At 51.4% G+C, this 71586-nt stretch overlaps 2 protein-coding genes across 2 annotated transcripts in view; one reads left to right on the forward strand and one right to left on the reverse strand.

Annotated features, from left to right (window-relative positions):
• The first annotated feature begins 31757 nt into the window (after positions 1–31757).
• On the forward strand, positions 31758–49511 carry STX6 (syntaxin 6). Its single transcript, XM_075320593.1, has 8 exons — positions 31758–31917; positions 35337–35506; positions 35807–35901; positions 36681–36743; positions 38458–38580; positions 39268–39374; positions 44113–44207; positions 46633–49511. The coding sequence occupies exons 1-8, from the start codon at positions 31883–31885 to the stop codon at positions 46707–46709; spliced, it is 765 nt and encodes a 254-aa protein (XP_075176708.1). The 5' UTR covers positions 31758–31882; the 3' UTR covers positions 46710–49511.
• Positions 49512–58959: 9448 nt separating this feature from the next.
• Positions 58960–71586, reverse strand: part of LOC142249551 (uncharacterized protein KIAA1614-like) — a 17910-nt gene continuing 5283 nt past the window's right edge. Inside the window, exons 2-3 of the mRNA XM_075321221.1 lie at positions 61143–61306; positions 58960–59518 (exon numbers count right to left, since the gene is read on the reverse strand). Of these exons, the coding sequence (XP_075177336.1) occupies positions 59325–59518; positions 61143–61306 (358 nt within the window). The 3' untranslated portion in view covers positions 58960–59324. The remainder of the gene's footprint in view (positions 59519–61142; positions 61307–71586) is intronic.

The following is a 71586-nucleotide window of genomic DNA, read 5'->3' on the forward strand; positions in this document are numbered from 1 at the left end:
GTGTGTGTATCCTGTGTGTGTATGTATCCTGTGTGTATCCTGTGTGTGTGTGTGTATCGTGTGTGTGTGTGTGTGTGTGTGTGTATCCTGTGTGTGTGTGTGTGTATCCTGTGTGTGTGTGTATCCTGTGTGTGTGTGTGTATCCTGTGTGTGTATGTATCCTGTGTGTGTGTGTGTGTGTGTATCCTGTGTGTATCTTGTGTGTGTGTATCCTCTGTGTGTGTGTGTATCCTGTGTGTGTGTGTATCGTGTGTGTGTGTGTGTGTGTGTGTGTATCCTGTGTGTGTGTGTATCCTGTGTGTGTGTATCCTGTGTGTGTGTGTGTGTGTGTATCCTGTGTGTGTGTGTGTGTGTGTATCCTGTGTGTGTGTGTGTATCCTGTGTGTGTGTGTGTGTGTGTGTGTGTATCCTGTGTGTATGTGTGTGTATCCTGTGTGTGTGTATCCTGTGTGTATCCTGTGTGTGTATGTATCCTGTGTGTATTGTGTGTGTGTGTGTGTGTGTGTGTGCGTATCCTGTGTGTATGTGTGTGTATCCTGTGTGTGTGTATCCTGTGTGTATCCTGTGTGTGTATGTATCCTGTGTGTATTGTGTGTGTGTGTGTGCGTATCCTGTGTGTGTGTGTGTGTGTGTGTGTGTGTATCCTGTGTGTGTGTGTATCCTGTGTGTGTGTATCCTGTGTGTGTATGTATCCTGTGTGTATTGTGTGTGTGTGTGTGTGTGTGTGTGTATCCTGTGTGTGTGTGTATCCTGTGTGTGTGTGTATCCTGTGTGTGTATGTATCCTGTGTGTATTGTGTGTGTGTGTGTATCCTGTGTGTGTGTATCCTGTGTGTTTGTGTATCCTGTGTGTGTGTGTGTATCCTGTGTGTGTGTGTATCCTGTGTGTGTGTATCCTGTGTGTATCGTGTGTGTGTGTGTGTATCCTGTGTGTATCCTGTGTGTGTGTATCCTCTGTGTGTGTGTATCCTGTGTGTGTGTGTATCCTGTGTGTGTGTATCCTCTGTGTGTGTGTATCCTGTGTGTGTGTGTGTGTGTGTGTATGTATCCTGTGTGTATCCTGTGTGTGTGTGTATCCTCTGTGTGTGTGTATCCTGTGTGTGTGTGTGTATGTATCCTGTGTGTATCCTGTGTGTGTGTGTGTGTGTGTATCCTGTGTGTATCCTGTGTGTGTGTGTATCCTCTGTGTGTGTGTATCCTGTGTGTCTGTGTGTGTGTATCCTGTGTGTGTGTGTGTGTGTGTGTGTATCCTGTGTGTATCCTGTGTGTGTGTGTATCCTCTGTGTGTGTGTATCCTGTGTGTGTGTGTATCCTGTGTGTATCCTGTGTGTGTGTGTATCCTCTGTGTGTGTGTATCCTGTGTGTGTGTGTGTGTATATATCCTGTGGGTATCCTGTGTGTGTATGTATCCTGTGTGTATCCTGTGTGTGTGTATCCTGTGTGTGTGTATCCTGTGTGTGTGTGTGTATCCTGTGTGTGTGTGTATCCTGTGTGTGTGTGTATCCTGTGTGTGTGTGTGTGTATCCTGTGTGTGTATGTATCCTGTGTGTATCCTGTGTGTGTGTGTGTATCGTGTGTGTGTGTGTGTGTGTGTGTATCCTGTGTGTGTGTGTGTATCCTGTGTGTGTGTATCCTGTGTGTGTGTGTGTGTGTATCCTGTGTGTGTATGTATCCTGTGTGTATCCTGTGTGTGTGTGTGTGTGTGTATCCTGTGTGTATCTTGTGTGTGTGTATCCTCTGTGTGTGTGTGTATCCTGTGTGTGTGTGTATCGTGTGTGTGTGTGTATCCTGTGTGTGTGTGTATCCTGTGTGTGTGTATCCTGTGTGTGTGTGTGTGTGTGTATCCTGTGTGTGTGTGTGTGTGTGTGTATCCTGTGTGTGTGTGTGTATCCTGTGTGTGTGTGTGTGTGTGTGTGTATCCTGTGTGTATGTGTGTGTATCCTGTGTGTGTGTATCCTGTGTATATCCTGTGTGTGTATGTATCCTGTGTGTATTGTGTGTGTGTGTGTGTGTGTGTGTGTGTGTGCGTATCCTGTGTGTATGTGTGTGTATCCTGTGTGTGTGTATCCTGTGTGTATCCTGCGTGTGTATGTATCCTGTGTGTATTGTGTGTGTGTGTGTGCGTATCCTGTGTGTGTGTGTGTGTGTGTGTGTATCCTGTGTGTGTGTGTATCCTGTGTGTGTGTATCCTGTGTGTGTATGTATCCTGTTTGTATTGTGTGTGTGTGTGTGTGTGTGTGTGTGTGTGTGTATCCTGTGTGTGTGTGTATCCTGTGTGTGTGTGTATCCTGTGTGTGTATGTATCCTGTGTGTATTGTGTGTGTGTGTGTGTATCCTGTGTGTGTGTATCCTGTGTGTGTGTATCCTGTGTGTTTGTGTATCCTGTGTGTGTGTGTGTATCCTGTGTGTGTGTATCCTGTGTGTGTGTATCCTGTGTGTATCATGTGTGTGTGTGTGTATCCTGTGTGTGTGTGTGTGTATCCTGTGTGTATCCTGTGTGTGTGTATCCTCTGTGTGTGTGTATCCTGTGTGTGTGTGTGTGTGTGTATCCTGTGTGTGTGTGTGTGTGTGTGTATCCTCTGTGTGTGTGTATCCTGTGTGTGTGTGTGTGTGTGTATGTATCCTGTGTGTATCCTGTGTGTGTGTGTATCCTCTGTGTGTGTGTATCCTGTGTGTATCCTGTGTGTGTGTGTGTGTGTGTATCCTGTGTGTATCCTGTGTGTGTGTGTATCCTCTGTGTGTGTGTATCCTGTGTGTGTGTGTGTGTGTATCCTGTGTGTGTGTGTGTGTGTGTATCCTGTGTGTATCCTGTGTGTGTGTGTATCCTCTGTGTGTGTATCCTGTGTGTGTGTGTATCCTGTGTGTATCCTGTGTGTGTGTGTATCCTCTGTGTGTGTGTATCCTGTGTGTGTGTGTGTGTATATATCCTGTGGGTATCCTGTGTGTGTATGTATCCTGTGTGTATCCTGTGTGTGTGTGTGTATCCTGTGTGTGTGTGTGTGTATCCTGTGTGTGTGTGTATCCTGTGTGTGTGTGTGTGTATCCTGTGTGTGTGTGTGTATCCTGTGTGTGTGTGTGTGTGTATCCTGTGTGTGTATGTATCCTGTGTGTATCCTGTGTGTGTGTGTGTATCGTGTGTGTGTGTGTGTGTGTGTGTGTGTATCCTGTGTGTGTGTGTGTATCCTGTGTGTGTGTGTATCCTGTGTGTGTGTGTGTATCCTGTGTGTGTGTGTGTATCCTGTGTGTATCCTGTGTGTATCTTGTGTGTGTGTATCCTCTGTGTGTGTGTGTATCCTGTGTGTGTGTGTATCGTGTGTGTGTGTGTGTGTGTGTGTGTGTGTATCCTGTGTGTATCCTGTGTGTATCTTGTGTGTGTGTATCCTCTGTGTGTGTGTGTATCCTGTGTGTGTGTGTATCGTGTGTGTGTGTGTGTGTGTATCCTGTGTGTGTGTGTATCCTGTGTGTGTGTGTGTATCCTGTGTGTGTGTGTGTGTGTATCCTGTGTGTGTGTGTGTGTGTGTGTGTGTGTATCCTGTGTGTGTGTGTATCCTGTGTGTGTGTGTGTGTGTGTGTGTGTGTGTATCCTGTGTGTGTGTGTGTGTGTGTGTGTGTCCTGTGTGTGTGTGTGTGTATGTGTATCCTCTGTGTGTGTGTGTATATATCCTGTGGGTATCCTGTGTGTGTATGTATCCTGTGTGTATCCTGTGTGTGTGTGTGTATCCTGTGTGTGTGTGTGTGTATCCTGTGTGTGTGTGTATCCTGTGTGTGTGTGTGTGTGTATCCTGTGTGTGTGTGTGTATCCTGTGTGTGTGTGTGTGTATCCTGTGTGTGTATGTATCCTGTGTGTATCCTGTGTGTGTGTGTGTATCGTGTGTGTGTGTGTGTGTGTGTGTGTGTGTATCCTGTGTGTGTGTGTGTATCCTGTGTGTGTGTGTATCCTGTGTGTGTGTGTGTATCCTGTGTGTGTGTGTGTATCCTGTGTGTATCCTGTGTGTATCTTGTGTGTGTGTATCCTCTGTGTGTGTGTGTATCCTGTGTGTGTGTGTATCGTGTGTGTGTGTGTGTGTGTGTGTGTATCCTGTGTGTATCCTGTGTGTATCTTGTGTGTGTGTATCCTCTGTGTGTGTGTGTATCCTGTGTGTGTGTGTATCGTGTGTGTGTGTGTGTGTGTATCCTGTGTGTGTGTGTATCCTGTGTGTGTGTGTATCCTGTGTGTGTGTGTGTGTGTATCCTGTGTGTGTGTGTGTGTGTGTGTGTGTATCCTGTGTGTGTGTGTGTATCCTGTGTGTGTGTGTGTGTGTGTATCCTGTGTGTGTGTGTGTGTGTGTGTGTGTCCTGTGTGTGTGTGTGTGTATGTGTATCCTCTGTGTGTGTGTGTGTGTGTGTGTGTGTGTGTGTGTGTGTGTGTGTGTGTGTGTATCCTGTGTGTGTGTGGTCAGATTGGGAGACTGTTATTGTAGTAATGTACCCGTGTGTAGAGGACACTGTGTGGAGAGCCAGTGTGGGCATACTGGACACAGCACTTCCCGGCCTCAGCTGCTCTTTCCCAAAATAACTGTTGGGAGGCGGAGGGGGGAGACAAAGACACAACACAGAGCAGCATTATCTCTCCGCATGGGGGAGGGCCATAGGTGCCTGTTTGTGTTGACATAGGTGCCGCAGCCAAACACCAATGTGTAATCATGTGTTTACTGACATTGCACCTCTCAATGGGATATTTATAGGAAAACACAAGGTATCATGTAATTGCTCTAGAATTAGCAATATACACTCAGCATCACAGATGCAATATAGTGTGATCCTTAGCAAATAGAACATCCCCCACCTAAAGTAAATAATTCCTTAAAGGATTTCCTTCATTCCAGTCATTTCTTGGCCTTTGCTTATTTCCAGGAAACTTGGGTGACAAGTTCAACCAAATAAACAAACAGACGCTATTGTTTCCCATCGCTATTGTTTCCCATCGCAGTCCCCAAGATCCAGGACTGAGTTACAGATCTGTACCTGTGTCACTGAGGCTCGGGTTCAGGTGCCCTGAGTTATCGTTCCTTCAAGGGGGTTTTCATATTTATTTTTTTTATAATGAAACTTTTGTTTCCTTACACCCATTGTTCCCACAAGATTGAAAAATATGGAAAATCCTAAAAGCCCAATAATTAGGTAATTGAGACTATTTACATACCTACCTCTGGTATTCTTCAGCTCTATCACTTCCAGAGGGATCAGTGCATATCACCATGCGCTCAGTTATATAGTTAATTTGACCACAGTAACCAATCACTGAGCTTTGATGTCTTTTGCCATAAGCATCACTATTGAATCCACTGAAAATTAAAACCCAAACTCCACTATAAGTAGCCTATATACATGAGATAAAGATCAGCAAGACATCTAAGCTTGGCAGAACCAATCCACTATTGTTTTTTATACAGTTTACTTGACTGCACAACCAATCAATTAGCTTCACTGTCTTTTGCCATAAGCATCAATAGTGAATCCACTGAAAATTAAAACCAAAGCTCCACTATAGGTTGCGTATATATATATATATATATATATATATATATATATATATATATATATACATATATATATATATATATATATATATATATATGAGATAAACAGCAAAACATCTGATCTTGGCTGAACCAATCAACTATTTTTGTTTACAGTTCACTTGACTGCAGCAACCAATTAATGAGCTTCACTGTCTTTTGCCATAAGCATCACTTTTGAATTTATTGAAATTGAAAACCCAAACTCCACTGTGTTTCCTATATATATATATATAAGATAAACATCAGCAAAACATCTGACCTTGGCAGAACCAGTCCACTATTAAAGGAATATTCTAATTTCAGGGGAATCTAGCTCTGACCACTGAATCTACAGAAACCCACCTGTTTTCATAATTCCCATAGAAATTAATGTGAAACAGCCACTCTAAGCTATATCAAACCATTAAATGTGTATTGGAAAGCCCAACAAGTAAGGAGAAAGCTGTATTCCCACTCTCGCCATTATATGCCTGCTCTACTGTGCAGGGTGCGCACATTGTGATAGTGCAGTTTGGCTCTTGTGCTGCAGTACCGAACACAGCCTGTGGATAATAGTGGCGCTGTTTTAGGCAAAAAAAAAATAAAATAAGATTTTAATATGCAGCAAAGAATTCGAAACCGGAGGGTTACTTAGTGAATTGTGGCTGCTCCGTCCTCCGCCCCCGCCTGGCGCACGTCTGTACCTGTGTCAATAAGGCTCAGGTGGCAGGTGCCCTATGTGAGGCTGGTGCTCAGTGGGCGCACACCAGGATGGGGGATTTAGTCATTTTTCTAGTTCCCAGCTAGTCTGGCAGGGACAGATCAGGGAGCCGCATGTGGCTTCTGCAGCTCCTCATTAGCACATTTTTCTTGGTGATAAGTCTTGGTTCCTGCCTGGAAGAAGCATTGACCGCTCTGTCCCTGGAGCCCTCGCAGCAGACACTGCACACTGCAACCTCAGGGCAAAGCTGCAAAATTCTAATCATCTTTTCCCACCCAACCCCCCAGCCCCGGCATAACAATGAGCGCAGCAGCCAGCCGGAGAGATTAATGGCCTCCCCATGCAGCCCCGCTCCCATGTCTTGGCCAGTGTCACATCGACAATAAAGCCATAGTCTACAGACATCCACACAAATTAACTCCTTAGCACCCAGAGCTTGAAGATCCGCCAGACGACAGGACACAAGCTATGCATTATCAGATCACAAGCTGACAACCTATAGGGGATAAGGTGAGGATAGCGGGCGAGTCTGAAGGAACAAGGACTGTGCGAAAAACGCAGACATCGCCCGATCACACGGATGAGGCGACGATACGATTCCAATTTCATACGTTTTCCAAATGATAAAGGATTTGAATAAATTGAATGATATTCTCGGATTGTAAATAGGTCCCTATAACCCATCCCACGTGCTGTAACTGGCGGCCATCGTTAGTTTACTGTGTACAGCCTCATTGCTGCAGGAGACAGTTCACATGATGGATATCTCACCTCCACCCCTTCCTGTCACTCCAGGGTTACCACCGAAATACAGATTTACTGCAGTGAACACAATCTCCTGTCTACAGATGTCATCTCATCACGATCACACAGAAGATATCTGCAGGCCGGACAGGTGTCTCTCCTATAGGCCGGGGTCACAGGGCCGTATGACTCGTCCGAGGATCCATGGCCTGACCGGCGGCTCTCCTGACCTGAGCGTGACCACTGCATGAAATACAGGGCGTCCGAGGATCCATGGCCTGGCCGGCGGCTCTCCTGACCGGAGCGTGACCTCTGCATAGAAATACAGGGCGTCCGAGGATCCATGGCCTGGCCGGCGGCTCTCCTGACTGGAGCATGACCACTGCAAAGAAATACAGGGCATCCAAGAATCCATGGCCTGGCCGGCGGCGCTCCTGTCCTGAACGTGACCACTGCATAGAAATACAGTGCGTCCGAGGATCCAAGGCCTGGCCGGCAGCTCTCCTGACTGGAGCGTGACCACTGCATAGAAATACAGTGCGTCCGAGGATCCATGGCCTGGCCTGCGGCTCTCCTGTCCTGAGCGTGACCACTGCATAGAAATACAGGACGTCCGAGGATCCATGGCCTGGCCGGCGGCTCTCCTGACCTGAGCGTGACCACTGCATAGAAATACAGGACGTCCGAGGATCCATGGCCTGGCCAGCAGCTCTCCTGACCTGAGCGTAACCACTGCATAGAAATTCAGGGCATCCGAGGATCCATGGCCTGGCCGGCGGCTCTCCTGACCTGAGTGTAACCACTGCTTAGAAATACAGTGTGTCCGAGGATCCATGGCCTGGCCGGCGGCTCTCCTGACCTGAGCGTGACTACTGCATAGAAATACAGGGCGTCCAAGGATCCATGGCCTGGCCGGCAGCTCTCCTGACCTGAGCGTGACCACTGCATAGAAATACAGGGCGTCCGAGGATCCATGGCCTGGCCGGCGGCTCTCCTGACCTGAGCGTGACCACTGCATAGAAATTCAGGGCATCCGAGGATCCATGGCCTGGCCGGCGGCTCTCCTGACCTGAGCGTAACCACTGCATAGAAATACAGTGCGTCCGAGGATCCATGGCCTGGCCGGCGGCTCTCCTGACCTGAGCGTGACTGCTGCATAGAAATACAGGGCGTCCAAGGATCCATGGCCTGGCCGGCGGCTCTCCTGACCTGAGCGTAACCACTGCATAGAAATACAGTGCGTCCGAGGATCCATGGCCTGGCCGGCGGCTCTCCTGACCTGAGCGTGACTGCTGCATAGAAATACAGGCTGAAGCACACGCTTGGGTCTGGAGAGCCATCGGCCAGGCCATGGATCCTCGGACGCCCTATATTTCTATGCAGTCATATGACCCCGGCCACAATCAGAAGCTCGTCTTGTCCAACATGACAGTCATATATCTCAAGTTGGTCGGTGTCAACAACTACATTAAGAGGATTCAATGGTGAAAACAAATTCTCAGCTACAGACTTTTGATAAGTGAGGATCCGACTGCTGGTAACTGCATCGACTGGCAGAAAGGGAACTTTTATCACCATTGGAATGGAGCGAAAGTTCGCAAACACTGTCTCATTGACCCCCTATGGAGCTCCCAATCATTGCTCCTGACTGCTGCTCCATCATTCCCTACCGGAATCCTGATCACTGCTCCATCATTCCCTACCGGGATCCTGACCACTGCTCTATCATTCCCTACCGGGATCCTGACCACTGCTCTATCATTCCCTACCGGGATCCTGACCACTGCTCTATCATTCCCTACCGGGATCCTGACCACTGCTCTATCATTCCCTACCGGGATCCTGACCACTGCTCTATCATTCCCTACCAGGATCCTGACCACTGCTCTATCATTCCCTACCGGGATCCTGACCACTGTTCTATCATTCCCTACCGGGATCCTGACCACTGCTCTATCATTCCCTACCGGGATCCTGACCACTGCTCTATCATTCCCTACCAGGATCCTGACCACTGCTCTATCATTCCCTACCGGGATCCTGACCACTGTTCTATCATTCCCTACCGGGATCCTGACCACTGCTCTATCATTCCCTACCGGGATCCTGACCACTGCTCTATCATTCCCTACCGGGATCCTGACCACTGCTCTATCATTCCCTACCGGGATCCTGACCACTGCTCCATCATTCCCTAACCGGGATCCTGACCACTGCTCTATCATTCCCTACCGGGATCCTGACCACTGCTCTATAATTCCCTACCGGGATCCTGACTACTGCTCTATCATTCCCTACCGGGATCCTGACTACTGCTCTATCATTCCCTACCGGGATCCTGACCACTGCTCTATCATTCCCTACCGGGATCCTGACCACTGCTCTATCATTCCCTACCGGGATCCTGACCACTGCTCTATCATTCCCTACCGGGATCCTGACCACTGCTCTATCATTCCCTATGCGGCTCCCAATCACTGGTCCATAATCTCCTATGGGGCTCCTGTTCACTGCTCTACTCATCTCCTATGTGGCTCCCGACCGCTGCTCAATTCATCACCTATCGTAGTCTTGACCACTGCTCCATTCACCACCTATGGGGCTCCACTGCTGCTCCATCATTCCCTATGGGGCTCCTGACCGCTGCTCCATTCATCCCTTATGGGGCTCCCAATGATTGCTCCATCATTCCCTATGGGCCTCCTGACTACTACTCCATCATTCCCTATGGGGCTCCCAATCATTCCCTATGGGGCTCCCGATCATTCCCTATGGGGCTCCCAATCATTCGCTATGGGGCTCCCGATCATTCCCTATGGGGCTCCCGATCATTCCCTATGGGGCTCCCGATCATTCCCTATGGGGCTCCCGATCATTCCCTATGGGGCTCCCGATCATTCCCTATGGGGCTCCCGATCATTCGCTATGGGGCTCCCGATCATTGCTCCATCCATACCCTATGGGGCTTCCAACCGTTGCTCCATTCACCGCCTAGTGGCTCCGGACCGCTGCTCCATACATTTTCCAAAGGTGATAAAATTCCCCGACCTCCCGATTGGTGCAGGTCCCGGTAGCCCCAGTACTGGACACACCAATCAGTGAGTTATATCTATCCTGTGAATAGGGGATCATTTCTTTTAACTGGAAAACCCCTTAAACTTTACATATTATATTGAGTAAACCCAGAAGGCCTAGGCTGGGCCTATGAGGGGCTGTCCTCCATTACTATGAGGGGCTGTCCTCCATTACTATGAGGGGCTGTCCTCCATTACTATGAGGGGCTGTCCTCCATTACTATGAGGGGCTGTCCTCCATTACTATGAGGGGCTGTCCTCCATTACTATGAGGGGCTGTCCTCCATTACTAGGAGGGGCTGTCCTCCATTACTATGAGGGGCTGTCCTCCATTACTATGAGGGGCTGTCCTCCATTACTATGAGGGGCTGTCCTCCATTACTATGAGGGGCTGTCCTCCATTACTATGAGGGGCTGTCCTCCATTACTATGAGGGGCTGTCCTCCATTACTATGAGGGGCTGTCCTCCATTACTAGGAGGGGCTGTCCTCCATTACTAGGAGGGGCTGTCCTCCATTACTAGGAGGGGCTGTCCTCCATTACTATGAGGGGCTGTCCTCCATTACTAGGAGGGGCTGTCCTCCATTACTAGGAGGGGCTGTCCTCCATTACTAGGAGGGGCTGTCCTCCATTACTAGGAGGGGCTGTCCTCCATTACTATGAGGGGCTCTCCTCCATTACTATGAGGGGCTGTCCTCCATTACTATGAGGGGCTGTCCTCCATTACTATGTGGGGCTCTCCTCCATTACTATGAGGGGCTGTCCTCCATTACTAGGAGGGGCTGTCCTCCATTACTAGGAGGGGCTGTCCTCCATTACTAGGAGGGGCTGTCCTCCATTACTAGGAGGGGCTGTCCTCCATTACTATGTGGGGCTCTCCTCCATTACTATGAGGGGCTGTCCTCCATTACTATGAGGGGCTGTCCTCCATTACTATGAGGGGCTCTCCTCCATTACTATGTGGGGCTCTCCTCCATTACTATGAGGGGCTCTCCTCCATTACTATGAGGGGCTGTCCTCCATTACTATGTGGGGCTCTCCTCCATTACTATGAGGGGCTGTCCTCCATTACTATGAGGGGCTGTCCTCCATTACTATGAGGGGCTGTCCTCCATTACTATGAGGGGCTGTCCTCCATTACTATGTGGGGCTCTCCTCCATTACTATGAGGAGCTGTCCTCCATTACTATGTGGGGCTGTCCTCCATTACTAGGAGGGGCTGTCCTCCATTACTATGAGGGGCTGTCCTCCATTACTATGAGGGGCTCTCCTCCATTACTATGAGGGGCTGTCCTCCATTACTATGAGGGGCTCTCCTCCATTACTATGAGGGGCTGTCCTCCATTACTAGGAGGGGCTGTCCTCCATTACTATGAGGGGCTCTCCTCCATTACTATGAGGGGCTGTCCTCCATTACTATGAGGGGCTCTCCTCCATTACTATGAGGGGCTGTCCTCCATTACTAGGAGGGGCTGTCCTCCATTACTATGAGGGGCTGTCCTCCATTACTAGGAGGGGATGTCCTCCATTACTATGAGGGGCTGTCCTCCATTACTAGGAGGGGCTGTCCTCCATTACTATGAGGGGCTGTCCTCCATTACTAGGAGGGGCTGTCCTCCATTACTATGAGGGGCTGTCCTCCATTACTATGAGGGGCTGTCCTCCATTACTATGAGGGGCTGTCCTCCATTACTAGGAGGGGCTGTCCTCCATTACTATGAGGGGCTGTCCTCCATTACTATGAGGGGCTGTCCTCCATTACTAGGAGGGGCTGTCCTCCATTACTAGGAGGGGCTGTCCTCCATTACTAGGAGGGGATGTCCTCCATTACTATGAGGGGCTGTCCTCCATTACTAGGAGGGGCTGTCCTCCATTACTATGAGGGGCTGTCCTCCATTACTATGAGGGGCTGTCCTCCATTACTAGGAGGGGCTGTCCTCCATTACTAGGAGGGGCTGTCCTCCATTACTATGAGGGGCTGTCCTCCATTACTAGGAGGGGCTGTCCTCCATTACTATGAGGGGCTGTCCTCCATTACTAGGAGGGGCTGTCCTCCATTACTAGGAGGGGCTGTCCTCCATTACTTACACATGGTGAGTGCAGCCATTTACATTGTGGACTCTTATCATCACTAAGTTGTCATAAAACTCAGAGAGGAAACAGAACATTAATTAGTTTTCAGAGACAGATTTAAAGCTGTTTGTTACCAATTATATAATTCAGAAGGAAAGTGACATCCCTTAAAGGGGTTTCCCTAAGGCTGCATTCACACTGAGCTGTTATCTGATCATCGGGCAATGTAACAGGATAAACTACTTATCATAGATCTTCACACTTATGTGATAGGGATGAAATATTGGGCGTTTTGAACAAAGTTAGATTAGATTTTTCTGTTCACGTTCCAGACATCCAGCTCAGATATCGCTACTGAGCTCCATTGATATATTTTATAGAGGGCAGGGGTCCCCAACTTGTTGCTTGTGAGCCCATGGTGAGTGGCTTGTGGATCCATGCTGTGTGGCTCCTGGCCTCATGGTGTGTAGCTCGTGGTCCCATGATGTGTGGCTCATGGATCCATGGTGTGTGGCTCGTGGCCTCATGATGTGTAGCTCGTGGTCCCATGGTGTGTGGCTCGTGGTCCCATGGTGTGTAGCTCGTGGTCCCATGGTGTGTGGCTCGTGGTCCCATGATGTGTGGCTCATGGATCCATGGTGTGTGGCTCGTGGTCCCATGGTGTGTGACTGGTGGACCATGGTATGTGGCTCATGGAGCCATGGTGTGTGGCTCGTGGATCCATGGTGTGTGGCTCGTGGCCTCATGATGTGGCTCATATCTGTCTGCTAGCCTTCTGCAATAATACCAGGTCTTAAAAACAACTGTAAAGAGCTAGTTTCCGGATGGTGCCGTTTTGAATAGCCCCATGCATAAATCCAGCTCTGGATGCACATAAATGGCCATGGGGTGGAGAGATAGATATGGTGCGCTGGAGATAGGATGGTAGCGCCAGTTAGAGGGGGCTTGAAGCTGGATACCATAGTGTAGCGGGAGGATGTGATGAGAGAATAACGAATGGGCACATAACGGTGGGAACATCTGGATGTAAGTAATGTCCCGCGTGTGTCACAGGTGACAGACAGTCTTGTGGTTTCTGGCTATAGAAGGTCACAGCGTTTGGCTGCACAGAATGCTCCTGACTTTCCATTGTTCCTGCTGTCAGTATTCATTGGTATAGGAGCTTTCCTCCTGGTTTCTCTCACCCCCTTCTGGACCCAGCAGGAGCTCACCTTCCAGCCAGCTGCTGATCATCAGTATTCTTTTGGTGTTTATATACCTTTTCCTTCCTTGGATTGGTGCTGGTGATATTTTCAGTTCATTCAAGTCTTGGTTGCAAGCAGGAGGCTTGTACTCCTCTGTGGTATCGTTACCTTTGCTGAACTTCTACCTGAGTCATCTGTAGATAAGTAGTTCATGCTTTTCCCCTGTGTGTTTCCCTTGTGTCTTCTTTTAGTGTTTAGTGGGGTTGATGAAGAGCTCATCCCACCTGTTCCCTATTTAGGGTCCAGCACTAGGGATTCCTAGGGTCAGGTATCCGGCTCGGCGCATAGATGCAGAACCTATATAGGGTGGTGAGGGACCCCAGCAGTAGGTTTGGTCAGGGGTCACCATCTCCCCTTCCCTAGACATAGTTTCCCTTCCCTTTCGTTGTTCTCTTGGTACTCCCCGTACCTGGCGTGACAAGTAAGCTGCTTGTAAGGCGAGGCGGCACAAGGTCTCGGGGGGATTTCTGGGGACACATTGGCTGTCATAACCCTGGTAATGGGGGTTTCAGAGCTGAATGTGGCTCCTAGGGTAGGAAAGGTTGGGGACCAGTGCTCTAGGGGTACGTCTACACATGGGAGCAGTGGGTTCTCCTAATGTGCGTCTACCCCAATACTGTCCGTGCTGGTATCAGATGCACAAGCAATTGGTGGGACAGTCACAATGCCACAACCATTTACCCCTGCTGAAAATCCTTCGGTATTTGGCACATGTTACTGTAACCTCCGGTGGGGGGGGGGGGGCGTCCACTGATTACACAGTGCAATATACACAGCGGCCCCCGCGTTGGACTGCACTGTCAGCAGCTGACAAGTCACTCGGACGTTAGGAGTCCAGGTTTGCTTTTTGTAGTCATCGGGCCATTTGCGCCGTCATAGACTTCAACAGAAAACAGCCCAAGAAGTGAAGACGCCATCAGCAGATGTCCAGACGCCTCGGCTTCCTGGCCCTTGGGGTTGGTGGTCACCTTCATACCCAGTATGATTGGGAATGACTGGTTCCATCTATGTCCCGATATCTATGTCCATCCTCTAATACAGAATGTTGCACACGGCTATGTTTTGTCTCCTCTCTTTATGCTTTGCGCAGTGAGGCTTGATAGTGACAGATGTCACCGCACATGTGGCATTCAGCTGATGAAGCTTTAGGCTCTGCTGATGATTACATACAAATGTGAACACGATATCTTTTTGTTTTTTGGTCCTTATGCACATGGCAATTGCTTAAAAGGAGTAATCCAGGACAAGTTTAGTTTTTTACTATGGGCCTAAGAACTAACAGACAGTAGTCCGCTCCTGATGATGCTGTGGTTTCCACTGACGTCACTTTCACAGGGCAGCTCTTTCTCTTCCGCTCTGCTCTGTTGATGGGCGTCACTGCTGACGTCATGCTGATTGACAGCCGATTGCAGGCTGCCTAATTGCGGGAAGCCGACTGTCAATCAGCATGACGTCAGTAGCCACATCCCATCAACAGAGCAGAGCGGAAGGGAAAGAGCTGCTCTGTGGATGTGAAGACGTAGAATCACCGGCAAGAGCGCTTCATGAACGATCTGAAACGGTGCCGGGTCTTATGCACATAGCAATTGCTTTAACACTAGAACTACTGAGGTAGTCATTTTGACTACTTTGCACCATGTATTTCTATATAGGTGTCACGAGTCCAGTAGTTCTAGTGTTAAAGGGGCTATCAAAGACAAGTTTAGTTTCTTACTATGGGCCTAAAAACAGACAGTAGTCCGCTCCTGATGATGCTGTGGTTTCCACTGACGTCACTTTCACAGGGCAGCTCTTTCTCTTCCGCTCTGCTCTGTTGATGGGATGTGACTGCTGACGTCATGCTGATTGACAGCCGATTGCAGGCTGCCTAATTGCGGGAAGCCGACTGTCAATCAGCATGACATCAGTAGCCACATCCCATCAACAGAGCAGAGCGGAAGGGAAAGAGCTGCTTTGTGGATGTGAAGACGTAGAATCACCGGCGAGAGCAGATCATAACCGATCAGAGCCGGCACCGGGTAGAACAGACAGGTCGTCAGCCTGTTAGCTCTTTGGCCCATTGTAAAATAGTCCAAGATAACCCGTTTCTACCCTATACTATAGGGCCTATAGCATTCACAATCAGAGTTGAGACTCCCCGCTGCCATTATTCCCGCTATGTAATGTAATGTTTGGGAAGGGGCAGATGGAGAATCATTTGCAGTTTTGATGATTTAATGTATGATCACAGTGGGTTGTTTTTTTAATCGGTAATTATTAGTCATCATCGAAATTGCAACCAAAGAGGCGGATTTCTGTAAATCAGGAAGAAGGAACCGGCCGGGACTTTTCATCTCCGAAATTAGACTGCAGACAAGGAAGTGGCCACCGGCAGTGGGGCCATTATTCACAGGGGCTCTGCGGAGATGCAGAAGCAAGAAGGGTCATAGCGGACTTTCATTTTTCAGTAATCGAGTGTCCTTTCCTCAGGGTAGAGGCTTTTTCACATGGCATAGCCTCCCATATAACTAGAAGGAGGAGGAGGGGGGGGTGTCTGAGACAAAGAATAAGAGGGGGAGCCATGACTCCTGGGGGGTCTCAGACCACACAATACAGAGAGGTCACCAGCAGGATCCGGCAGCCCCCTCCCCACCAGGACTCTCCTTATTGTCCCTGGATATTTTCCAAATTAGATTTCTCACAAAACAAAAGTAACACTGAAAAGTATCAAGAGATCTCATGTCCATGGACCATAAAGACCCCGTACTCAGCTGGACTATTTATAGGGGACCCGTGAGCCCCTCTTTACATATTTATTTAGTACAGTGGTCTGGCAGTATGGGCACACATCCCCAGTGATAGTGATACATGCTGCTGAGAGATCACATTTGACAGTTATGGGGGATCTAGTGGAGAAGCCATATGCAAATCAGGCTGAAAATGTACAGGGGGGGTGGTCAATTATTTAAAAACAGCCAAAAATGTTGTGTTTGCAGAACTTTTTTCCAACAACTTGCTGCCGGATCCAATCTCACAGATGATTACTGAACATGTGATCTTGACCTAATAGATCCATCAGTGCACAGATCCGGTCATTGTGTTCGGCAGCGCCTGCCCTGTTTACACTGGACGATGGAAACCTGTTCACACTGAAAGGTTCTCATGCAGAGCCTTCCCGGGACAGCACCTTTATTCCAGGCTTCTAAGAGAACCACATAAGAAAGGTGTGAAGGAATATCCGGGAGGACGGTGAAAGTCCTGACCATAGACATTGGAATTCCTGCAGAGTAATGTGCAGTTCAAAGGGGGAATAAGTCGCCTGAATGTGGACCCCACTCACCGGCTGCATGGTAGCGGCAGGGTCTGTGTCCTGCATGTCCTTGGCTGTGTAAAGGTACCGTAACACTAAGCAACATCGCTAGCAACATCGCTGCTGAGGCACAACTTTTGTGACGTAGCAGCGATGTTGCTAGCGATGTTGCTGTGTGTCACATCCAGCAACAACCTGGCCCCTGCTGTGAGGTCGCCGGTCGTTGCTGAATGTCCTGGCCCCTGCTGTGAGGTCGCCGGTTGTTGCTGAATGTCCTGGCCCCTGCTGTGAGGTCGCCGGTTGTTGCTGAATGTCCTGGGCCATTTTTTAGTTGTTGCTGTCCCGCTGTGAAGCACAGATCGCTGTGTGTGACAGCGACAGAGCAACAACTGGATGTGCAGGCAGCAGGAGCCGGCATCTGCGGACGCTGGTAACCAAGGTAAATATCGGGTAACCAAGGAGCCCTTCCCTTGGTTACCCGATATTTACCTTCGTTTCCAGCGTCCGCCGCTCTCAGCTGTCAGTGCCGGCTCCTGCTCTGTGCACACGTAGCTGGAGTACACATCTGGTAATTAACCCGATGTGTACTGTGGCTAGGTGTGCAGGGAGCCAGCGCTAAGTCACCCAATATTTACCTTAGTTACCAAGCGCAGCATCTTCCACGTGTTGCGATGCTCCAGCGATCCCTGCCAGGTCAGGTTGCTGGTGGGATCGCTGGAGCGTCGCTTAGTGTGACATCTCACCAGCGACCTCCTAGCAACTTACCAGCGATCCCTGTCAGGTTGTATCGTTGTTGGGATCGCTGGTAAGTGGTTTACTGTGACTGGGCCTTAAGGCTAAGACCCCACTTTGCGTTTCCACCTGCGTTTTAGCTGCTTTTTAGGTCCTTTTTGAGCTGCGGCGTTTTCATGCCAAAAGGCCTGCGTTTTGATTTCACAGCAAAGTCTATGGAAATTGGGGATTTCTCGTCCGCACTTTGCGTTTCTAAACGCTGCGTTTAATTTGCATATTTTGTGGCAAACCCCATGCGTTCAAAGAAGCAGCATGTCAATTGTTTTTGCCATTTTAGGTCAGTTTTGGTAACATTGAAGTCAATGAGAAATGGCAAAAACCAAGATTCCTTCAAATTCCTGCGTTTTACCTGCTTTTTATTTGCAGAAAACATGCTTTTTGGACATCAAAATAATGATTTCATATGTCCCTTTACACACACATATAATCCGACAATTAAATTAAAAAAAATTATAATTTATTGCTATTTTTGCAATAAATCGTATATTACCGCTATCATTTTATTCAATATTTCTATTTTCTTTATTATTTTCTATAAATCTTTGTGTTCCTTTTTTTTCTCTTTTTTCATTGTGGTTGACAGATTAAACTTTATTTAGCAGTGTCTTGATGTTCAAAACGCATCTGTCAAAACGCAGGTGAAAAAGCGCTGAAAAGGCATCTAAACCGCGGTAAATACGCATGCGTTTTCAGCGCTAAAGTTCTGAAAAAGGCAACTTTGGTCAAATCAATTAAGCCTAAAACGTGCATTTAGAACTGCAAGTAGCACAACGCAAAGTGGGGTCATAGCCTAAACAGCGCTGAGTGTCAGCCTCACCATAGTGTAACATCCCATACTCATTACACTAAATGTAGACAAAGCTCAGCCGGCAGTGTAAGGTGTATGGGGGCCTCCAGCACCCCCGACACATGACGGGAACAGAAGGATACGACATGTTGGATTTTTATCCTTGTGTTCTTTAAAGGGAATCTGTCAGCAGGTTTTTGCTACCTCATCTGAGAGCAGCGTAATGTAGGGACTGAGACCCTGAATCCAACAATGTATCACTTAGATTTCTCAGTGCATCCGTTCTGACACAATCAGAAGTTTAAGCTTACATGATGTAGGTGAGCGCAGGGATCTGTCTCTCCCACACCAGGCTCCCAATAGAGATTGTGCATTGACAGTAAGGGGTACTTTGCACGCTGCGACATCGCTAGCCGATGATGCAATGTCGATCGCGATAGTCCCCGCCCCCATCGCAGCAGCGATATCTTGTGATTGCTGGTGTATCGAACATTACCGCTACGCCAGCTTCACACACACTTACCTGCCCTGTGACGTCGTTCTGGCCGGCGACCCGCCTCCTTCCTAAGGGGGCGGGTCGTGCGGCATCACAGCGACATCACACGGCAGGCGGTCAATAGCAGCGGAGGGGCGGAGATGAGCAGGATGTAAACATCCCGCCCTCCTCCTTCCTTCCGCATTGCAGCCGGGACGCCGGTAGGAGATGTTCCTCACTCCTGTGACTTCATACACTGCGATGTGTGCTGCCGCAGGAACGAGGAACAACATCGGACCTGTCGCTGCAGTGAAATTATGGAAATGTCGGAGAATGCAACGATGATACGATAACGATGCTTTTGCGCTCATTAATCGTATAAAAAAAGATTTGCACACTACGATGCCGACAGCGACGCCGGATGTGCATCACTTTCGATTTGACCCCACCGACATCGCACCTGCGATGTCATAGTGTGCAAAGCCCGCCTAAGGGGTACTTCACACACAGCAAGATCGCTAGCGAGATCGCTGCCAAGTCACGGTTTTTGTGACGCAGCAGTGACCTCATTAGCGATCTCGCTGTGTGTGACACTGAGCAGTGATCTGGCCCCTGCTGTGAGGTCGCTGCTCGTTACACACAGCCCTGGTTCATTGTTTGGACGTTGCTCTCCCGCTGTGAAGCACACATCGCTGTGTTTGACAGCGAGAGAGCAACGATCTGAATGTGCAGGGAGCAAGGAGCCGGCTTCTGGAAGCTACGGATGCTGGTAACCAAGGTACACATTGGGTAACCAAGCGAAACGCTTTGCTTGGTTACCCGATATTTACCTTGGTTACTAGCGTCTGCCGCTCTCAGGTTGCCAGTGCCGGCTCCCTGCTCACTGCACACGTAGCTGGAGTACACATTGGTTAAATAAGCAAAGCGGTTTGCTTATTAACCCGATGTGTACTCTGGCTACGAGTGCAGGCAGCCAGCGCTAAGCGGTGTGCGCTGGTATCCAAAGTAAATATCGGGTAACCAAGCTTGGTTACCCGATATTTACCTTAGTTACCAAGCTTAGCATAGTTTCCACGCGTCGCTGGGGGCTGGTCACTGGTGAGATCTGCCTGATTGACAGCTCACCAGCGACCATGTAGCAACGCACCAGCGATCCTGACCAGGTCAGATCGCTGGTGGGATCGCTGGAGCGTCGCTAAAGTGTAAGTTGTCAATCACAGGAGGGGATGTGCATTACATTGTAGTCCAGCAATGATAATCACTAGGTGATAAAGTCTTTAGTTTAAGTAAACAACAGCACACAGCCTGATAAGAGAGGCATAGATGATTTGTGCTCTTTAATCCCTGCAGCATGCTGTCCTCAGATTACATAGCAACAACCTGCTGTCAGATTCTCTTTAAGTAAGCGGACGTTAGAGCAGTCTATCCTGAGCGTCCTCACAGAGAATACAGGTGCGCTATGCCAAACGGAGCGTCCTGTGTATGGAGGAGTCGGAGGACATAGTGGTTGGCGTAATGAATGAATGATCGTTCAGGCAGACGTCATGTGTATGGGGGGATTCCAGGACCGCTGTAACCTTTAGGGGAGGGAGTTTCACTCTTTTAAGCCTTGTTTTGCACTCTCTTAGCTCCTCAGTAATGTGATGCCACAAAGCAAAGTTATTCTTACTACATCCATGAGTCAGAAGGCGAATCGGGAAACTCCACAATGACTGTTCTATTCTCGGAAAGCGCTGGCCTTTGTGTACACAGCAGTGTTTGTGGGATTCTTGTGTGACACTATGACGTGTGGTGTGCACACTGCACCGAGCAAAGCGAAAACACATCAGATGGCGAAGGACGTGCGAGCCGCGCCGGCCGACTCTGCCATACACCGGCGGCTTCTCTCCGGAGGAGCAAAGCTATGGCAGTCCGAAATCAGACATGGCTGATGTCACGATTCCTCTGTGCAGAGCATTTTGCCTTTGGAGATGCTCTGCTGCGCTTTCCTGAGTTGCTGAGCTAGCAGCTTGATTGACAGTGCAGGATTCCATATTGGTGCTGATCACTGAGGTGTTCCACCTTCCTGGTAATTGCTCAGGCTTCTTTACTGAGACCCTCGCCAGTTGTATTCTCTGGTTCTGCAGTTGTGCTGTTTGGTTGTGTCTCCAATATTGTTCTGATCTTTGTTTTCCGACCCCGGACTGTTATTTGACTCCTCTCTGCCTGCTCCCTTTTCCTGTCTTAACCTCCTGGCTTCTGACCTCGGACTGTTACCTGACCACATGTCTGTTTTCTACCTGAGCCTATTATGTGCTCGCCTGGATTTCTGACCCTCGGATTGTGACCGGACTACGCCTTTGCTTACTCCTTGTGCTCACATGTGTCCTCCCATTACCAAACCCCAAACTGACTACTCTTCTGTCCATACTACCCGTACGTAAGTAGTGACTAACATCACAGTTGATGGACATGTTGACTGATGCTCCATACAAATTAGTGTTGGCTGAACTTGTCGGTATCTAACATTAATCTGTATTGGGAGCTTAAAGGGGTTGTCTTCTACTTTTACATTGATGTCCTGTCCTTAGGATAGGTCATCAATGTCTGATCGACCGGGGTCCGACACCCCGCACCCCCGCCGATCAGCTGTTCTCGGTCCCGGTGGTGGCAGCCGGCAGCTGAAAATACTCAGTTCTGGAGCTGCTCCATCTTCTAATAGCGGCCGGGTACTGCACATCCACCACTTATTGATCTGAATGGGAGACGGATGTGCAGTACCCGGCCGCTATCAGAAGATTGAGCATCTCCAAAACTGAGTATTCCCTGCTGCCGCCGCTGGGACCGGGAGCAGCTGATCGGCGGGGTGCAGGGTGTCGGACCCTGGACAATCAGACATTGATGACCTATCCTAAGGACAGACCATCAATGTAGAATAAGTGGACAACCTCTTTAAGTATCCATTATACCATTGTCTACCATGCAGCTTACGACAGTGACATAGCTGGAGCTGTACTGTGACCTAAGGTGGCCTGATAGGCTCCCGGTAAAGCTCGGCACACATGCGGTAATGCTTTCCTGGAGAGATATACTGATAGGTCATACAAGTGGCTCCTCTCTTACTACATATTCTGCAGATTTCACCAGGATCTGCTGACAGTCCATTGAGTATGAGGGTAACCCCCTGGAGTTTATCTTTATAGGGTGGTCTATAGGCCCAGCTCTAATGGATGATTGAGGAATTTGTAGTTGATATTGTCGGGTGTGGGGGCCAGCTTTCCCCCCGTTGCGGGGGCTGCTCGGAGAGATCGCGCTCGGATCCGGTGCCTCCTCCTCGGTGGCTCGAGCAGTGCTCCTCGCCCTTGAGTGAAAAGGGGAATTGGGTTTCCTTTGGGATGTGGAGAGTTCGAGACGCCACCCACGGGTTGTGGTGATGGTGGGCACCACCGCTGCTGGTGACGGGGTTCCCGGGAGCGATGGCGGGGAGCAGCTAGGTGTTAACCCCTCCGTGGGTAGGGGCTGGTGGTCCCGGGGCCCGATGGGAGGGAGGAGAGTTCCGCAGGATGGGTGTGCAGGGTGCAGGGTTGCGGTGCAGCGCGGTGCCGGATGGCACAGGTGTACTCACTCAGATACAGATGGACAGAGTCTCTGGTAAACCAAACGGCTGGATGGACGGGGCCCGCAGCCGGCTGCGGTGTTCTCCCTGGATGGGTTGATGGTGGCTGTCGTTTCCCTGCACCTGTGTTTTGTATCTTGACTCCAATGCCTGGGCACCGGTAGTCCGCTCCCCGACGTATATGTGCCGGAGGAGCCCTATTGCCCGCAGACGCTGGCTCTATGGATCTCTGGCCCTTGGTGGTGGCACTTATCCGGAACAGTTGGGCTTTTGCCTTCACTCAGGACTTGGGTGGGAATAAACCCCTGGGGTCCAGACCGCAATCAGGAAATTTGACTAAATGTTGGCTTCGAGCCTAGTCGGGGTCTGAATACCCTGCCTGGTGCTTGGCTCCAATCGGCTCCCCGGTTTGGTACCGGCGGGCCACCGCCCGACCCCAGTCCTACGGTTCCGCTGACCGTCACCAACTCCTGCAGACGGCCACCACCGTCTGCCGACCTTGCTGGACGTGCCTGGGCTCCAACCCAGACACCAACAGTCTCACTCCTCTCACTCAACCGTCCACCACTCGACTCCCAATTCCTCTCAACTCTGTGTTTTTCCTGCCTCCAAGTCTGTGAACTCCTCAGTGGGCGGGGCCAACCACCTGGCTCCGCCCCACCTGGTGTGAACATCAACCCTGGAGGGTGGCAACAAGGATTTAATGTGTGACTGGTGTGACCTGTCCGGGGAAGGGGGTGTATGGGGTTGTGTCTGTGACCACCTGGCTAGGCCAGGGCGTCACATTATCATATATGATCTATGATAAAGATATCATTCGTGGGGTTTCCGCTCCAATTAAACTAACCAAGAGATTGCAGCGCCCTCCCTCATTGATCCGAGGGGGCGTCCATTGATCCCTGGCCTTATGCCACTAGGAACTTTGTATTAATAGAGGGGATTCCTTGTTCAGGAGCCTCCTCTATTCATGAAGAGCTTCTCTCTGAAGGACGAAGCACATCAGTGATTTAGAGGAAAACTCAACTTCTGCTGCCAATTTTGTCAACTCGAAAAACTTGGAATTTGACAAGTTTGGCCATTGTAGTTTGTAGTTTGTGAACAATTTCTACAGATATGGATTTATCCTCCTGCATGCTGTGAGGCTACAGCTGATTGTAGACGTCTGGTGAGACGAAGTCCGAATATAGACCATGACGTACGGACCAGCCATCGATCTTACAACCCAAACTCAGCAGACTCATGGGCAGATAGGAGCATATTGCGTTTGGGTCAGGAGGTCTAGAGCCAGTCCATACATCATGGTCTGAATTCAGCCCTAGTGGGCACTGCATCTGTGCACAACAACAGAAAGCATCAGTAGCGTCACTAGCACCACAAATCAAGGGCAGTTGATATCCCCAGATTTCTGACCGGGTGCACTGGATCTCCAGGAAGATGGATACTGCTGGATGTTGTGGTGGAGATCCTGTCCAACCAACACCCATCCTGTAGGCCGCGGACGTCACTGCATTGTGCCACTCGTGCCAGGCTCCTCTGTGGGCATCGCTGAAGATAAGGGTGGATTAACGTACGTTTTTATAGGGGGTGACATAGTCACCTTTAAAAAAAGCATTTAGGGGTTTTCATTACTTTTTAAGGGGGTACTAAGGGGCAGTAATACTTTCTAAGGGGGCATAAAGGGGCATTATTTCTTTTAGGGGGCATTATTTCTGAGGGGTGTAATATTTGTCTTGCCCCAGGTGTTGGCAATCCACACTAGTTCTGGCTCTATAATAAAGCACCTTCTCATCCACACCACGGCCGGGACCTTCTCCAGGCTTAGGGCTCGTGGATTGTGGCAGCGGTCATTGCGTCCGCGGTCATTGCGTCCGCGGTCATTGCGTCCATGCTGTTTTTGTGTCATTTGCTCTCTTATTCACGCTCTTTATTTGGGTAAGATCCTATTGCGCTGTTTAGCACAGGTAAGGGTCGGGGCGGTGATGACCATGCTCGCCCTCTTACATTCAGATGAGGTTCCTCAAAGCTCCACCGGAGGCCAGAGGTCCGTGTACAGGGGATAACTTACCATCTGGAGAAAGCCCTATTAATAGTGGGGAATTCCTGTTCAGGGCCCACAACTATTAGGTAAAACCCACAATCAGGACCTGCTGTGTCCTGGACAGGGTGGGTCCTGACCTGAGGGGCCGCGAGTCTACTCCACAGAACGCAGTGGCGGCCCGTGCCCACGATCCAGGCTCAGGCAATTGCGGTCTCTCGCTTGTGTTCTCCTTGTGGGGGACGCTTGCAACTCCTCAGCAAAGAATTGACATGCTGCGGCTCCGGAAGCCGCACCACAGGGCAGTTTATGCTGCGGGCCGTACACACACAGTGGGCATGCGATTTCTAGAAATCCATCCACTGTGCTTGTACTGTTCAACGCAGCGTTTTGGATGCAGCTGAAGAATGCTACTTCCAAACCGCTGTGAGCACGGATCGTGGGCACGCAGCGCTATGTTCACACAGAGCATATTTTTTTTCAGTGCATCTTGAGTGCATCTTACAATGCACCAAAAATGCACCACGGCAAAAGGGCATCAAAAACACGTTTTTGATGCATTTTTACCACGTTTTGCCCAATGCGGTTTTTAAGTCAAATCTATTGTTGGAAGGGCTCAAAAATGCAGTAAAAACACAAAAAGAATTGACAGCTGCATCTTCAAAAACGCAGCCAACAAAAGATGCCCGGTGCGGACAGCAACAGAGACGTCTCATAGACATTGCTGGGGAAGGAAATGCTGCACATAGGGGCATCTGTGCGAGCTCAAAAACACAGCAACAGATGCCCAGTGTGAACTTAGCCTTAAGTAAATCCAGTGGAAAATCTGCTGCATTCACCGGGTGTGAACTGAGCCTAAGCCAGAGGCTACAACAAAACAAATTGATATGATTGAGAACGGTGTCAATGCTTCATTGTTCCTGCAGGGATTTAAGGGTTATTCCCACCCTATAAAGATGCGGATTCCCGTCTCTGGGGCCTCCACTCATTTTGAGAATAAAGGAGTGAAATATTCAGGACTCTCCTGCAGCGTAGCTCCATACAACTGAGGGTCCGTGCCACATTCTACTGCACCGTCAGGTGGTGAGGTAGAGCGCTGCGCAGCGCTGCGGCCCCTTCACCTTCTGGGGTCCCGGACATCAGAACCATCACGGTCTGTAAAGTAATGGCTCATGCCTGTGATTTCTATCCCTTTTGGGAATATTCCTTTAACACTTGCTGAGCAGAGCCCCCCTTTAACGTGTAATTTTTTATTCACACGGGGCAGATTGGTTGCAGAAACGTGTATGACTGACGATTATCTGGAGATGCAGAGGTGCAGGAACAGGCTGACGATTATCTGGAATTGCAGAGGTGCAGGAACAGGCTGACGATTATCTGGAATTGCAGAGGTGCAGGAACAGGCTGACGATTCTCTGGAATGGCAGAGGTGCAGGAACAGGCTGACGATTATCTGAAGTTGCAGAGGTGCAGGAACAGGCTGACGATTATCTGGAATTGCAGAGGTGCAGGAACAGGCTGACGATTATCTGGAATGGCAGAGGTGCAGGAACAGGCTGACGATTATCTGGAATGGCAGAGGTGCAGGAACAGGCTGACGATTATCTGGAATGGCAGAGGTGCAGGAACAGGCTGACGATTATCTGGAGTTGCAGAGGTGCAGGAACAGGCTGACGATTATCTGGAATTGCAGAGGTGCAGGAACAGGCTGACGATTATCTGAAGTTGCAGAGGTGCAAGAACAGGCTGCCGAATATCTGGAGGTGCAGGTACAGACTGCTGAAAAGTCTCTATTTGGACAAATGGAAATGTTGTAGCTTCCCCCGTTACCTGCTGTAGAGGGATGTACAGTACTCGCCCCCGCAGCACTGGACTGGCACCGGGACTCGTGGCCACATTCCCGCCGTGTGGATGAGGCCTTCACCAATGTAATGGCCACAATTAAAGGGCACCCGACACCCGATCCGCGCTGCCGGAGACACGGGCGCTGAGTATTACACACCGGTGTATACTATCATTCCGAGCACAGCAACATTGTAGAGAAAAATAGACATGTAAAAGTCGCCGGCTCCATGTGGATCACGTGCGTCCCAAAAACAGCGGCTTCTGAACGCCACCATTAGGAAACTGCATCCGAGGATGAACCAGACGTCTGCAAGTCCACAATTCCCCTCCTGAGATCTTGGCTGATTTCTTGTGACTTTCCCATGATGCTACACAAGGAAGCTGTGTGTGTCAGGTGTGTATTACAATACATCCACAGGTGTGTCTGTAATTAACTCAGATGTGGCCAATAAACCAATCAGAAGCTTCCAAACACATGACATCATCATATGGGCGGTCCCATATTATTTAAAGGCACAGTGCTCTTAGTGTATGGAAATTTCACTGTGCAGAAAGTAATAAAAATGCCTGAAAACATTCTCTCTCTCATTATTCCAGCATTTGGCAAGTAGAAATAATTTTGGTTCCTAATTGACCTAAAATGGGAAAGTGAGAAAAACCTGCAGATGTGTCTGTATAGAGAGCGGAGGGAAAACCTGCAGATGTGTCTGTATAGAGAGCGGAGGGAAAACCTGCAGATGTCTGTATAGAGAGCGGAGGGAAAACCTGCAGATGTGTCTGTATAGAGAGCGGAGGGAAAAACCTGCAGATGTGTCTGTATAGAGAGCTGAAGGAAAAACCTGCAGATGTGTCTTTATAGAGAGTGGAGGGAAAAACCTGCAGATGTCTTTATAGAGAGTGTTGGGAAAAACCTGCAGATGGGTCTGTATAGAGAGCGGAGGAGGGAAAACCTGCAGATGTGTCTGTATAGAGAGCGGAGGGAAAACCTGCAGATGTCTGTATAGAGAGCGGAGGGAAAACCTGCAGATGTGTCTGTATAGAGAGCGGAGGGAAAAACCTGCAGATGTGTCTGTATAGAGAGCTGAAGGAAAAACCTGCAGATGTGTCTTTATAGAGAGTGGAGGGAAAAACCTGCAGATGTCTTTATAGAGAGTGTTGGGAAAAACCTGCAGATGGGTCTGTATAGAGAGCGGAGGAGGGAAAACCTGCAGATGTGTCTGTATAGAGAGCGGAGGGAAAACCTGCAGATGTCTGTATAGAGAGCGGAGGGAAAACCTGCAGATGTGTCTGTATAGAGAGCGGAGGGAAAAACCTGCAGATGTGTCTGTATAGAGAGCTGAAGGAAAAACCTGCAGATGTGTCTTTATAGAGAGTGGAGGGAAAAACCTGCAGATGTCTTTATAGAGAGTGTTGGGAAAAACCTGCAGATGGGTCTGTATAGAGAGCGGAGGAGGGAAAACCTGCAGATGTGTCTGTATAGAGAGCGGAGGGGAAAACCTGCAGATGTGTCTGTATAGAGAGCGGAGGGGAAAACCTGCAGATGTGTCTGTATGGAGAGCGGAGGAGGGAAAACCTGCAGATGTGTCTGTATAGAGAGTGGAGGGAAAAACCTGCAGATGTGTCTGTATAGAGAGCAAAGGGAAAATCCTGCAGATGTGTCTGTATAGAGTGGAGGGAAAACCTGCAGATGTGTCTGTATAGAGAGCGGAGGGAAAAACCTGCAGATGTGTCTGTATAGAGAGGAGGGAAACACCTGCAGATATGTCTGTATAGAGAGCGGAGGGAAAAACCTGCAGATGTGTCTGTATAGAGAGCGGAGGGAAAAACCTGCAGATGTGTCTGTATATAGAGCAGAGAGAAAAACCTGCAGATGTGTCTGTATAGAGAGCGGAGGGGGAAACCTGCAGATGTGTCTGTATAGAGAGCGGAGGGAAAAACCTGCAGATGTGTCTTTATAGAGAGCGGAGGGAAAAACCTGCAGATGTCTGTTTAGAGAGCGGAGAGAAATTTCTGATTTTAACTGTATATACCCTCTGTATACAGCTGTGAACTGTCTGTTTATGCCTATGTATTATCTATATACACCTATATACTCTCTGTATACAGCTACCTACTGTCTGTAGTCACCTATCACAGAAGAATTTGTGAGAGAGATATACTGTATGTGTAAATAGATTGTATACACACTGAATATGCATAGGAGTATATATATATATATATATATATATATGTGTGTAGTCTATAGGTGTGTGTATATAGTGTGTGCATTCTATAGGTGTATGTGTGGTGTGTGCAGTCCATAGGGGTGTGTGTATATATATAGATACAGTATATATATGTGTGTGTGTGTGTGTGTGGTCTATAAGTGTATGTAGATAATGTGTATATAGTGTGTGTGTAGTCTATAGGTGTGTGTGTGTGGAGTCTATAGGTGTGTGTATATAGTGTGTGCAGTCTATAGGTGTGTGTGTATATAGTGTGTGTGTGGATATATAGTGTGTGCAGTCTATAGATGTGTATATAGTGTGTGCAGTCTATAGATGTGTATATAGTGTGTGCAGTCTATAGGTGTGTGCAGTCTATAGGTGTGTGCAGTCTATAGGTGTGTGTATGTATATATATATATATATATCTGTGCAGTCTATAGGTGTTTGTATATAGTGTGTGTGTGTGTGTGTGTGTGGATATATAGTGTGTATATAGTGTGTGCAGTCTATAGATGTGTATATAGTGTGTGCAGTCTATAGGTGTGTGTATATAGTGTGTGTGCAGTCTATAGGTGTGTGTATATAGTGTGTGCAGTCTATAGGTGTGTATATAGTGTGTGCAGTCTATAGGTGTGTATATAGTGTGTGTGTGTGGATATATAGTGTGTATATAGTGTGTGCAGTCTATAGGTGTGTATATAGTGTGTGTGTGTGTGTGGATATAGTGTGTATATAGTATGTGCAGTCTATAGGTGTGTGTGATCTATAGGGGTGTGTGCAGTCTATAGGTGTGTATATAGTGTGTGCAGTCTATAGGTGTGTATATAGTGTGTGCAGTCTATAGGTGTGTATATAGTGTGTGTGGATATATAGTGTGTATATAGTGTGTGCAGTCTATAGGTGTGTATATAGTGTGTGTGTGGATATATATAGTGTGTATATAGTATGTGCAGGTGTGTGTGACCTATAGGAATGTGTGTGCAGTCTATAGGTGTGTATATAGTGTGTGTGCAGTCTATAGGTGTGTGTATACAGTGTGTGTGCAGTCTATAGGTGTGTATATAGTGTGTGCAGTCTATAGGTGTGTGTATATAGTGTGTGCAGTCTATAGGTGTGTATATAGTGTGCGCAGTCTATAGGTGTGTATATAGTGTGTGCAGTCTATAGGTGTGTATACAGTGTGTATACAGTGTGTGCAGTCTATAGGTGTGTGTATATAGTGTGTGCAGTCTATAGGTGTGTATATAGTGTGCACAGTCTATAGGTGTGTATATAGTGTGTATATAGTGTGTGCAGTCTATAGGTGTGTATACAGTGTGTGTGCAGTCTATAGGTGTGTATATAGTGTGCGCAGTCTATAGGTGTGTATATAGTGTGTGCAGTCTATAGGTGTGTATACAGTGTGTATACAGTCTATAGGTGTGTGTATAGTGTGTGGAGTCTATAGGTGTGTGTATAGTGTGTGCAGTCTATAGGTGTGTGTATAGTGTGTGCAGTCTATAGGTGTGTGTATAGTGTGTGCAGTCTATAGGTGTGTGTATAGTGTGTGCAGTCTATAGGTGTGTGTATAGTGTGTGCAGTCTATAGGTGTGTGTATAGTGTGTGCAGTCTATAGGTGTGTGTATAGTGTGTGCAGTCTATAGGTGTGTGTATAGTGTGTGCAGTCTATAGGTGTGTATACAGTGTGTGCAGTCTATAGGTGTGTGTATAGTGTGTGCAGTCTATAGGTGTGTGTATAGTGTGTGCAGTCTATAGGTGTGTGTATAGTGTGTGCAGTCTATAGGTGTGTGTATAGTGTGTGCAGTCTATAGGTGTGTATACAGTGTGTGCAGTCTATAGGTGTGTATAGTGTGTGCAGTCTATAGGTGTGTGTATATAGTGTGTGCAGTCTATAGGTGTGTGTATATAGTGTGTGCAGTCTATAGGTGTGTATATAGTGTGCGCAGTCTATAGGTGTGTATATAGTGTGTATATAGTGTGTGCAGTCTATAGGTGTGTATACAGTGTGTGTGCAGTCTATAGGTGTGTGTATAGTGTGTGCAGTCTATAGGTGTGTATAGTGTGTGCAGTCTATAGGTGTGTATAGTGTGTGCAGTCTATAGGTGTGTATATAGTGTGTGCAGTCTATAGGTGTGTATATAGTGTGCACAGTCTATAGGTGTGTATATAGTGTGTGCAGTCTATAGGTGTGTATACAGTGTGTGTGCAGTCTATAGGTGTGTGTGTATAGTGTGTGCAGTCTATAGGTGTGTGTATATAGTGTGTGCAGTCTATAGGTGTGTGTATATAGTGTGTGCAGTCTATAGGTGTGTATATAGTGTGTACAGTCTATAGGTGTGTATATAGTGTGTGCAGTCTATAGGTGTGTGTATAGTGTGTGCAGTCTATAGGTGTGTGTATATAGTGTGTGCAGTCTATAGGTGTGTATATAGTGTGTGCAGTCTATAGGTGTGTATATAGTGTGCACAGTCTATAGGTGTGTATATAGTGTGTGCAGTCTATAGGTGTGTGTATAGTGTGTGCAGTCTATAGGTGTGTGTATATAGTGTGTGCAGTCTATAGGTGTGTATATAGTGTGCACAGTCTATAGGTGTGTATACAGTGTGTGTGCAGTCTATAGATGTGTATAGTGTGTGCAGTCTATAGGTGTGTGTATATAGTGTGTGCAGTCTATAGGTGTTTGTATAGTGTGTGCAGTGTATAGTGTGTGCAGTCTATAGGTGTGTGTATATAGTGTGCGCAGTCTATAGGTGTGTATATAGTGTGCGCAGTCTATAGGTGTGTATACAGTGTGTGTGGTGTGTATAGTGTGTGCAGTCTATAGGTGTGTATATAGTGTGTGTATAGTGTGTGCAGTCTATAGGTGTGTGTATAGTGTGTGCAGTCTATAGGTGTGTGTATATAGTGTGTATACAGTGTGTGCAATAGGTGTGTATACAGTGTGTGTAGTCTATAGGTGTGTATATAGTGTGTATACAGTGTGTGCAGTCTATAGGTGTGTATATAGTGTGTATACAGTGTGTGCAATAGGTGTGTATACAGTGTGTGCAGTCTATAGGTGTGTGTATAGTGTGTGCAGTCTATAGGTGTGTGTATAGTGTGTATACAGTGTGTGCAATAGGTGTGTATATAGTGTGCGCAGTCTATAGGTGTGTATACAGTGTGTGTGGTGTGTATAGTGTGTGCAGTCTATAGGTGTGTGTATATAGTGTGTATACAGTGTGTGTATACAGTGTGTGCAGTCTATAGGTGTGTATAGGCGGAGATGCCGGTGGTCCTCGCTGGTACACGTGCACCCCCCTCCGTCCTCCCATCTTTCCCCGGCCCCGGTTGGGCTCTGGCAGTGACGACATCCGGGGCGGCCCGTCCTGTCTCCAGCGGTGTGAGGAGCGGGGAGGCCGCAGACCGGAGCCGGGGATAACAGGAGCGGACACCGGAGCGGAGCACACAGCCGCCGCCGCCATGTCTATGGAGGATCCGTTTTTCGTGGTGAAGGGGTGAGGGCGGCCGGGGCAGTGCGCGGCCATGGCGGGGTGATGGGTCTGAGTGCCGGCATTGTGTGATGGAGACCAGAGGGATCTCTGCCCTCAGGGGGCTACAGGTGCAGACCGAGGAGATGAGGCTCCGCAGCAGCAGCACGATCCGCTCCGCAGCAGCAGCACGATCCGCTCCGCAGCAGCAGCACGATCCGCTCCGCAGCAGCAGCACGATCCGCTCCGCAGCAGCAGCACGGTCCGCTCCGCAGCAGCAGCACGATCCGCTCCGCAGCAGCAGCACGGTCCGCTCCGCAGCAGCAGCACGATCCGCTCCGCAGCAGCAGCACGGTCCGCTCCGCAGCAGCAGCACGATCCGCTCCGCAGCAGCAGCACGGTCCGCTCCGCAGCAGCAGCACGGTCCGCTCCGCAGCAGCAGCACGATCCGCTCCGCTGCAGCAGCACGATCCGCTCCGCAGCAGCAGCACGGTCCGCTCCGCAGCAGCAGCACGGTCCGCTCCGCAGCAGCAGCACGGTCCGCTCCGCAGCAGCAGCACGGTCCGCAGCAGCACGGTCCGCTCCGCAGCAGCAGCACGGTCCGCTCCGCAGCAGCAGCACGGTCCGCTCCGCAGCAGCAGCACGGTCCGCTCCGCAGCAGCAGCACGGTCCGCTCCGCAGCAGCAGCACGGTCCGCTCCGCAGCAGCAGCACGGTCCGCTCCGCAGCAGCACGATCCGCTCCGCAGCAGCAGCACGGTCCGCTCCGCAGCAGCAGCACGGTCCGCTCCGCAACAGCAGCACGGTCCGCAGCAGCACGGTCCGCTCCGCAGCAGCAGCACGGTCCGCTCCGCAGCAGCAGCACGATCCGCTCCGCAGCAGCAGCACGATCCGCTTTGCAGCAGCACGCTCCGCAGCAGCACGGTCCGCTCCGCAGCAGCACGGTCCGCTCCGCAGCAGCGCGATCTTCACACACGATCCACTCCGCAGCAGCGCGATCCTCACACACGATCCGCTCCGCAGCAGCGCGATCCTCACACACGATCCGCTCCGCAGCAGCGCGATCCTCACACACGATCCGCTCCGCAGCAGCACGATCCTCACACACGATCCGCTCCGCAGCAGCGCGATCCTCACACACGATCCGCTCCGCAGCAGCGCGATCCTCACACACGATCCGCTCCGCAGCAGCGCGATCCTCACACACGATCCGCTCCGCAGCAGTGCGATCCTCACACACAGTCACTCCTCGTCAGAAGAGAGTAACATCATCATGTAACAATCATATAATGTAAAGTGCACCTGTCCCTTCCCCGTCTTCATTTACACTGTACGGCTCAGGCGCTGTTCACATGTCCAGTAATCACCTGTAAGGACAGATCCAGCAGAGATCCAGTAAACACAACTTTGTTGTCCATTTTGAACAAATGTATTTTTTTCAGGATCCGGGTTTTTTTTTACATTGGAGTCTATGGAAAACGGATCTGTGTTTCTTCCATTTGAAACTGATCCAGTAAGAAAATAAGGGATCCTTTACAAATGCAAGAAAATCGGATGATGAATAGTGATCAGATAACGGATCCGTTCTATCGGGTGATTGCTGGATTTGAGCGCTCGGCCGTATGTTGTAATAATAGAGTTTTCTTGTATTTCTGCCGGGAAATAGCGCGGCAATACTCGGGGGTCAGGGTTATTTTCCAGCTGATTCCGGTTCGTGTTTTGTTACCACAAACCAGCAGCTGCAGGGAGGAAATCTTCGCTGTCGTCCTGTACAAACGACAGATCCACAGCACAATCCAGACTGCAGCTCCTGATCTCTCCTGATCTCTCCTGATCTCTCCTGATCTCTCCTGATCTCTCCTGATCTCTCCTGATCTCTCCTGATCTCTCCTGATCTCTCCTGATCTCTTCTGATCTCTCCGGTTCGGGCAGCAGCAATCTGCAGTCAGGTCCCCTAAATCCACAATATGTCGTTTATGCAGAGGGTGAAATCTGCAGCAAATCTGTGATAAATCTGCCATGGATTGGATTTAAAATCTGGAGCAGGTTTATTCCCCTCTGTTCTCTGGTCGTTCCTTTGCTGCACTGTGCTGTGAGCAGTGTGCACTGATATCAGTGGGGGGCTCTTAAGCCCCCCCCTTCCCCTTATACACAATGGACTAATGTTGGCCGCACTGCTGATATCCCCGGCGGTTTAGTGTGTGGGGAACCGGAGACATGACGTCGTCCATTTTCAGACTGATGATCGTTTTGCTCTCGCAGACGGATGACCATCGGTAGAGATGTCTATTGCAGCTTCATCATCAACCGGGGCGCTCGACTGAAAAAGCAGTACTGTGTATGGGGGGACGGCCGAGATGTCCCCCAGCCGAGCCATCTCATGTGTATGGGGGGACGGCCGAGATGTCCCCTAGCCGAGCCATCTCATGTGTATGAGGGGACAGCCGAGATGTCCCCCACCCGAGCCATCTCATGTGTATGGGGGGAACGGCTGAGATGTCCCCCAGCCGAGCCATCTCATGTGTATGGGGGGACGGCCGAGATGTCCCCCAGCCGAGCCATCTCATGTGTATGGGGGGAACGGCTGAGATGTCCCCCAGCCGAGCCATCTCATGTGTATGGGGGGACGGCAGAGATGTCCCCCAGCCGAGCCATCTCATGTGTATGGGGGGACGGCCGAGATGTCCCCCAGCCGAGCCATCTCATGTGTATGGGGGGGGCGGCCGAGATGTCCCCCAGCCGAGCCATCTCATGTGTATGGGGGGACGGCCGAGATGTCCCCCAGCCGAGCCATCTCATGTGTATGGGGGGGGGCGGCCGAGATGTCCCCCAGCCGAGCCATCTCATGTGTATGGGGGGGGGCGGCCGAGATGTCCCCCAGCCGAGCCATTTCATGTGTATGGGGGGACGGCCGAGATGTCCCCCAGCCGAGCCATTTCATGTGTATGGGGGGGGACGGCCGAGATGTCCCCCAGCCGAGCCATCTCATGTGTATGGGGGGACGGCCGAGATGTCCCCCAGCCGAGCCATCTCATGTGTATGGTGGGTGCGGCCGAGATGTCCCCCAGCCGAGCCATCTCATGTGTATGGGGGGGGGCGGCCGAGATGTCCCCCAGCCGAGCCATCTCATGTGTATGGGGGGGACGGCCGAGATGTCCCCCAGCCGAGCCATTTCATGTGTATGGGGGGGACGGCCGAGATGTCCCCCAGCCGAGCCATCTCATGTGTATGGGGGGGACGGCCGAGATGTCCCCCAGCCGAGCCATCTCATGTGTATGGGGGGGACAGCCGAGATGTCCACTGGCCGAGTGTCAATATGACCCCATTCTTGAAGGTGGCAGCAGCATGCGGCGGTCTTATTAATGGCGAGCGTTACCCCTTGCGGTGCGGTGTTGGATCACATGTGACTCGTACAGAAGCTGAATTTTCTCTTTTTTGTCCTCTTTAGAGAGGTGCAGAAAGCGGTGAACACGGCCCAGGGCTTGTTTCAGAGGTGGACTGATCTTCTTCAGGATCCTTCCATTGCGACTCGAGAAGAACTGGACTGGACCACCAACGAGCTGCGCAACAACCTGCGGAGCATCGAATGGGATCTGGAAGACCTTGATGAGACCATTAATATCCTTCACGGCTGGAGAATAAGTGGGACGATGTGATTGATAAAGGGATCTTATAAATATTCGAGACGGGGGGGGCGCCATATGGGATGTCAACCGGTGTCGTGCCGTACAATGGAAAAAAATGTGCCCCCTCCCATTATTACCGGAAGAATGTGTCGTTCCCTAATATTTAGCTGTATTTGTCTTGGGGCAGGTGTAAAGGCTGTGACTTGTAGGAGTCTCGGCTGGTGAGGGTCCGGGGGTCCAGGGGTTGATATTGCCGTGATTGACAGTTGTTCCGTTCCTTAACTCCGGTCACGTATTGTAGAAGCCAATCCCCGAAAGTTCAGCCTGGACCCTGCGGAGATGAGGCAGAGAAAAGCCTTCATCAGCGAAACGCGGCAGTGTGTTAAGGTGAGAAGTCACCGGAACCCTCTGCTTTCTCTCCGGTGGAAGAGGTTCTGGTGGTGTCTGCAAGGTCTCATAACATACAACGAGCGATATAGAGGCAAGGTCCTAATATTTATGGGGTTGTCTCAGATGAGATATTTTTTTATATACAAAATAGCACCACCCTTCTACATAGGCCGTATTGAGTATTGCAGCTCCGATGGAGGCTGAGCTGCAGTACTAGATGCAGCCTGCGGTCAGGGGTGGCGCTGTTTGTAGGGAAAATTAAAAAGCAAGCAATCATTTTGTAGTTGCACATAGGAAATCATTAGCTATGACGTTGCTATATAGTACCGTAACCTGATGTTGTACCACGTGGCCCCGTAACCTTGTGTGGCCCCACGTTGCCCTGCGTGGCCCCGTCACCTCAGGTCACCCCCACTTTGCCCCATCACCTCAGGTCACCCCCACTTTGCCCCGTCACCTCAGGTCGCCCCCATGTGGCCCCGTAACCTCATGTGGCCCCGTAACCTTATGTGGCCCCGTAATCCCACGTGGCCCGTTATCCCATGTTGCCCATGTTGATCATACGATGTCTCCGCGTGATGCCGTGGTTGATGTCGCCGTCTAGCCCACGCCTTTGCCGCTCTACGTTCCCCTATAAGGAGCAGCACAGACTGGTGACCCCATTATCTGCCCCCGATGCTGTGGGGCTCGGGGACGTCACTGTTTTCTGACCTCACTGTATTTACTCTTCCTTCGATCTGGTTTTTCACTTTTTTCTCCCTTGTGTTCTCGTCCAGGAAATGAAGGATCAGATGACGGCTCCATCTGTTCAGGCCCTCGCAGAAAGGAAGAGCCGGCAGGTGAGAGGCGGGGGACGCTGCCGTCTGCTGTTTGTTTACTGACATTATGGTCTCCTTGGTGAATTGCCGGCGGTCACGGTGCGGAGAGGACGGAGTCACGTTCTGCGCTCGGGTTACACGTCCTCTCTGAGTCATCGGATCTAGTAGTGAAAATGCGTTCCTCCACCAATGTCCGGAGCTGGCCGCGTTCTGTGACCCGGAGCCGGCGCGTTCTGTGATCTGGAGCCGGCCGCGTTCTGTGACCCGGAGCCGGCGGCGTTCTGTGATCCGGAGCCGGCGGCGTTCTGTGATCCGGAGCCGGCGGCGTTCTGTGATCCGGAGCCGGCGGCGTTCTGTGATCCGGAGCCGGCGGCGTTCTGTGATCCGGAGCCGGCGGCGTTCTGTGACCCGGAGCCGGCCGCGTTCTGTGACCCGGAGCCGGCCGCGTTCTGTGACCCGGAGCCGGCCGCGTTCTGTGACCCGGAGCCGGCCGCGTTCTGTGACCCGGAGCCGGCCGCGTTCTGTGATCCGGCGCGTCCTCTATGCTCCGCCTGAGGCGACAGCAATTTTTGGATGTTTTTTCAATCCCATTCACTTCCATTATACTGTAATGTAGCAGAGGCTGATGAGCTGCAGGCAAAGTCATCGCAGCCCCTGAAAACATCACAAAATGGTATGATCTCATGTATATCGCCGTCATATTCTGCAGCCTTGTACACAGGATACAATTGCAGCCATCCCTGGTCAGTCTAAGCTTCAGAGAAAATCCATAACTTTGTATTTGGGAGATGCTGGGGACCCCTGAAGCCCCCCTGACCCCGCTGCTGGGGGCCGCTCCCCGCTCGAAAATGATAAGTCTTCTGTGGACGCGTTTCGAGCATTCTCCAGATTTCCCGGTAATGGGAATCTCACAGTTGAAAGAGTAATCGCTGGGCTGGAAAAAAGCCCCCCCCTCCCCTCCCCCCCCCCCCCCCCCCCCCCCCCGTCAGCAGCGCGATCTGTGATCTGTATTGACAGCCAATTTGCAAATAGACGATCCAGGATTTACATTGCGGCAGATTCACCTACGTGTCCTTGTGTGTCTGCAGACGTCATCTGAAGCAATGGCGTCTGTCCAGGTCACACGCCAAAGACCGACCATAGGCACTAAAGGGGTGTACGGTTTAGGAAACCCCTCTCCACTGGTGCAATAGGTTTTAAAGAACAAATAGTGCTTTATTCACCCTCCCTGGGTCCAGCTCTGTGTCTCTGCTGCTGCTCCTAGCATCTGTTATTCCCTGCAGAACTGATGTCATGTCGTCAGCGCTGCAGACAATCCTTCAGCTCAGTGGCTTTGTTCGCGCTGACCACTCGAGCTTCAGAGCTCACTGACTTGCTGCAGTGCAATCCATATGACGTCAGCGCTGCAGACAATCCTTCAGCTCAGTGGCTTTGTTCGCGCTGACTTCCCGAGCTTCTGAGCTCGCTGACTTGCTGCAGTGGAATCCCCGTGATGTCGGCACATCGGCGTGAGCGGTTTCCTCTTGTTCTATGGCCGGGGACGGGCGATGTCGGGGCTTGTAGACGAGGGGCACTTGCTCCATCTTTGCGGGATGCTCGGGCAGTTGGCTGGATATTTTTAGTCTTCGGTAACGGAGCAATTTCCCGCTCACTAATTTTGTGCAAAAATTTCCAGGTAATGACTTGTCATTTTTATAGAAGCGGCTAATTGTGGCCTCATCTTGTGACCCTGCAGGCGCTCCTAGGAGAAGGGACGAGGCAAGGCTGGAAGTCCGATCCGGACAAATACAAGGGGCTGGACCAGGAGATGCAGTCGGCAAATAATCAGTTCCTTGACGGACAAGTGACGCAGCAGCAGGTAAGGTGTGAGGCCGGGGGGGGGGGCGTGAGGCCGGGGGGGGTGGTGAGGCCGAGAGGGGGGTGAGGCCGGGAGGGGGGGGGGCGTGAGACCGGGGGGGGTGGTGAGTGGTGAGGCCGGGGGGGGGGTGAGGCCGGGAGGGGGGGGCGTGAGACCGGGGGGGTGGTGAGGCTGGGAAGGTGTGAGGCCTGGGGGGGTGGTGAGGCCGGGGCGGTGAGGCCGGGGGGGGTGGTGAGGCCGGGAAGGTGTGAGGCTGAGAGGGGGGGGGCCTGAGGCCGGGGGGGGGTGGTGAGGCCGAGAGAGGGGGGGGGGGGTCGGTGAGGCCGAGAGAGGGGGGGGGGGGTCGGTGAGGCCGAGAGAGGAGGGGGGGCGTGAGACCGGGGGGGTGGTGAGTGGTGAGGCCGGGGGGGGTGAGGCCGGGAGGGGGGCGTGAGACCGGGGGGGGGGTGGTGAGGCCGGGAAGGTGAGGCGGGGGGGGGGTGGTGAGGCCGGGGCGGTGAGGCCGGGGGGGGGGTGGGGCCGGGGGGAGCGTGGGGCCGGAGGGGGGGTGAGACCACCGCTGGCTGCGGCTCCGCACAATGTCAGGTTCCTTTTCTGCAGCTCTTCTTTTTTTTCTCAGACTGTCTTTGATGTTTGGGCATTTGTTGGATTATTATAATATCCAATGTCCCTTCTTCCCGGTGTTAGATGATCATGGAGCAGCAGGACGAGGAGCTGGAGCTGGTGTCCGGCAGCATCGGCGTCCTGAAGAACATGTCACAGCGCATCGGCAATGAGCTGGACGAGCAGGCCGTGTGAGTGTCCCCGGGAATGGGATAGCCAAATACATTGCACCCAACAGACGCCTCAAGAATATACCGCCATTACAGAATATACCGCGACCATACAGATCAGACATCTTGTAGTCAGATTAGTACTGGACAAGTGTAATGCATGAATTCCAGAGTGTTGTCCAGAAGGGCCTTACAGTGAAGGTGCCCGATAAAATGACCACCACCTGACGAGCAACTCCCCCACACATGGACGTTCTCTCTGTGCAGAGCAGACTAAAGCCCCCCTGACATATTACATAGCCATTTGCCGATCCGCAGTATCTCACCCAGATACTACCGTACTTTTCGTTTTATAAGACGCACCAGACTATAAGATGCACCCCAAATTTAGAGAAAAAAAAAATGAAAAAAAATATGGGGTCCGTCTTCTACTTCGGTGGTGTCTTACCGGAGGGGGGCGGTGGCGGAGCGGGGGTCACAGGAGGCAGGGGCGATAATGCGAGTGGTGCGGCGGGTATCTCAGATGCTTGCTACAGGCGCTGTGAGGCAGGGGCATGCAGAAACTCTCGGCGGTGCAGGCTTCAAAGAAAAAGCACAGAGTCAGTGCATGGAGTGATCATTTCACTGACCAGCTCAGACCTCATCTGCGCATGCGCCATTTTCCTTAAGTCTGCTGCAGGGAAATCAATGGGCTGGAGGCGACGCATGTGCAGATGACGTCTTGAGCCAAGAGCTCCATCAGCGCACACGCCGACTCCAGGCGCCATTATTTGAAGCCCGCATCGCCGACCTATTAAGAATGGCGTCCCCTGACCCACAGCACAGCGCACCGCCGCAGCATCTCCCCTGCATCCTGTAACCCCTCTCCACCACCACCTGCTAAGCTACTGTACATCCGGATTATAAAACGCACCCTTCATTTTTCTCCCAAATTTTGGAGAGGAAAATTGCGTCTTATAATCCAGAAAATACGGTATATAAAAGTGCGGCTCGGCTGAGGGCTCCTCTGCTCTCCATCGTCCACAGAAATTTGAATGGCTGTAGCTTTCTTTTCCCTGACCTCATCTAATGAGCAAGAGTCGGAGGCGCCATGCACATTAGACAGTAAGCCAGTCCTGCCGAAACTGGCGGGTACGGATAACTTTTATCAAATGTATATTGGGCGCCTTGAACGGCCTCCAGACTCTTCCGCGTACCGGCCACCAGAGCAGAAGGATCTCATCTGTCGAGGGAGAGTTGGGTGATTGCCCCCACGTACGGCTCGTGTGGGTATGACTGACGTTATCTACGTCCATTAGTCGAGCAGCGTTCCTGACCATTCCCCAGTCACAGGCGACCCGGGCCCAATATAACACGAGCTGCTGACACCAGGCGACCCGAGCCCAGTATAGCACGAGCTGCTGACACCAGGCGACCCGGGCCCAATATAGCACGAGCTGCTGACACCAGGCGACCCGGGCCCAGTATAGCACGAGCTGCTGACACCAGGCGACCCGGGCCCAGTACGACACGAGCTGCTGACACCAGGCGACCCGGGCCCAGTATAGCACGAGCTGCTGACACCAGGCGACCCGGGCCCAGTACAACACGAGCTGCTGACACCAGGCGGCCCGGGCCCAGTATAGCACGAGCTGCTGACACCAGGCGACCCGGGCCCAGTATAGCACGAGCTGCTGACACCAGGCGACCCGGGCCCAGTATAGCACGAGCTGCTGACACCAGGCGACCCGGGCCCTGTATAACACGAGCTGCTGACACCAGGCGACCCGGGCCCAGTATAGCACGAGCTGCTGACACCAGGCGGCCCGGGCCCAGTATAGCACGAGCTGCTGACACCAGGCGACCCGGGCCCAGTATAGCACGAGCTGCTGACACCAGGCGACCCGGGCCCAATATAACACGAGCTGCTGACACCAGGCGACCCGAGCCCAGTATAGCACGAGCTGCTGACACCAGGCGACCCGGGCCCAATATAGCACGAGCTGCTGACACCAGGCGACCCGGGCCCAATATAGCACGAGCTGCTGACACCAGGCGACCCGGGCCCAGTATAGCACGAGCTGCTGACACCAGGCGACCCGGGCCCAGTACGACACGAGCTGCTGACACCAGGCGACCCGGGCCCAGTATAGCACGAGCTGCTGACACCAGGCGACCCGGGCCCAGTACAACACGAGCTGCTGACACCAGGCGGCCCGGGCCCAGTATAGCACGAGCTGCTGACACCAGGCGACCCGGGCCCAGTATAGCACGAGCTGCTGACACCAGGCGACCCGGGCCCAGTATAGCACGAGCTGCTGACACCAGGCGACCCGGGCCCTGTATAACACGAGCTGCTGACACCAGGCGACCCGGGCCCAGTACGACACGAGCTGCTGACACCAGGCGACCCGGGCCCAGTACAACACGAGCCGCTGACTTCTGCCCACATCACCCAGCTCAATAGCTTTAAAGGAAATGTCTGTTCGGTGGTGAAGTCCTTTGTTGACCTCCATCTGTCAGGACTCGGCAGTATACGCCGCCTCTTGTGATCCATCCTTTCATCTTGGGAAAGGTGCATTGACCCTTTAGTGTCATCTTCACACTCCTCGCCCAGGCAGCCTGTTGTATATTGAAGGCTCCGGCTCTGGGCTGTAATGGTGCCGTTATGCCACTCGCTCTCACATGTCACCGATGGGGAGGCGAAGGCGGCTTGTGGCTGAACAGAAAGCCGTGTCATGGAGACTGACCGCGGAGATTGTGAGCCTCGGGCGGCGGGCGGAGGAGGGCGGCTGCTTCCAGGTTATTTAGTGTCTGTCTTATCTCATACATAATCACAACCTTGTTTTACTTGGTTAAACATATAGTCGTGACGTACTCTATACTCTGCGACATTTACAGCATCGTCAGTCTGGTTCCCGAGCCATAGAAACACTGTGTGGTCAAAAGTATGTGCCCCCCTCCAAATTACACCTCCTTTCTAGACCCATAGACCTTAATAAGGAGCCGGTCCCAAAACTGTCAGATAGGGTTGAGGTCCGGGTTCTTTGCGGCCGTCGTGTTCTCCCCCTCCATGTCTTTGTGGGCACAGTCATGGGTAACAGGAAGCGGCCGTCACCAAACTGTTCCCACAAAGATGGAAGCTACCATTGTGCTCAGAGTCTTGTGCTGAAGCGTTAAGTCTCCCCTTCTTTGGGACTAAGGCGCTGAGGTTGACGCCCATAAAAATGTCCCATAGTATTATCCCCCTCCACCAGCAGCGGGCACAGTACAATCAGACGGGGAACGTTCTCCGGCGTTCACCAAACCCAGACTCGTCCATCCGACACCAGATAGAGGAGTGTGATCCGTCACTGCGCAGAATATGCACTTAACCTCCGCAGAGAGGAAGACGACTAGGACTCTAGCGCCATCTATAGGAAATAACAATCCAATATTCAATATTGACCCTTTAATGAGCCGAAGCCAAACCAGAAACTCCGTTTGCAGACACATGTTTCTGGCTACTTGCCCCTCATCAGTGCAGAGTAGGAGAACTGGGTGAGAGGCCTCTGCCGGGGATCAGAGGAGTAAAGTGTCTTCTTTTGGAGAGTGCCAAGCTGGCATAAGGAGACTAATAGACTGTGCAATGCTCCTCTGGGAATTTAAATATGCAAATAGGCTCTGCAGTGAAGAAGACAGCCGCTCTATCCTATAGGTGGCAGTAGTGTTCCAGTCTTCTGCTCGGAATTCCCTTAAAGGACATTGCATGGCTTATAAGACTCCATACACTGACTCAGTGCGCTCCACCAGGAGAAACCTCACTGCTTAAATCCACAGCACACGTCAGTCCAGCGTTGGCGGCTTTACACCGCTCCATCCTGCGCTTGTCATTGTGCTTGGTGATGTACGGCTGCTGCTCATCCATGGAAGCCCCGGCCATGCGGCTCTTGGTATCGGTGCGCTCGTTACCACCAGCCGTTCTGTCACACGTTGGTACAGGAGGACGGGATGTGGAGGGGCCGGAGGTTACAGACCAGGGGCGATGGGACTGAATAAACTAAATTCACGGATTATGGCGTGCGTCCCAATACTTTTGTCCACATGTTGTATGTAGGCGGTGCATGCGCACACGGACTTGCAACGCAGCACGGTTATTTTTTAGCTAGTTCTATGCTGATGATAGGGGATTCTGGAATGTTCTAATAATGGCCGTCATTGTGTGATCAGTGCAAACCCAGAATCCTGGAGGAGAAAGAAGGCGCCACAATATTACTGACGTCCTCCTGTTCTTTCCCTCTATTACCTGGCACAGCGCCGTGCATTTGTGTGTGGCATTGTCAGGTACTGCAGGTCAGCCTGGTGAAAGAGCTAGGAATATAGCATATCATGTCACTGCCGCCATGGACTGATGGATCGGGGACCCCCCATGTAATAGATATTTACATCTGTGCCATAAATATCCGATAGGAGACGACCCCTCTAATATCATAAATGAAGTTTATGGCTCGGTGCATAACGCACTGATCCGGCAGAGGGGGCGCAGATCCGGCAGAGGGGGCGCAGATCCGGCAGAGGGGGCGCAGATCCGGCAGAGGGGGCGCAGATCCGGCAGAGGGGGCGCAGATCCGGCAGAGGGGGCGCAGATCCGGCAGAGGGGGCGCAGATCCGGCAGAGGGGGCGCAGATCCGGCAGAGGGGGCGCAGATCCGGCAGAGGGGGCGCAGATCCGGCAGAGGGGGCGCAGATCCGGCAGAGGGGGCGCAGATCACTGATCCGGTCCTGACTTTCTCTCTTTGTAGGATGCTCGATGACTTCTCCCATGAGTTAGACTCGGCGCAGTCTCGCATGGATAACGTTCTGAAGAAGCTGGCGAAGGTGTCGCACATGACCAGCGGTGAGTAGAGGGGCCATCTGCCGCAGCACGGGGACGGGGTCCATCTGGCTTCAAACACGATGGCTAAAAAACAAAAAGACAAACTGCCAAGTGAAGGAGCGGCTCCTGTCTCGGCTCCTCTCTCGGCTCCTCTCTCGGCTCCTCTCTCGGCTCCTCTCTCGGCTCCTCTCTCGGCTCCTGTCTCGGCTCCTCTCTCGGCTCCTCTCTCGGCTCCTCTCTCGGCTCCTCTCTCGGCTCATCTGTGTTTCTGCCATTGTTAGTAATGATGCCGTTGTTTCATGAAATAATTCAGGTGCAGTTTAAGGCGTTTAATTTTGATCGAGTGGATTCCTGGGAGCGAGCAGCAGACGAGTACCGGATTTTTTTGGATTATAAGTTACACTTTTCCTCTCCAAAATTTGGGAGGAAAATGAGGGGTGCGTCTTATAATGCTAGTGTAGCTTGCCGGGAGGTGGAGAATGGATGCTACGCTGGCTGCGGTAGGGGGCGCCTGTTCTGGCTGCGGTAGGGGGCGCCTGTTCTGGCTGCAGTGGGGGCCTGTTCTGGCTGCGGTGGGGGGGCTGTGCTGGCTGCGGTGGGGGGGCTGTGCTGGCTGCGGTGGGGGGGCTGTGCTGGCTGCGGTGGGGGGGCTGTGCTGGCTGCGGTGGGGGGGCTGTGCTGGCTGCGGTGGGGGGGCTGTGCTGGCTGCGGTGGGGGGGCTGTTCTGGCTGCGGTGGAGGGCTGTGCTGGCTGCGGTGGAGGGCTGTGCTGGCTGCGGTGGAGGGCTGTGCTGGCTGCGGTGGGGGGCCTGTGCTGGCTGCGGTGGAGGGCTGTGCTGGCTGCGGTGGGGGGCCTGTGCTGGCTGCGTTGGAGGGCTGTGCTGGCTGCGTTGGAGGGCTGTGCTGGCTGCGTTGGAGGGCTGTGCTGGCTGCGTTGGAGGGCTGTGCTGGTTGCGGTGGAGGGCTGTGCTGGTTGCGGTGGAGGGCTGTGCTGGTTGCGGTGGAGGGCTGTGCTGGTTGCGGTGGAGGGCTGTGCTGGTTGCGGTGGAGGGCTGTGCTGGTTGCGGTGGAGGGCTGTGCTGGTTGCGGTGGAGGGCTGTGCTGGTTGCGGTGGAGGGCTGTGCTGGCTGCGGTGGAGGGCTGTGTGGAGAAGGGCGGTAGGGCAGGTGAGATGCTCTGTTGGTGGTGCAGGCTTCAAATAATGGCACTTGGAGTCAGCGCGTGCACAGATAGAAAAATCTTATCTGCGCATGCGCCGCCTCCGGCCCGTGGATCTCCCAGCAGCGGACTTAAAGAAAATGGTGCCCAAAGGTGGCACATGAACAGATGAGATCTGGGCTTCTCGTTGAGTTGAGAGTGCAATCTGAGCACATGGCGAATCCGGGCCCCATTTCTTTGAAGCCGGCACCGCCAACAGAGCATCTGTGACGCCCACTGCACCACCCTGTTCCACACAGCCCCCACCGCAGCTAGCACAGCCCCCACCACAGCGCCTGCAGCATTGCCCTACTCCAGCACCTCACCTGCCTCCTGTGACGGTATATAAGACGGACCATCTTTCTTTTTTTTAAATTTTTTTTATCTGTATATTTTGGGTGCGTCTTATAAAATGAAAAATCCGGTAGTGTAGTCTTCAGGGATGAGGATGGAAACGAGGCGCCTGCCCTTTTTTTTTTTTTGCAGAAAGGGTTTGGTTAATCTATACAAAAAATGGGGACCAGACTGCTGCTATCTCAGCCCAATATTTAGTTGCAGGAGACTCCAGACATTGATACCCCCTTCACTCTTTACCCAGAAAAAAGGAGAGGGTTCCCAAAATGTAAGAAAAACATAGATATACACAAATATAATATATTAAGAGCATAAAAAAAAAGTACAGTAGACCCTCGGTAATATATAGAACATGAAAACGGGGGGAGACCATACCTCGGCCGTCCGCCCCCTTTTTTCACCTTGTAACCAGAGCCTGAGCAGGGCCCGTCTGCTCTTTGGGCTCCAATGTAGCTGCATGTTATGCCTGTGACATGTGCACCCCATCGGCAGGGGCAGTGCCGGCCAGTCCGCTCATGTAATGGGTCATCTGCATGGATCAGTTCACAGCACCCAGTCCGTCGGCCGCTGCAGTACTCTGGTTGCTGGAGTACCAGCCCTTTCCCTCCCGACGTCCTCAGCTCTTCTCTTGATTAGCCGGCCTGGCACAACGTCGCGTGCATCATCTTGGGCCAGACCGGCTAATCTGAAGCAGAGCTGCGGCTGCCGGGAGGTGAGGGCCGGCTCTCATCCGATTCCAGGAGGTCACTGTCGCTGGCGATGCACCAACTGTAGATAACGTGGCATCATGCAGACTTGTAAACGGGAATGCGATTGATGCGACTGGTTACATGACGTGTACAATGCTGCTGTGTCCGTGGTGGTGGATAATAACCAGTGTGTGTTCCTTCCTGCAGATCGGCGGCAGTGGTGCGCCATCGTCGTGCTCCTCGCTCTGCTCCTGGTGGTGCTGATCCTGTTTTTTATGCTGTGACATGACCGCTAGTTTTCCATGGGACGTCGCACGAATACTTTTTTTTTTTACCAACGGACAAGGATGTTGTCATGTGTGAAGTGGGATTGCTGTGACAAGTGGGCATTTTGGCTGCAAGCGGTGCCATCGTCTGCACATGCTCAGACCGCTCCGGTACCCGGGTGTTTTCGGCTCGTACCATACCGCTGTACTACGAGGCTCCTTGCAGTTTTCTCTCTGGATTACGGTTGCAGTGTTTATCTGTGTGACATCTGCCCCATTATCTTCCACGGGAGCCATGCATGAGCTTTCCTGCCTCGCAGCTCTGACGTGGGACGTGCTGGCGCTGCTCGGAGATCTGCTTAGTAACCGGTTTATTTCCAGGACTCTGGAATAAATTACAGGACCCGTCCCCGGGAGGATCTTGCCACAAGATGTTTACAGCTGACAGTATCCGGCTCCATCAGATTGATTTTTTTTTTTTGCAGATTGTGCAGGAGGTTGTATATAACCCTTCCAGCACCATTCTGCTTCTACTATGTCGGATGATGCAGACGCCGTGGCTCTTTCTGCTTCTACTATGTCGGATGATGCAGACGCCGCGGCTCCTTCTGCTTCTACTATGTCGGATGATACAGACGTTGCGGCTCTTTCTGCTTCTACTATGTCGGATGATGCAGACGCCGCGGCTCCTTCTGATTTTACTATGTCGGATGATGCAGACGCCGCGGCTCTTTCTGCTTCTACTATGTCGGATGATGCAGACACTGCGGCTCTTTCTGCTTCTACTATGTCGGATGATGCAGACGCCGCGGCTCTTTCTGCTTCTACTATGTCGGATGATGCAGACGCCGCGGCTCTTTCTGCTTCTACTATGTCGGATGATGCAGACGCCGCGGCTCTTTCTGCTTCTACTATGTCGGATGATGCAGACGCCGCGGCTCTTTCTGCTTCTACTATGTCGGATGATGCAGATGCCGCGGCTCTTTCTGCTTCTACTATGTCGGATGATACAGACGTTGCGGCTCTTTCTGCTTCTACTATGTCGGATGATGCAGATGCCGCGGCTCTTTCTGCTTCTACTATGTCGGATGATGCAGACGCCGCGGCTCTTTCTGCTTCTACTATGTCGGATGATGCAGACACTGCGGCTCTTTCTGCTTCTACTATGTCGGATGATGCAGACGCCGCGGCTCTTTCTGCTTCTACTATGTCGGATGATGCAGACGCCGCGGCTCTTTCTGCTTCTACTATGTCGGATGATGCAGACACTGCGGCTCTTTCTGCTTCTACTATGTCGGATGATGCAGACGCCGCGGCTCTTTCTGCTTCTACTATGTCGGATGATGCAGACACTGCGGCTCTTTCTGCTTCTACTATGTCGGATGATGCAGACATTGCGGCTCTTTCTGCTTCTATTATGTCGGATGATGCAGACGCCGCGGCTCTTCTGCCTCTACTATGTCGGATGTGCAGACTCCGCGGCTGTTCTGCCTCTACTATGTCGGATGTGCAGGCTCTTTCTGCTTTTTTTGAAGGCTGCTCACCTCGGTTCTGCAATGCATCTTTTAATAACAGCTCTGATAAGAAAATGACTACTGGACCCGTTTGCATCTGGAAGACGTGAGCCGTGGTCTGGACCTCAGTGGTGTGAACAGTGACCACGACAATAACTAGTCTGGAGACCAGAGTGGATACTACTGACCCTGCCTCCTCCTCGCTGACGGGCAGGCCCTTTGTGTTGCCCTGTACGTCTCCAGCCCCCTCTCCACACCGGGGTCTTTTGTCTGTCTCCTGCCTCGTGGCTGTATCTCTTTGTTTTACTGAATGCCGTCTGTTCCTGTCGCTTTCTACCTTTTTTTATAAAGTGTCGTAATGATCCACGTTCTAAACGACCAAACGCAAAACTAATTCCAAACATTGGGGATCGTATCGGAACGATGGCGTCTGATTTAGGGGGGGTTTGGGCTGTCTTTTCTGGCATTGAGATTTATTGACCCCAATCCTAATTTTCTTCTGCATTTGTATCTTTACTTATTTATTTGATAAGATCAGGATTCTCGATGAGGATGGCTGCGTGTTAGGATTTGCCGGTGGGACGGGGGTTGACCTTGATTTCTCCAGTCTTCTACAATGTAAAGAATAGACCCTTCTTCTTTCTGGCAAAAGCTCGTTTCCTATATCGTGGCCAGTGCTAATTGGAGTTGGTATAAATTAATTCTCGCGATCTGGTCTATCAGACACGTCCGTAATCTGTGTCCCCTGGACGGAAGCCCCCGAGGTCCGCCACTCACCTGCCGGCATCCGCAGCTCTTCTTGGCACAACCTCATCGTTGCAGGAAGACGCATTGTACCAACTAATGAAGAGTTGTGGATGCTTCCGGTAAGAGATGGTTCTCCGAGCCTCCATCCAGCGGCCATAGATCACTATACAGGCCTCTGGATCTGGTCGTGAGAATCCATACGCACAACGCTATGGGTAATGCATTGAATGACTTGAATTAAATGTCGCCAGCCTGGTACTATGACTGTAATGGCCGGTGATTTCGCACTACTAGGGATCCCACTACAGGTAAAGTGTCTGACTTTACTTAATATTGCAATTTTTATATTTTTCCTTACTTTTCTCATTGTCCTGTGGATGTAGAATATGGAGTGGTATCACTATGGCCGTGGTGGGCATACAGTGGCCTGCGGCGGTGGAGAGATTCCTGCTGTCAACTTCCATTTCATGTGTTATTTTTGTATGATTTCAGTCTGTGAATTTTTAGAAGAACGCTCCAGTGATGGAATAAACTATTTCTTTTATATACAATGTATTAATACCGGTCTGGTGTATGCAGAATTATTTCTAGGACCCCACTATAGTATCTGAAGGATTGGGCTACAGGGTGACATAGAGGAGCCAGTATCTTGTGGGCCGGGATTGACCAGAACATCGGGCTGGGATGGACCATAACGGTGGGTTGTAATAACTATAATGGTGGGCCAGGATGGACTATAATGGTGGGTTGTAATAACTACAATGGTGGGTCAGGATGGACTATAATGGGCATTTCCGCTGTACGATTATCCTAGGAACACTCGTTTCATGATATTCCTGTAGTTTAAACAAGTGTCCGTCACCGGATGAATGAGTGGAACATGGAGATGATCTTTGGCTTTGCCTAAAAATGATTTTCATTCTCGGCAGCAAACCATGCCGCCGAGAACAATGGTAGATTATCTGTAAGAAATTGTCCCGTGTGCATCTGAAGGGTAATCTGCCTCTCTATAGAGGCTATTAACCTCCGACCAACCATTCGGAGCTGTTTCATGCTGTGCGTTGGCCGATGTGAATGTGCCTTTACTGTTGGAGCTTGTACGTTGAGTTTTTGAAAGTCTACGCCTCGGTAGCCATTGGTTTGTCAGACACCGCTCCTGCTTTCCTCCAAACAAAAAAAAAATCTGCTGCCATACAGCTCTGGCGGCGTCTTATCTTCCCTGAAAACAAAAGGATCAGGGGATCTGTGATCAAGGAATCACTTTAATTTCTGGACCTCCTCCTTTATGTATAGTTGGATGTGTTACCTCTTTTTGGTTCCTCCTTCTCCCGCACCTCTGTCCTCCGCTTCTTCATCCTCGCGCGGCGTTGTAGAACATTCCAGCGCGGCCGCCCACGTCATGTATCGGGTGAGGTTGTTGTCTGCCAAAATTAATTATGCAAGAAACATCTGTGGTGTGTCGGGGGATGGGGGATCTGCCGTGAAGGGGATTCACATGCGGCAGAAAGTTCTGTCTGACTCAGCAGATCGGAGCAAATAATCTGTGACTGTAGATCTCCTGTAGATCCCGGGATCGTCTGGACGCAGAGTTGACTTTCTGCAACAAATCCCCGGCATTTATGACATTGCCTTTTAGGAAAAAGGCTCTGATCAGAAAACGTAGCGGACGGGGGTGGGGGTGGGGGGTGCAGCAGTCCCGCATCGAGCCCCATGTTCCTCCTTGGCGCCTCATTCTCTGCAGGAAATTCAAATAACATGGCGCAGAAGTGTGCCTTTTTTTGGGCAGAGGTCATGAGGCCTATGAGATGCCAGGTGCGTGCGCCCCACTCAAAATTTAATTTACTCTTACATATTTTTTTTTCCTCTGGTGACTAAAGATGACGAAAAGACCCCATAAAACCCCCACGAAAAAACCTCTCATCATGCGTGCGAGAATCGTCGAATGTCTCACTAATGACTGTGGTGCCCTCCTTACTGGCATAACAGGGGTTAACCTAGGTGTGAATTGCAGGTAATGACTAATTAATTTACCTACAGATTCTGCAGGGGAGCGCCCCCCCCTCCCCCCCCGCGGGAGACTTCTGCCTCCTGTTTTGGGTCGTTTTGCTGAACTGACCGATCTGCAAATTATCTTAAGTAGCCGCATCTAAGCTAATGTGACAGGAATCCCAGTATCATCGCCGGAGGGCCGCGGAGGGGGAGGGGGACTGTGTGGGGGGGGGGAATGGGCAGCCGCGGAGGACTTGTGCTTTGTCTTCCTGGGGGCGCTTTAGGCGTCTCTAGGTTTAGACACAAGGGGGGGCGGCGGGGGAGAGGTGATGATCGGTGTGTGGGGGAGGGGAGCGGACCCCATCCTGTGTGTGGGCTCTGTAATATGGCGCGTCCGGTCAGGGGGGCACCGGGATGGGGCGAGCGGCTCTCACAGGGGGAGGAAGAAATGTGATGAGAATGGAGGCGCCTTGCTGTCTCACCACAGCGGCAAGACGTCTTCCAAGAAAACGCGGATCTACCCTGAGCTGACAATTTGGGGACGTGCGTGTTATCGTGTGCATCCATGCCAGCGCCGCGGTGTACTCAGCATAGCCCCATGACGGGGATAGATATATACAATGTGTGTGTACATACACCAATAATCCAATGGACTCCATTGGAACAGCTTCCGCCCCCCATGTCCCCCAATCCTTCGTGATTACACATGAAGCCATCTGATCCTGTTTTTGGGGCACAGTGTAATGGTGGGCTGCGTCTCCCCCGTCTAATGACCCTATTGGGGCTCGTAATTTATATGAAATTTACCTCATTTTGACCTCCAAATGGATGATAGAGGGGTCCCTGCTACAAGCCATGGTCCTCACCACCGCAGACCCCTCCCCCATCAAGGCAATATTACACCTGCCATAGGGGCCGACTACAGCTTTCCCCGTTAGTCATTGGGGGCTCAAAAGCCAAACCCGTATTGATCACGATGGCCACTTCGGTATCACACTTTTTTTCAGTTATTTGAGTAAAACCCCAATATTCAGTAAATCTTATATTCCCACCCAATTTCTATAATGAAACCCCAGGTTGTGACCAGGACTGTACATGGCGGGTGGTCACCATCTTCCCTGGTCTATGTTGTTCAGATTTAGACAGAAAAGGGTTAATAGACCGCGCTCCGAAGTAATTATTTTGTTTACGAGTTTCAAACCCTGCTTCTTCCTCAGGACAAATCATATATTATATATATATAACCATATGGTACAAATCATACATCATATATAGTGATATGTGATTTATCCTGAAGAAGCCATACTTTGAAACGCGTAGACAAATAAAATCACTCCTGCCAAAGGGATCCTCCTTTCTTCGGCAGCGCGGTCTATTAACCCTTCTCTCTCCATATTTGAGCTGCATCTCCCGTTGGGCTCTGCTGCAGCCGTATTTCGGCTATTTCACACCCTCACAGCACCACGGCTGACAGTGTTTTAGGAGAAGACCCTATCTGCACTTACTGTCCGCTCCAGCACTCTTAATCGCTGCCTTCATGTGGATCACACGTGGCTCGCTGACACATGTGGATTTTTCTCCATCAGTTGATAACAGACCCCCTCCGTCACCCCCCTATTTTGTATGTGGTGAGGATCTCCGCGGGGCGCGGTGCTCGTTATTCTGTCTTTGTTCCCTTCTAGAGAGCGGAGAAAGGGGAAGGTGAGAATATATAATCTTGTAATGATGGCCGCTCGTCCGGGCCTCAGGTGCTCCCGCGTTCATCGTGTCCCCGCTCTAGATCACTGGAGCATTGGAGGATTAATCATGGCTCCGGAGACATCGGCTCGCTGCAGCCCTGCATCCATTATCAGGACACTTCCGCACAAACACCTTCCCTGACACTAGAGTCACGGCTATGATCAGTATGCCGGCCTCATCCCGGCCCAGCACCCCGGCTCCTGACCACTGGAGGCCCGCACCAGACGTCAGCCTCATCCCGGCCCAGGTCCTGACCACTGGAGGCCCGCACCAGACGTCAGCCTCATCCCGGCCCAGCACCCCAGCTCCTGACCACTGGAGGCCCGCACCAGACGTCAGCCTCATCCCGGCCTAGCACCCTGGCTCCTGACCACTGGAGGCCCGCACCAGACGTCAGCCTCATCCCGGCCCAGCACCCCAGCTCCTGACCACTGGAGGCCCGCACCAGACGTCAGCCTCATCCTGGCCCAGCACCCCGGCTCCTGAGCACTGGAGGCCCGCACCAGACGTCAGCCTCATCCCGGCCCAGCACCCTGGCTCCTGACCACTGGAGGCCCGCACCAGACGTCAGCCTCATCCCGGCCCAGCACCCTGGCTCCTGACCACTGGAGGCCCGCACCAGACATCAGCCTCATCCCGGCCCAGCACCCCGGCTCCTGACCACTGGAGGCCCGCACCAGACGTCAGCCTCATCCCGGCCCAGCAGCCCAGCTCCTGACCACTGGAGGCCCGCACCAGACGTCAGCCTCATCCCGGCCCAGCACCCCGGCTCCTGACCACTGGAGGCCCGCACCAGACATCAGCCTCATCCCGGCCCAGCACCCCGGCTCCTGACCACTGGAGGCCCGCACCAAACGTCAGCCTCATCCCGGCCCAGCTCCTGACCACTGGAGGCCCGCACCAAACGTCAGCCTCATCCCGGCCCAGCACCCCGGCTCCTGACCACTGGAGGCCCGCACCAGACGTCAGCCTCATCCCGGCCCAGCTCCTGACCACTGGAGGCCCGCACCAGACGTCAGCCTCATCCTGGCCCAGCACCCTGGCTCCTGACCACTGGAGGCCCGCACCAGACGTCAGCCTCATCCCGGCCCAGGTCCTGACCACTGGAGGCCCGCACCAGATGTCAGCCTCATCCCGGCCCAGCACCCCAGCTCCTGACCACTGGAGGCCCGGCCCAGCACCCCAGCTCCTGACCACTGGAGGCCCGCACCAGACGTCAGCCTCATCCCGGCCCAGCTCCTGACCACTGGAGGCCCGCACCAGACGTCAGCCTCATCCCGGCCCAGCACCCCGGCTCCTGACCACTGGAGGCCCGCACCAGACGTCAGCCTCATCCCGGCCCAGGTCCTGACCACTGGAGGCCCGCACCAGATGTCAGCCTCATCCCGGCCCAGCACCCCAGCTCCTGACCACTGGAGGCCCGCACCAGACGTCAGCCTCATCCCGGCCCAGGTCCTGACCACTGGAGGCCCGCACCAGATGTCAGCCTCATCCCGGCCCAGCACCCCAGCTCCTGACCACTGGAGGCCCGCACCAGACGTCAGCCTCATCCCGGCCCAGCACCCCAGCTCCTGACCACTGGAGGCCCGCACCAGACGTCAGCCTCATCCCGGCCCAGCACCCCAGCTCCTGACCACTGGAGGCCCGCACCAGACGTCAGCCTTATCCCGGCCCAGGTCCTGACCACTGGAGGCCCGCACCAGACGTCAGCCTCATCCCGGCCCAGCACCCCGGCTCCTGACCACTGGAGGCCCGCACCAGATGTCAGCGTCACGGCTATGATCAATATGCCGGCCTCATCCCGGCCCAGCACCACATATGGTGGAGTCACTACAGCACAAGAGGATTTCTGGCTTCAATACCTATTTCAGTGGATTTAGTTTAACACACATTTTATTTTGTGGCATTAGACTATTTTGGTAGTTTGATAAAAAAATATATATATTTTTCAGAAAATATGCAGCACTTGACTGGGTCTGGTTTCATTACTCCTGCGCTGTTTCTGGGGAGCAGTGGGGTCCGTTATCACATCCATACGTATGTTGTAGATTTTTTACAGACCATCATTATTTCTATTATAGTAGTCGGCGCTTTGTTTTCTGATGCGGAGCTGAAATTATGCAGTTATGAATAATGTGATTACCTGTGATTCCACTAGAGGGCGCCTGCAGTAATCTGTTAGAGAGCTCTATAAGGCTTTGTTCACACGCTGCTTTTTGCTGCTTTCTGCTGCTTTTTTTCTGCTGCTTTTTTTCTGCAACAAAAGCTGCTCTTGGCAGTAAAAAAAACCTGCTTCCAAAAAGCAGGTTTTGCTGCATCTTTGTTGTTTTATTGCATTTTTGTTATTTGTCTACAGTACGTTTCCATAAAGTTAGTTTTATTCACCACAAAGGCAGCTGTGGTTTGCATTTCCTCAAAAAAAAAAAGCTGTAAAAAAATTTAAAGAATTGACACGCTGCTTCAACAAAAAGCTGCAGTTTTCCATTACAGGCAGGAATAAAAAAGCATGTGCCTGAGATTTCTGGAAGCTTCTGGCTTTTGCTGGTTTTGTAAAAACTCATGAAAAAATGCTGCAAAAAATAAAAATTGCAACATGTGAACACAGCCTAATACTATATGCAGTAATACTCCCTATGCAGTGCACATGTTATAAATGTCTGGGCAGCATGATGGCTCAGTGGTTAGCACTGTAGGAAGGGTGGCTCAGTGGTTAGCACTGTAGGAAGGGTGGCTCAGTGGTTAGCACTGCAGTATTGCAGTGCTGGGATTCTGAGTTCAACTCCCACCAAGGACGATATCTGCATGGAGTTTGTATATTCTCCCAGTGTTTGAGTGGGTTTTCTCCCATATCGTGAGTCAGTTAGTTGCTCGTGGTCGTAACCATGGATACCCAAGTTGCTAGTGGTTGTAACCATGGATACCCAAGCTGCAATGCCCTGCACATGAGGTAAGAGACATGACTATATCAGGAGAACTGCACTACATTTCTAATTGGAGGTATTTTCTATTATTATTATTATACCTACTACATATTGAGATGGGATTAACCCTTTAACTCCAGAGAGAACAAAAATGCCTAAAAATTGAAAATGCCCAAATCTTTTCCGTCGGGAAGGGTCGAAAAGCCCCTATGTACATTAGATGGTTGGTTGGTCCTTCTTCAATCTCGAGGTTTGGCCGACGTTCCTCTGTATATGGGAGGCCTCCTCCTCCTCATTCATTCTCTGAGCGCCTCTTCACGTCGTCCTTCTCCTCCCCTTCACGTCGTCCTTCTCCTCCCCTTCACGTCGTCCTTCTCCTCCCCTTCACGTCGTCGCCCTCCTCCTCTTCACGACGTCGCCCTCCTCTTCACGATGTCTTCTTCAGAGGTCAGATTTATGAATGACCACAGATTGGAGAACACATCAGAACCCTGCAGACTGTCGCAGCTTTCCCGGGTTGCGATGATCAGTATGTATTATGCAGTTCTTATCTGCTACATTACCGTCATAAAATTACGGCATAAAATCCATATTCAGTCTCCACCAGGACATCTGTCCCGTCTAGCTGTTCTGGTTTCTCGCAGTAGTCTGGACGCAGTCAGCAGATAACACAGTAAAATATATATATATATATATTATATATATATATATACCTCCTGTATACCATCCGCAGGAGGTACACGATGGGGGCAGATCAGAGACCCTCCCCTGCTACTGGCATAAGCCCCTCTCCTTACACTGCACATACTGTCCCTAAAGACCCCCAATACACAGACTAAAGCCAGCCATACCCTCCAATAAGCTTAGCCGCCACTAATGTATAGGGGGGCTGCTGATTGGCCCCCAAGAGTGGATATTGGGGCGTTAAGATACAGGCATGTCTGATTTCGGACTACAGATTCTTTTGTTCTTTGTATATACGTAGCCGATAGTGATGTCGGCAGCGGCAAGGACACTGGAGCCACAGGCAGCGGCGGGCGAGGACACTGGAGCCACAGGCAGCAGCGGGCGAGGACACTGCAGCCATAGGCAGCGGCGGGCAAGGACACTGGAGCCACAGGTAGAGGCGGGCGAGGACACTGGAGCCACAGGCAGCGGCGGGCGAGGACACTGGAGCCACAGGTAGCGGCGGGCGAGGACACTGGAGCCACAGGCAGCGGCGGGCGAGGACACTGGAGCCACAGGCAGCGGCGGGCGAGGACACTGGAGCCACAGGCAGCGGCGAGGACACTGGAGCCACAGGCAGCGGCGAGGACACTGGAGCCACAGGTAGCGGCGGGCGAGGACACTGGAGCCACAGGCAGCGGCGAGGACACTGGAGCCACAGGTAGCGGCGGGCGAGGACACTGGAGCCACAGGCAGCGGCGGGCGAGGACACTGGAGCCACAGGCAGCGGCGGGCGAGGACACTGGAGCCACAGGCAGCGGCGAGGACACTGGAGCCACAAGCAGCGGCAAGGACACTGGAGCCACAGGTAGCGGCGGGCGAGGACACTGGAGCCACAGGCAGCGGCGGGCGAGGACACTGGAGCCACAGGCAGCGGCGGGCGAGGACACTGGAGCCACAGGCAGCGGCGAGGACACTGGAGCCACAGGCAGCGGCGAGGACACTGGAGCCACAGGCAGCGGCGAGGACACTGGAGCCACAGGCAGCGGCGAGGACACTGGAGCCACAGGTAGCGGCGGGCGAGGACACTGGAGCCACAGGCAGCGGCAGGCGAGGACACTGGAGCCACAGGCAGCGGCGAGTACTCCTGAATATGGAAAAATCAGGAGATATGGTTTGGCTCATTGATCGTGCGGCAGCCATCATTCAGCTCTCTATCTAATTTGTAAGAGGGGCCGGTTTCGGGGTGGATTCTGTGTCTAAATCCGCATTCTACTAGGTTTTCCATATCTCCGTTCACATGCTGCAGATTTTCTGTACAGATATTTGGTGCTGCAGTTCAGCAGCTGATTTAGCACTCACCAGGCTCCGATTGGCAGCATCTGGGAGGTAGGGGGTCAAAGCAAAACCCCCCGGGAACACCCTGAAGAAACGCCAAGTTGGACTACAAGAGGAGATTTCACAGAAGCCCTCCAGAAGCAACAAATGTGAATATCTGCTGTGGAGCCGCACAGCACAAAACGGAAAGGAGCGGCAGAATCGGGGGGAGAGCAGCAATTTTTACAAGATATTTAACTCCATTCTCTCTTTAAACAGTGACAGGTCCTCTTTAAAGTGTAACTATACTTTCAGGTGGGTTTTAAGAATATACTGACCCATGTGAGTACATGAGGAATCTAAGAAAAAGACTGATGGCACATCCTACCTTTCTAATGTGAACAGGGGCATAGTGAACATGAAACATAGTAACAAAAAGGAGACAGTTGCACTCGAATATAGACATGCATTACTGCTATGGAAAACATGTAAAAATTGAGATACTTCGCACACAGAAATGGCCAGTTTTATGTGAGCCCAACAGCCAGCGGCAAGGCGACCTCTTTTTGTTGGGTCCCTACTTACTCTAATGCCTCTCTTTGGGTTAAAAACCTCTCCAATTTATCCACTTGCAGGTTCCTCTCTGCCCATGAATTGTAAGGGGTTTTTTTAACCCAAAGAGGAATTAGAGTAAGCAGGGACCCAACAAAAAGAGGTCGCCTTGCCGCTGGCTATTGGGCTCACATAAAACTGGCCATTTTTGTGTGCGAAGTATATAAATTTTTACATGTTTTCCATAGCAGTAATGCACGTGTATATTACCATATTCATTGTTACACATGTTAGTACATGAGGAATAACACTTTCTGGCCATTTTATGACTTGTATCCTGCATTTTTTACCAGTTTTCCCCTCTTCAGACTCTTTCTCTTATTTGCAGTCCACTCTGAGCTGGTGGGAGTAGATTAGCTGCTATGAGGCCTTCCATACACAGCATTGAGGGGCTCCTGCTCTTTCGTTTTTTAGCACACAGACAAGCAGCAGCATGGAGGCCATATCAGCGGCAGTGAGCAGTGCAGCTGTGTCTCCAGCTCAGGGTAGAAAGCTCAGCACGATCCTTCTGTGTCTCCCGCTGCTTGTTTTCTCTCCCTGCTCCTCGTATACAGTGTAACCCTATACCGCTCTGTGTTGGTGATAGTTGTGTTATTCGTTTAGGAAGAAGTGGGGAAAGAGGCCGATTTCTCCGATGAGAGATGTGACAGCCTTTCTTATATTCCGCTGCTGAACGTTACCGTTCCCTCTTAACCAATGTTAGGCGATGGTAAAACTTCACATTAGAGCATTTTTCCTCCCAGAAATTTCAGGCCGTGAACGTGACGTAAACAGAAATATTTAATATATTAAAATCAGAATAGGCAGTGAGGAGCAGAGGCTTCATAAATACACAAAAAACACTGAGCGTGACCTGTGCAAAGGGTGGGGGGATCCAAAACGGACAATGACGACATCTTGTGCGCCACCCACTTAATACTGCGTGGTATAACAGTTCGGAGGGTTACAGGAGGCTACAGACGGGTGTGCGGCGCTCTTCACGGTGTCACACCAGTATGAAAAGACAGTGCAAAATAGTCCGGTAAACAAAGACCATCCAAAAATAATAGACGAGCGCCAGATTGGGAGCGAGCGGCCGGGTCACCCGCTCCAGATCCTCTAGGCTCAGTACCATGTGACTCGTCCCGTCAGCATTTGGTCCTTCTCTGATGTAATACTCGTACCGATAACACAGATTCCCGGTGCAGGATTTCCGCCAGGTGTCCCAGGCCCAGTGTAGACACCTTGGCCCCATTCACCTCCAAGATCTCATCTCCCACTCTCAGGAGGCCAGAGTAAAGCTTGGCAGTGTTGGCGTCACTCATGTCCTGCACGTATATACCTGCAGGGGGCGAAAGCAGAGGTTTTTAGTGTTTACACCATTTTAAAGCGATTTTTCCAATTTTCATCAATAGGTATTGTCAGTGCCATTAAATGAGAGCAATTTTGCAATTTACTTTTTGTTGAAATTGTCAGCCGTTCTTGAGATATTATTGCGTTTTGTTTACAGCCTGTTGCCTTGGAGACCGACCACCACTGCTACACAGCATAACGTGTACAAGCTCTTTTTTATTAAACTTGTAAGCACTGCACTGAAGCTGGTCGGGATCGCTGAAGCTCTCTATCTCCTAACCCCGAGCAGCTTCAGCGCAGTGCTTACAAGCTAGACAACAGCAGTGGTTGGTCTCCTAGGAGCAGCTTCAGCGCAGTGCTTGCAAGCTAGACAGCAGCAGTGGTCGGTCTCCTAGGAGCAGCTTCAGCGCAGTGCTTACAAGCTAGACAGCAGCAGTGGTCTGTCTCCTAGGAGCAGCTTCAGCGCAGTGCTTGCAAGCTAGACAGCAGCAGTGGTTGGTCTCCTAGGAGCAGCTTCAGCGCAGTGCTTGCAAGCTAGACAGCAGCAGTGGTCGGTCTCCTAGGAGCAGCTTCAGCGCAGTGCTTACAAGCTAGACAGCAGCAGTGGTCTGTCTCCTAGGAGCAGCTTCAGCGCAGTGCTTACAAGCTAGACAGCAGCAGTGGTTGGTCTCCTAGGAGCAGCTTCAGCGCAGTGCTTGCAAGCTAGACAGCAGCAGTGGTCGGTCTCCTAGGAGCAGCTTCAACACAGTGCTTACAAGCTAGACAGCAGCAGTGGTCTGTCTCCTAGGAGCAGCTTCAGCGCAGTGCTTACAAGCTAGACAGCAGCAGTGGTTGGTCTCCTAGGAGCAGCTTCAGCGCAGTGCTTGCAAGCTAGACAGCAGCAGTGGTCGGTCTCCTAGGAGCAGCTTCAGCGCAGTGCTTACAAGCTAGACAGCAGCAGTGGTCTGTCTCCTAGGAGCAGCTTCAGCGCAGTGCTTACAAGCTAGACAGCAGCAGTGGTTGGTCTCCTAGGAGCAGCTTCAGCGCAGTGCTTACAAGCTAGACAGCAGCAGTGGTTGGTCTCCTAGGAGCAGCTTCAGCGCAGTGCTTACAAGCTAGACAGCAGCAGTGGTTGGTTTCTTAGGAGCAGCTTCAGCGCAGTGCTTACAAGCTAGACAGCAGCAGTGGTCGGTCTCCTAGGAGCAGCTTCAGTGCAGTGCTTACAAGCTAGACAGCAGCAGTGGTCGGTCTAGGAGCAGCTTCAGCGCAGTGCTTACAAGCTAGACAGCAGCAGTGGTTGGTCTCCTAGGAGCAGCTTCAGCGCAGTGCTTACAAGCTAGACAGCAGCAGTGGTCGGTCTCCTAGGAGCAGGTTCAGTGCAGTGCTTACAAGCTAGACAGCAGCAGTGGTCGGTCTCCTAGGAGCAGCTTCAGTGCAGTGCTTACAAGCTAGACAGCAGCAGTGGTCGGTCTCCTAGGTATTGAGCTGTAAAGAAAAGTGTTAATATCTAAAGAACGGCTGCAAATATTTGAAAGTAGTAAATTGCAAAATGAGTTGTTTGTACAAGCTCTGTCCGACAATCCCACTCTATGAAGATGAGAATACCTCTAACATCGTGGTTGTCTTTTACTTACCTGAGTCTGGCCTTCCGTTCCCAGAAGAAATACTGAAACCGAACCCTCCCTTTTCTAAACAATGCAGTTCCAAAAGGCGAGTCCCATCCGGATAAACCTCCGCTACCTTCCCCAATGCCCGAGCCATAGCAGGAGATCCGATGTCTTCTACACTGAGCGCCCGCCTGTGGATACAGGGAATGGTGAAGGTACTGTACAGGTACTGTATATCATCACTGTCTGCGTATATGGCCCGCCTGTGGATACAGGGAATGGTGAAGGTACTGTACAGATACTGTGTATTATCACTGTCTGTGTATATGGCCCGCCTGTGGATACAGGGAATGGTGAAGGTACTGTACAGATACTGTGTATTATCAATGTCTGCGTATATGGCCCGCCTGTGGATACAGGGAATGGTGAAGGTACTGCACAGATACTGTATATCATCACTGTCTGCGTATATGGCCCGCCTGTGGATACAGGGAATGGTGAAGGTACTGTACAGATACTGTATATCATCACTGTCTGCGTATATGGCCCGCCTGTGGATACAGGGAATGGTGAAGGTACTGTACAGATACTGTGTATCATCACTGTCTGCGTATATGGCCCGCCTGTGGATACAGGGAATGGTGAAGGTACTGTACAGATACTGTGTATCATCACTGTCTGCGTATATGGCCCGCCTGTGGATACAGGGAATGGTGAAGGTACTGTACAGATACTGTATATCATCACTGTCTGCGTATATGGCCCGCCTGTGGATACAGGGAATGGTGAAGGTACTGTACAGATACTGTATATCATCACTGTCTGCGTATATGGCCCGCCTGTGGATACAGGGAATGGTGAAGGTACTGTACAGATACTGTGTATCATCACTGTCTGCGTATATGGCCCGCCTGTGGATACAGGGAATGGTGAAGGTACTGTACAGATACTGTATATCATCACTGTCTGCGTATATGGCCCGCCTGTGGATACAGGGAATGGTGAAGGTGCTGTACAGATACTGTATATCATCACTGTCTGCGTATATGGCCCGCCTGTGGATACAGGGAATGGTGAAGGTGCTGTACAGATACTGTATATCATCACTGTCTGCGTATATGGCCCGCCTGTGGATACAGGGAATGGTGAAGGTACTGTACAGATACTGTGTATCATCACTGTCTGCGTATATGGCCCGCCTGTGGATACAGGGAATGGTGAAGGTACTGTACAGATACTGTGTATCATCACTGTCTGCGTATATGGCCCGCCTGTGGATACAGGGAATGGTGAAGGTACTGTACAGATACTGTATATCATCACTGTCTGCGTATATGGCCCGCCTGTGGATACAGGGAATGGTGAAGGTACTGTACAGATACTGTATATCATCACTGTCTGCGTATATGGCCCGCCTGTGGATACAGGGAATGCTGAAGGTACTGTGCAGATACTGTATATCATCACTGTCTGCGTATATGGCCCGCCTGTGGATACAGGGAATGGTGAAGGTACTGTACAGATACTGTATATCATCACTGTCTGCGTATATGGCCCGCCTGTGGATACAGGGAATGGTGAAGATACTGTACAGATACTGTATATCATCACTGTCTGCGTATATGGCCCGCCTGTGGATACAGGGAATGGTGAAGGTACTGTACAGATACTGTATATCATCACTGTCTGCGTATATGGCCCGCCTGTGGATACAGGGAATGGTGAAGGTACTGTACAGATACTGTATATCATCACTGTCTGCGTATATGGCCCGCCTGTGGATACAGGGAATGGTGAAGGTGCTGTACAGATACTGTATATCATCACTGTCTGCGTATATGGCCCGCCTGTGGATACAGGGAATGGTGAAGGTACTGTGCAGATACTGTATATCATCACTGTCTGCGTATATGGCCCGCCTGTGGATACAGGGAATGGTGAAGGTACTGTGCAGATACTGTATATCATCACTGTCTGCGTATATGGCCCGCCTGTGGATACAGGGAATGGTGAAGGTGCTGTACAGATACTGTATATCATCACTGTCAGCGTATATGGCCCGCCTGTGGATACAGGGAATGGTGAAGGTGCTGTACAGATACTGTATATCATCACTGTCTGCGTCTTCAGCCCTGGCAGAGAGTAAACCCCAGACTAAGGTCAGCCGGAGTCCCGGTTCCCCAAAGTCAAACACCCGAAACAGGGACACCTCTGCTGTTATGTGCTGGCGGTGCCATCAGCTCGGGCATGTGATGGCACAGTGCCCACTCACATCAGAACCCATGGACTGCCGGTACGCTCGCCGGGTATCCATGTATGCCCATACTGTTTGTACCGTAAGCACTGTTACTATGGGGGAGGAGCCCCATCTCTGCAAAGTACGTGTTAATGGCTATACAGTAGAGGCTTTGTTGGACTCAGGAAGTGTAGTGACTCTTGTACATGCCTCCTTGGTCTCCGGGGAAAACCCTACGGGACATAAAGTAGGGGTACTTTGTATTCATGGAGGCCTACGTGAATACCCTATGGAAAGGGTCACCATTGCTACCTCGTGTGGAGAGGTTCAACATGAAGTGGGGGTGATGAAAAGACTTCCATATGCTGTTATTTTGGGAAGAGACTTGCCCCTGTTCTGGACATTATGTAGGAGGCGACCTAGCCCTCCGAGGTGTATGATTGAACCAGGCCCTGAGCCGGACGATCCCGACTCAGGGATACCTGCCGTAGGGGTCACCAGTATAGGGACAGAGTGTAACCCTGCCAGGTTCCCCCTAGAGGTAATGGCAGGAGAGGTTGAGCCACCCGAGGCAATCCCGGAGTTGAACGTGTCTCCAGATAATTTCGGAACAGCACAGCTCCGGGACCCCACATTGGCTCCTGGACGTGGAAATGTACAGGTAATTGATGGGGTACCCCAGCGGCCAGGCTGGAAACTCCCTACATGGCTCTAAAGCGAGAGTTGCTCTATCGGGTTGATACAATCCGGGGGGAAATAGTGGAACAGTTGGTGGTCCCTCAGCCGTACCGCCGTCAGACCTTGGAATTGGCTCATAACCACCTAATGAGTGGGCACCTAGGTGAAGAGAAAACGCGGGGAACGCATGTTTCAGCGGTTTTACTGGCCAGGGGTCGGCGCAGAAATTAAGAGGTTCTGTGAGTCCTGCCCAGTTTGTCAGTTTGTCAGCACCAACGCACCGTTTCCGTAGTCCTCTGATACCTTTACCCATTATAGAGGTGCCTTTTGAGCGGATTGCTATGGATCTGATCGGACCCATTGTAAAATCAGCCCGTGGTCACCAGCACATCCTGGTAGTGATGGATTACGCGACACGTTATCCGGAGGCCATTCCACTACGTCACATATCGGCGAGGCTTATTGCTCGGGAGTTGTTTGCTATGTTCTGTCGCGTGGGGTTACCCAAAGAAATCCTGACCGATCAGGGCACTCCCTTTATGTCTAAAATTACAAAGGAACTGTGCAAACTCCTCCAGATCAAGCAGCTACGCACGTCGGTGTACCATCCCCAGACTGATGGTCTAGTGGAACGTTTTAATAAAACTCTGAAGGCTATGTTGAAAAAGGTGGTCTCCAAAGAGGGGAAAGATTGGGACATGTTATTGCCCTATTTAATGTTCGCTATCCGCGAGGTCCCACAATCTTCCACCGGGTTCTCGCCATTTGAGTTACTGTATGGCAGACATCCGCGGGGACTGCTGGATATAGTTAAGGAAACTTGGGAACAGGAGCCCACCCCTCACAAAAGCACAGTGGAATACGTTATGGGTATGCAGGATCGTATCACGGCAATAATGCCCATTGTTAAAGAGCATTTGCTGGATGCTCAGGCGGCCCAAAGTACTCAATATAATAGAAAGGCCTCCATCAGGTCTTTTAAACCGGGAGATCGTGTCTTAGTCCTAATACCTACTGCAGAAAGTAAGTTCGTAGCCAAATGGCAAGGTCCCTATGAGATCCGGGAGAAAGTGGGGGAAGTAAACTATTAGGCTATGTGCGCACTAGTGCGTTTTACCCGCGGATTTGCCGCGGAAATTTCTTGAGAAATGTCTGCAATCTTTGTGCAGACATTTCCCAGCAAATCCTACGGTAAAAAAAAATAGCTGTGCGCACTGGTGCGGATTTTTCTCAAGAAATTTCCTTGAGAAGAATTTCTCTAGAAACTTTCTTGAGAAAATGAACATGTCCATTATTTCCGCAGGTACCCTGCGGATTTCTGCAGTTCAGCCTGCAAAAATCCGCAGGGAACCACCCGCGGGAAAATCGCGGCTATTCCGCGGCAAATCCGGAAATCTTTCACTCCCAGAAGTTTCTCAAGAAATTTTCTTGAGAAACTTCTCATTTCTAGTGCGCACATAGCCTTAAGTGTATCAGCCAGGTAGAAGAAAACCAGAGCAAATCTACCATGTAAACCTGCTGAAGGCGTGGAAAGACAGGGAATGTATGGTGGCTGACGTAACGTTGGACCTAACCTTTTCAGGTGCCTTGACAACAACAAAGGAGGAGTCCCCTGATGATGAATTGGGAGTGAGGATAGGGGATTCTCTCTCAAAACAGCAGAGACGGGAGTCTCGGAGGTTAGTGCAGCGGAATACGGATGTGTTCTCAAGCCTACCCGGCCGAACAACCGTAATCCACCATGATATTGTCACCGAGCCTCAAGTAAGGGTACGCCTGAGGCCATACCGGGTACCAGAGGCTCGTAGGCAAGCCATTGCGGAGGAGGTAAAAAAGATGCTCCAACTAGGGGCCAGTCCCATTGTGCTGATCCCGAAACCAGACGGTTCTTTAAGATTCTGTAATGACTTCCGAAAGTTAAATGAGGTATCGAAGTTTGATATGTATCCCATGCCCAGGGTCGACGAGCTGATAGAGAGACTGGGACGGGCCCAGTACTTCACGACTCTCGATCTCACTAAAGGTTACTGGCAGGTGCCGCTGACAGAGGCGGCAAAAGAAAAGACCGCTTTTGTCACGCCAGGGGGGCTCTATCACTATGTCGTCTTGCCATTTGGTTTACATGGGGCTCCGGCCACGTTTCAGAGATTAATGGACATAGTGTTAGAACCCCATCAACCATATGCGTCCGCATATTTGGATGACATCATCTATAGCAGTGACTGGAGCACCCACTTATCTCAGGTACAAGCGGTAGTGGATTCGCTCAGAGCGGCTGGTCTGACGGCGAATCCAAGCAAATGTGCTATGGGTCTCAAAGAAGCCCGTTACTTGGGGTATGTGATAGGCCAAGGGGTTATCAAGCCACAAGTAAACAAAATCGAAGCCATTCAAAACTGGCCTCGTCCCCTTACCACAAAACAGGTAAGAGCCTTTCTGGGTATAATGGGGTATTACCGACGATTCATACCCAATTTTGCTGGAAGGTCGGCGCCTTTGTCCGATCTTTTAAAAGGGAAGAAGTCGGTCATGGTCCACTGGAATACACAAGCAGAGGAAGCCTTTCAGGTGCTAAAGGTAGTCCTATGTGGTCAGCCTGTCCTTGCCAACCCTGACTTTCAAAAGGAGTTTATAGTACAGGCAGATGCCTCTGAGGTGGGTCTGGGGGGAGTTTATAGTACAGGCAGAGACCTCTGAGGTGGGTCTGGGGGGAGTTTATAGTACAGGCAGATGCCTCTGAGGTGGGTCTGGGGGAGTTTATAGTACAGGCAGATGCCTCTGAGGTGGGTCTGGGGGGAGTTTATAGTACAGGCAGATGCCTCTGAGGTGGGTCTGGGGGGAGTTTATAGTACAGGCGGATGCCTCTGAGGTGGGTCTGGGGGGAGTTTATAGTACAGGCAGATGCCTCTGAGGTGGGTCTGGGGGGAGTTTATAGTACAGGCAGATGCCTCTGAGGTGGGTCTGGGGGGAGTTTATAGTACAGGCGGATGCCTCTGAGGTGGGTCTGGGGGGAGTTTATAGTACAGGCGGATGCCTCTGAGGTGGGTCTGGGGGGAGTTTATAGTACAGGCAGATGCCTCTGAGGTGGGTCTGGGGGGAGTTTATAGTACAGGCGGATGCCTCTGAGGTGGGTCTGGGGGAGTTTATAGTACAGGCAGATGCCTCTGAGGTGGGTCTGGGGGGAGTTTATAGTACAGGCGGATGCCTCTGAGATGGGTCTGGGGGGAGTTTATAGTACAGGCAGATGCCTCTGAGGTGGGTCTGGGGGGAGTTTATAGTACAGGCAGATGCCTCTGAGGTGGGTCTGGGGGGAGTTTATAGTACAGGCAGATGCCTCTGAGGTGGGTCTGGGGGAGTTTATAGTACAGGCGGATGCCTCTGAGGTGGGTCTGGGGGGAGTTTATAGTACAGGCAGATGCCTCTGAGGTGGGTCTGGGGGGAGTTTATAGTACAGGCAGATGCCTCTGAGGTGGGTCTGGGGGGAGTTTATAGTACAGGCGGATGCCTCTGAGGTGGGTCTGGGGGAGTTTATAGTACAGGCGGATGCCTCTGAGGTGGGTCTGGGGGAGTTTATAGTACAGGCGGATGCCTCTGAGGTGGGTCTGGGGGAGTTTATAGTACAGGCGGATGCCTCTGAGGTGGGTCTGGGGGGGAGTTTATAGTACAGGCGGATGCCTCTGAGGTGGGTCTGGGGGAGTTTATAGTACAGGCAGATGCCTCTGAGGTGGGTCTGGGGGGAGTTTATAGTACAGGCAGATGCCTCTGAGGTGGGTCTGGGGGGAGTTTATAGTACAGGCAGATGCCTCTGAGGTGGGTCTGGGGGAGTTTATAGTACAGGCGGATGCCTCTGAGGTGGGTCTGGAGGGAGTTTATAGTACAGGCGGATGCCTCTGAGGTGGGTCTGGGGGGAGTTTATAGTACAGGCGGATGCCTCTGAGGTGGGTCTGGGGGGAGTTTATAGTACAGGCAGATGCCTCTGAGGTGGGTCTGGGGGGAGTTTATAGTACAGGCAGATGCCTCTGAGGTGGCTCTGGGGGGAGTTTATAGTACAGGCGGATGCCTCTGAGGTGGGTCTGGGGGGGAGTTTATAGTACAGGCAGATGCCTCTGAGGTGGGTCTGGGGGGAGTTTATAGTACAGGCAGATGCCTCTGAGGTGGCTCTGGGGGGAGTTTATAGTACAGGCGGATGCCTCTGAGGTGGGTCTGGGGGGGAGTTTATAGTACAGGCAGATGCCTCTGAGGTGGGTCTGGGGGGAGTTTATAGTACAGGCGGATGCCTCTGAGGTGGGTCTGGGGGGAGTTTATAGTACAGGCAGATGCCTCTGAGGTGGGTCTGGGGGGAGTTTATAGTACAGGCGGATGCCTCTGAGGTGGGTCTGGGGGGGAGTTTATAGTACAGGCAGATGCCTCTGAGGTGGGTCTGGGGGGAGTTTATAGTACAGGCAGATGCCTCTGAGGTGGGTCTGGGGGGAGTTTATAGTACAGGCCGATGCCTCTGAGGTGGGTCTGGGGGGAGTTTATAGTACAGGCAGATGCCTCTGAGGTGGGTCTGGGGGGAGTTTATAGTACAGGCAGATGCCTCTGAGGTGGGTCTGGGGGGAGTTTATAGTACAGGCAGATGCCTCTGAGGTGGGTCTGGGGGGAGTTTATAGTACAGGCAGATGCCTCTGAGGTGGGTCTGGGGGGAGTTTATAGTACAGGCAGATGCCTCTGAGGTGGGTCTGGGGGAGTTTATAGTACAGGCGGATGCCTCTGAGGTGGGTCTGGGGGGAGTTTATAGTACAGGCGGATGCCTCTGAGGTGGGTCTGGGGGGAGTTTATAGTACAGGCAGATGCCTCTGAGGTGGGTCTGGGGGGAGTTTATAGTACAGGCGGATGCCTCTGAGGTGGGTCTGGGGGGGAGTTTATAGTACAGGCAGATGCCTCTGAGGTGGGTCTGGGGGGAGTTTATAGTACAGGCGGATGCCTCTGAGGTGGGTCTGGCGGGAGTTTATAGTACAGGCGGATGCCTCTGAGGTGGGTCTGGGGGGAGTTTATAGTACAGGCAGATGCCTCTGAGGTGGGTCTGGGGGGAGTTTATAGTACAGGCAGATGCCTCTGAGGTGGGTCTGGGGGGAGTTTATAGTACAGGCAGATGCCTCTGAGGTGGGTCTGGGGGGAGTTTATAGTACAGGCAGATGCCTCTGAGGTGGGTCTGGGTGCGGTTCTGTCCCAGGAGGTAGATGGAGAAGAGCACCCGATCACATATTTGAGTAGAAAACTCACCCCGGCAGAGAAGAACTATAGCATAGTGGAGGATGAGTGCCTGGCCATAAAATGGGCTCTGGAATCCCTCCGCTACTACCTGCTGGGGCGACACTTTCGCCTGGTGACAGACCACTCCCCTTTGATCTGGATGAGGAATGCTAAGGAGAGAAATGCTAGAGTCACCAGGTGGTTTCTCTCCTTGCAGAACTTTCACTTTTCTGTGGAACACCGGGCTGGTAGGTTGCAGGGCAATGCGGATGCCCTGTCCAGAGGTCCCTGTATGTTGGCAAAAGTTCAACCCCGCCCGTTTGAACTGAGGGGGGGGGATATGTGAGGCAGTGACAGGGGTAATATTTGAAGACCGCTATGTGTCCCCCAGAATGTGTCTGGAAACCCTCTGAGTTTGCTATAGCTATTACTGGGAGTATAGCACAAAGGGTAACAGGGAGACAGATCCCTCCTCCCAGTCCAGGTTTTGTAGCAATCCTCATGTCCGGCATTTTCGTTTAAATCATGCAGAGCACAGCAGGGTGTGTCTCAGTTGAGAGCCAGGCTTGGTGAAGCTAACACATGCCGTGTGAGCTGGGCTGGCTCTGTGTGGAGTGAAGACAGGCCAAGAGTGTGAGCCTAGGAGAACCTTACACAGATCCCTGCGGTTAACGGGGTCCTAAGGTAACAAGACTTTTTGATGCAAAGAATTTGTCTATATGCACCGGCTGTGATCCGGAAGAGACTTTGACAGTGGGAAATTGGATCTATTTATGCTGCAACAATAAATAGACTGTTGGTGTGAACACGCTGCTGCCTCACTGCCTCACGTTTTTGCCCAAGCAACGCTGCTACCTCACAATACAGGGAATTGTGAAGGTACTGTACAGATACTGTATATCATCACTGTCTGCGTATATGGCCCGCCTGTGGATACAGGGAATGGTGAAGGTACTGTGCAGATACTGTATATCATCACTGTCTGCGTATATGGCCCGCCTGTGGATACAGGGAATGGTGAAGGTACTGTACAGATACTGTATATCATCACTGTCTGCGTATATGGCCCGCCTGTGGATACAGGGAATGGTGAAGGTACTGTGCAGATACTGTATATCATCACTGTCTGCGTATATGGCCCGCCTGTGGATACAGGGAATGGTGAAGGTGCTGTACAGATACTGTATATCACTGTCTGCGTATATGGCCCACCTGTGGATACAGGGAATGGTGAAGGTATTGTACAGATACTGTATATCATCACTGTCTGCGTATATGGCCCGCCTGTGGATACAGGGAATGGTGAAGGTACTGTACAGATACTGTATATCATCACTGTCTGCGTATATGGCCCGCCTGTGGATACAGGGAATGGTGAAGGTACTGTACAGATACTGTATATCATCACTGTCTGCGTATATGGCCCGCCTGTGGATACAGGGAATGGTGAAGGTACTGTACAGATACTGTATATCATCACTGTCTGCGTATATGGCCCGCCTGTGGATACAGGGAATGGTGAAGGTACTGTACAGATACTGTATATCATCACTGTCTGCGTATATGGCCCGCCTGTGGATACAGGGAATGGTGAAGGTACTGTACAGATACTGTATATCATCCCTGTCTGCGTATATGGCCCGCCTGTGGATACAGGGAATGGTGAAGGTATTGTACAGATACTGTATATCATCACTGTCTGCGTATATGGCCGCCTGTGGATACAGGGAATGGTGAAGGTACTGTGCAGATACTGTATATCATCACTGTCTGCGTATATGGCCCGCCTGTGGATACAGGGAATGGTGAAGGTATTGTACAGATACTGTATATCATCACTGTCTGCGTATATGGCCTGCTTGTGGATACAGGGAATGGTGAAGGTACTGTACAGATACTGTATATCATCACTGTCTGCGTATATGGCCCGCCTGTGGATACAGGGAATGGTGAAGGTACTGTGCAGATACTGTATATCATCACTGTCTGTGTATATGGCCCGCCTGTGGATACAGGGAATGGTGAAGGTACTGTACAGATACTGTATATCACTGTCTGCGTATATGGCCCACCTGTGGATACAGGGAATGGTGAAGGTATTGTACAGATACTGTATATCATCACTGTCTGCGTATATGGCCCGCCTGTGGATACAGGGAATGGTGAAGGTATTGTACAGATACTGTATATCATCACTGTCTGCGTATATGGCCGCCTGTGGATACAGGGAATGGTGAAGGTACTGTACAGATACTGTATATCATCACTGTCTGCGTATATGGCCCGCCTGTGGATACAGGGAATGGTGAAGGTACTGTGCAG

This window comes from Anomaloglossus baeobatrachus, chromosome 8 (genome assembly GCF_048569485.1).
Source record: "Anomaloglossus baeobatrachus isolate aAnoBae1 chromosome 8, aAnoBae1.hap1, whole genome shotgun sequence".
Classification (NCBI taxonomy): Eukaryota; Metazoa; Chordata; class Amphibia; order Anura; family Aromobatidae; genus Anomaloglossus; species Anomaloglossus baeobatrachus.

Coding starts and splice junctions, on each gene's coding strand:
- STX6 (XM_075320593.1), top strand. CDS start 31,883: ATGTCTATGGAGGATCCGTTTTTCGTGGTGAAGGG. Junction 35,902..36,680: donor AAACGCGGCAGTGTGTTAAG/GTGAGAAGTCAC, acceptor GTTCTCGTCCAG/GAAATGAAGGATCAGATGAC. Junction 44,208..46,632: donor GGTGTCGCACATGACCAGCG/GTGAGTAGAGGG, acceptor TCCTTCCTGCAG/ATCGGCGGCAGTGGTGCGCC.